We start from the raw sequence: 72,089 nt of genomic DNA, 5'->3' as shown, positions 1-72,089 counted from the left end.
AAATGAATGGCAAAGTAACTTGTCTAACCAATTTAATAAACGAGTCGAGTCCGGGTTCACTCGTTTATAAACGGGTCAGCTTGTATTAAACTCAAACACGACTTAAACAGACAAGTCATGGATCACCTGTTGGGTTTCAACCTGTTTTACCACCCTTAGTATCAACAATAGCACGATGATCTTCCTATTGATCTGTAAATCGACAAACATTAACCTTTTCACTAGCTAACTTTAGGATCTCTCATCTATCTCTCCAACACGTTGAGTAACCACAATGCACCCATCCTCAGGATTTCCCCCTTGTCCTCTTGCAATGCCCTCTCTACAATGGAAACTTGTAAGACATTGAGCAATGACTTGTGAGGGCAATTAGCAACTCTGTAAGGGCCTCCACATAAAAAACATGTTATCTTACCTTTACCATTGGGTGTGTTGAATGATCAAGATGATGAAACTTCCTTTGAAGTTGATGCCCTGATGTCGGCTCCCCCACTTTTTTGGATTTGTTCTTCTTGAAAGACTATTCGTTATTTCCATCCATGCCACCATTAATATCTAGTTGTTGGAAGATATTAAACAAAAAAATAGTTTAAAATTAACATCGAGGAAAAAAAAAACTACTGCCATTAATCCACAAAATAAAGAATAAAAAATTGTTAGAATTTGAAACATCTCCAATAGAAAGTTGGCATGCCCTACAACCAGCATCCTAGCTAAGTTGAGAAATAGCTCTTATGCGAAATCAAACCCAATACCTTTATCTTACTCGGAGAGTTGCAGTTTGTTTATGTCTAATTGAGCTAACCCTAACAAACTAAATTCATTGATTGTTTATTTTTAAATTTAGGTAAGAAACATGTTTTAGAAAGAATAAAAAATGCAAATTAATAAGCACGCATAATATGATGTTCGATATCCTTTGAACATTCAACTAAATCATTAGAATAACAAGCACATCCTTCAATTCTTTTTAAATTAAATATTATCTAACAAATTAGATGCTTACTTCATGAGAATATTTTTGTTTGATTTTCATTTTAAGATTTTCGGGACGAACAAGACTTCCATATCAATCGGTTGATCATGGGAATCCTAACAGACACTTCAAGAAGTTGATCATTATATCTTTGACATGTATACATTCTCTTTCTTCCACTCCAAACATTCCAGTCTTATGTGCCCAATTTTACCGCACTTTAAACATTTCATGTCCTTCTTCTTCTTTCTAGACTGCAACCGAGATTTTCTTTGCGACTTACGTCTCCCATATTCTTGATTACTTTTCACAACAAATCCTTCACCATGTGAAGCTTTATTGCTAATCATTTCTCCTTGATGAAAACCAAGCAATACAATTGCCACCATTTCCAAATTTAGGCTATCCTTACCCCATGTAAGAGTTGTAACCAAATTTTCATAAGTTTGAGACGTAGGAAGGGAATTTAATAGCATCAATGTTTCATCTTCCTCCTCAAACTTTACATTAACACGTGCCAAATCACTCACAATTTGATTGAAAGTGTTAATATGTTGGTTCAAATCCGAACCCTCAACCATCTTAAGCCAATATAACCTTTTCTTAAGAAAAAGTTTATTCACCAAAGATTTAGACATATATTGGCTTTCTAACTTTTGCCACATGGTCGCTGAAGAATCCTCCTCCATCACATGATAGAGAACTTTATCGGTCAAACACAAGCATATTGTAGAAACGACCTTTACTTCCAATTCTCTCCATGTTGCCTCATCCATTCCAACCGACTGAATGCCAAGTAGAGCCTTAGCCATCCCTTGTTGCACAAGCATATCCTTTACTCTCCTCTGTCATAAACCAAAGTTCCCGGTTCCATCAAATTTGATGAAGTCAAATCTTGCAGGAGATGATCCCGAAACCATATCAACAATCACTTTAATACCAATTTATTGAAATAATGGATTAGATAAGTAGGATGCACAACAAAATAAATACGCAACAAGTAAATCAAAACTCAACTAGAAAATATGAAATAACAAGCACTACAACAAGATGTACGTGGTTCAACAAAGCCTATATCCACAGAAGCAATCGGCACAAAAATTTCACTAAGAAATTTGAGAATACACAATATACTTCGCTAGGATCTCTCTCATATCTTACGATACCCTCAGATAGGGACAAATAGACATTCCTTTGGAGGTTTCCCTCCAATTACCCAACCACCACAACGTTCAAATTCAAAATTTAAGTTTCTTCTCACAGCCCAGGCGCACTCGTCGATGAGAACAGGGGATTCATCGACGAGTCAAAGAAGTCCAATCGTCGACGAATCTATCCTTTCGTCGACAAGCCTTTAACTCTAAGATTTTCAAGCTCTCAGTATCTACTCTTCAACGAGCACATGGTACTCGTCGACGAGTCTTCTGCTACCAGCACAAAAAGACTTCTTTCACATGTTTTTCTTCCTTTGTTTGTGATCCAACTAAGTATAAGAGCCACACACAAATATAACATGAATAATTCAGTAATTGGGTGCTGAAATATGGATACACTACTCTCCCTTTTGCATGTTGATGCATTTATTTCCCAAAAGAAAAATCAATAATTTAATAACCATGCAGTGTCCAAATGCACCCGTTTGAGCAAGTAACTTCTCTTGCCTAGTCTTTTTATCAAAGTGAAAATTTTGATGTAATGTGGGGTCGGGGATAGCAGCATAACTTTAATTGACATGATAAGCCAATGAACTCATATTTAACTAAGAAAACAAAGGAGTAAACCTGAATCCCTTTCCCCTCCCCCCAAAAAAATATTCAAAACCAAGGACTAAACCCTAAACCCCGCATCAAAAGCTTGCAATGTATCCTGGTAAGGAGAAGCTTACAAATTCGATTCCAACCATTTGAAGCAAACTGAAGTCTAAATCAAAGATTTAGCTATAGTAACATGTATAACATACGTTAGGAAAGAAGTCAAACTTCTATGAGAAATTTTTTATTTTAGAATCCTCGACATACATAGTCGTTATCAACCAAAAACACAATAGAAAATGGCTTAATTTTCTAAGGAACAAATTATCAATGATACATTTCTACAAAGATTGGGCAATTAAAGAGTCAAACTATAATCCTATCTGCTCTCCGAATAATAAAATCCAAACCTATTCTTATTTTTTCCCGTGAACATTGTAATGACCTGCCTATTTTACCATATATATTTTTTTTTAAAAAAAACATAACATCCTTCATAATTACCCTGTTTCCCCGTTATATTGATATAAACATGGTCCACCCAGACCTGTGGGTATCGGGGACATACCTATCAAACAACTTTGACACCTAAGCAGCAAAGAAACGTAATTTACATACAATCATCCAATCAATCACAATACCAAAGTTCTATTAAATCCGCTAATTATATATATACAATCATCCACCAAAATATTGAAATGTATCCTAGGGCCAATTTCCGAAGTAAATCTGAACCTAGTACAACAACTCACCCTTCTAACAGGGTAGCACAATCCAACTCTACCGTCATGGAGCTCTATCTGCTCCTCTACTCGGATTTCCTGAAATGATTTAGTGCTGAGATGAGACACCTCTCAGTAAGGGAAATAAACTAGTATCAGTGTGTAGCAACATGAGTATTTTTGTGTTGTACATATAAATAATACATAAAACATAATTGGAAAAGTCTGACCGTACTAAACTGAGTAAAACATGATTTTTCAATTCATAATATAACATACTGCACACTGTACATGGAAAACATCTTATATAACTGTACTATACTGAAATAACTCCCAAGATGGATAGTTAGCTGATGTCATGTCTTACTCCCACATGACTGGGTTGTGTGACCCGAAGGCGAGATCTAGCAATGACTGACTGGCCATGCTAGATCAAACATAAGTTTGTAAGTACAATGGGTCTGCCCCATCTGGTCCCGGACTACCAGGGGAATATCACCACTCTACACTGAAGCCACATCGACTGCCATCTCCCACACTACTAGTCGTGTGATAGCACTATCATAATTTTGAACATATAGCTACGGTACCGTGCTCCTAAAAATTGAACTATACCATACCATCCGGGTTCTGATAACATATAATATGTTTCATATACTGAACATAACTATTTCATGTTTTATAATAATATCTGACATAATAATACTTAATGAATTCTGTAATATCATACATGAATATGACATTTGTGCCAACATGAATCACGACATATGCGCCGGCATAGCATAGCATGTAAACTCGACATCTGCGCCGACAAATCGTAATATACTGAACATGAATATCTTGCACTGTTTACATAATATTCATGAAATCATAGTTTCTATATTGTATATAATTTTCCTGAAAACTGGAAATACATGTTTATTCTAAAATAACATAATATTCCATAAGCATAATTTTTATGGTGAATAATACTCATGCCACACAAGATGGATAACATTCTGGTGTAAAATTTATTCTAAAATCATATTTCCTAATAAAACATATTTAAATCATATCTTTGTTCACAAGAGTATTTCCCAAACATAATTTTATGATATACATATTTATCTGAAATTAAATGTTGTAAAATAATAAATATATTTTCATAAAAAGACTAACTTAGTTTATCCCCTTACCCAGCTTACTGAGATGCCCACACAGTTCAATCCTGAGCCCGTGACATTTTCAGCACAAAAACCTACAATTTTCATTTCCCTAGAACATTCAAAAAAATTCCAAAATAATTCCATAAAATATTTCCTAGGCTCCCAATAACCTAAATAAATTTTTAAACTCCAAACTAATCAAATTACCTTAGTTTTGTTGAACTATGCCCGCAGGGTCCCGAAATTACACCTGCGACGCTTACTCGAACCCTAAATTCAATTATCTTAATTCAACCTCAGAATCCCCAATATTTAAAATTTCAAAATCTATAATAATTAAATAATAATTAGCCCTTTAATAACCCCTTTAGCCTAATTTTGGGGTTATATCTATGACAACCCCACGAGAAATTCGCTCCACTAAACTTATAGAGAATCATTCTTAGATTCTCGTGATGGTGTCTGATTGCCAATTGAGCTTAAGATTTATAAGAAATTGAGGTAAAAGTAAAAATTGAGTTTATTTTAGGAGATATGCTTACGTCGTTCCTGCGAAAAATCCGCTCCGGTAGAAATGTCGATGGCGGAGAATGAAGTTCAACGGTATTTTTTGATTTTTTGATTGGGTGAATATTAGTCGAGAAATTGAGGAGAGAGGGTAGAAGAAATGGAGGAGAGAGAGAGAGAGAGAGAGAGAGAGAGAGAGAGAGAGAGAGAAGTAGAGAGATACTGAAGAGAGACGCAGATCCTCTCTGCCCAATTCCAATTTGGAAATGCAAAGCTTCTTCTATAAGCTTAATCAACTAATATATATATATATATTTCAATTAATTTTTTCTATACTATTTCTTTTATTTATTTAATAATTTTTAATTAATTGATAATTAATCTTAATTTAATTTTTTTCCCAAATTACTATAAACATCATATACACGCAACTGAAAGATAAAAGGCGAACATAATAACAAAGCCTCAGAACTTAACTAAGAAAATAACACTAAGACATTTGAGTCCTTTACTCGTGGAATCTTATCATAGAGAACCCAGCTTTGAAAGATGAAGCAGAGGATGGAGATAGACAAGCAAAGAGACAAAGTGTAGAGAGGGAGGGAAAGGGTCTTTGGTTTGCAACTCTGTTGGTAAGACAAGCGAAGAGGGGACAAGAGAAGAGCGGTGGCTAGGCCGACCCGTTTGTTTAAACTTTTTATTCAAAAGCCCAATCTTAAGGCTTGAAGTGGGTCCAATTCAATAATTTTTTTTCGGTTCATTTGTAACTAAAAGAACATTTTAAAAAAATGTTAAAGAATCTTTTTTTTTTTTTTTCATGTTTGGTTATAAGGAAGTGGGATAGAAGATTTGATTTTTTTATTTTTTTATTTTTTAATTATATTATAATAATTTAATATTTCTAATAATTTTTATATGGAGAGAAAAAAAAAAAGAAATATATATTTTCTTATTTTTAAAAAATAAAATTATTGATCCGAACAAAACCTTAGAGAACGTTTTAAAAGAATAAGATAATTGACTAATGGAGTTGTCCATGCTGAAGCAACTATTTCTCAGCAGATAGTTAAATCCACATATGAACTAAATTTAAAAATGGGTTTAACTAACTTTCGGCCAATCTAGCAAACCAACACATTGCAGGCAATCGCATTTGGAAAAAAAAAATATACATTAAAAGACATCAATTGTTTAATCAACATTTTTTCTTAGTTTATCGAAAGAATATTAGGCTTGAGTTGCATGATGACTCTAGAGGTAGCTCATACCCTTTCCTCTATCTCTTCCCAATATTTGAAACATGAGATTTTTTAACAAGTCATCGAAATATTCCTATGTGAAAATTACTTATATCCCCCTCCACTTGATTCGAAGAGAGAAAGAGACCATTGCATATTGCCTCAAGCAAAGCTGCCATGAAGCTTGGCAATCCACTGCTAACATCAAGACATTATCACCTTTTTACCACATGCACCAAGAGATTCCTTGTATCGTCTTCTAACAATAAAATTTAATTGCTACCAAATTATCATTACTAAAAATTTAATTTGTTTTTTATCATAATTTATTTAACTATGACATTATGCAGAAACCCGAAAAAAATAATAAAAAATAATTAAATAATTAAATAATAAAGAATATTGAGTAAATAATATAATATAATAAAATGATATATTAATTTAATATAAGGATATAAGATTATGATCTTATAATATATATATATATATATATATATATACAAATATCTTCTTATGAAATAAAGCTCTCTCTCTCTCTCCTCAATCATTTTCTCTCTCCTCAATTTATTTGGCGAATTTCGTGCCGATTGAAGAATGTAAAATACCCTTGGATTCCAAATTCAACTACCAACATTTTAACTAGAGTGGATTCGTCATTTAAGTGTTGTAGACACCACTCCTGGGATAAGGTAAGGAGAATAAATTATATCAGTTTTTTATTAAATTTGAACCGATTAAACGCAAGTATAAGATTGTAGGGTTAGAGTAAGATATTTTCTGAACGATTTGAATGGTTGAAATTATTAGTTTGACTTATTAAACATGTTTTGTAAAGAATTAAAGTGAGTAGGATTAATCTCCGTTCTCTTTTAAATATGAATTCTTAGGTTATTATAAACTGTGGAGATTATCATATCCTTATTTTTAAGAATAATGTATTCAAGCATATTATGGCATATTTTCTACGGGCAGTATATTACAGTATGGTTAACGCTTAAATCGTGTGGCATGAGATTAATTCTTCATAATGAACTGACTGTGATTACTGTGGTGGATAAACTTATATGTTTGGGTGATGTGTGGTTATTTGTGTATTTCACAATATAACGTTGACAGACCTAAAGAGTTCGTTATATTGTCTTTGATATAAATCGTAATATAATGTTGACAGGATATGAGGAGTTTGTTATACTGTCATTTATATAAATGAGGTAAATCATTGGTAGGCCTTAGGAGTTCGTTTTACTATTTTACTATGAATAGGTCATTGTGAGAGTGTAATAGTGGATGTTTGCTATGAAGTACGTGTTGAGAACGATGGGAAGGGATGCTCAGTACGTAGAGGGAACGATGGGGAGGGATGCCTTAAGAGCCACGGGAAGCATAGTATTTGTGCATTATCCTTTGTGGGTGTGAGTACATGTATGTGAATTAAATGTATTGTGATTGTGGATGTGTTATGGTATTACGTATAATACGTGTATACAGATTTCAGTAGTATGATTGATGATGTATGTGTGTGTACAATTTATGAGTGTCCTTACAGTTGTAGTTGATTAACAAACGGTTATGTTTTGTATATATTAAAACTCATGTTAACCACACACTGGTAATAATCTATTTCGTCTTACTAAGAAGTGTCTCACCCTATTATTACAACTTATTTTTTTAGGACCTTTTGGTGATCGAGTTTAGCCAGCTCCAGGGCAGGGTTGGATAGATTAGAATAGTGTGAGTGGTTGTAAGAACTTGAAGTATTTAAGTTTATGTTTCAAATTCCTAATTATGTAGTATGGTTGAATGGATATATCTTTTTGGATGCATAGTATAGTACTCTAGTATTTTATTTGAAGATGTTTAATTATTTTCTGATACTTGGATGATATTTATGGTATTAGAGATCTGTGAATGTAACGCATAACACCCCGAACCCCACTCTCGGATTCAGGACGTTATACATTATCCAAAATGACAAATATAAAAATTAGTTTTTTGTTGGTCGCGACTAACTAAATTTTCTTTATATGTTAGTTGATGATCCATAATGAGCATCATCAGATTTTTAACAAGAAAATTTTAATTTTTGCATCATAATTTTGCATACGTCAAATGTCTGATAAAATGTCTTAATTAGGAAAGCAATTGATTTTCCAAAAAATTATGTCCTATGAATACCCCAACCAGATATAAGATTGAGGTGAATTCCACGGGGTTTGCCCGATCAGCTAAGAAATTGGCGTGGGGTCTATCTCAAATTTGCATCTTGTCGAGATATTATGGAGATACGAACTTCCCAAAAGCCTAATAGTACACAATAAGACACAATTAATAATGAATATAAAGGCATGCAAAGCCAAAATGAAGGAAGCTTCGGGGTGGCATGGCAGAAAGCATGGCAATGAATTAGTAACAACAATAGGAAGGTAGCCAAGAATAGGCATTGGGGCCTTTTTCCTCTCATTTGCTCGTTCCTTCTGCCCCACCCCCAAACTCCAAAGTCTTGTGTGCCGAAGGAAACATGTGAGGCTTGCGCTGGCTCTACGCACCACGCCGCCGTGGCTTCCGCGGATTATGACATCCCCCACTGTTGGGTAAGATTGGGTGTCCTAGATTTCTCGGCACATCCTATTGACACTTCCATTGACCGAACACACACTGGCGCACACTGATGGCATCACAAGGAACTCAGCCTATTTCCACACCCACGCAAGAAGAGCCCCACTTCCTGCACAGGAGGTAAATCAGGATTTTGCTCGCTGGGGCAGGATTCAAACCTGGGACTTAAACCAACAGGTAGCCCATCCCAAGTCCATCCTTGCCACTTGAGCCACTACCTGGGGGCATCCCCCACTAATATATTTGTAATATATCAGTTGTCCCTAGGTTTCAAATTTTGAAGCTCGTTTCTAAAGTTCAAAAGTTATTCTTTTTTTTTTTTTTCTCTCTTTCTCTCCCTCTATTTTTTTTTTAAGCCATACACAACTTGCCAAGCCGTAGTCGATGCGTTGTCGACTCGCCTACAGATTATAACATCCCCCACCATATCCAAAGCCCACATAAGATCAATCTCCCCCCAGCATTACTCTTTCACTCTCTCTCTCTCTCTCTCTCTCAAACACACATACAGAGCAAAACATTGAGACCTAGCCTACAATTTATCAAAAGATAAGGAACCTTCTCAGAAATTTCAAATTTTTCATAAGTTTCTTTAATATTTTAATAATTTATTTTAAGAATCTTATTTGATTTTTAAAAATTTATTATTTTTTTACAATAAATAATTCCACATTATTTTTAGATAAATATTTTTTAATATATATATTTTTAAATATTTTTTTGTAAGTAGTTCCAAAACAATCTTTTAATTCTAATTTCAAAGAGTATATATATATATATATATATATATATAGCTCCATTGATCAGATAAAAAAGACCTTGTTTATTTTGACTGTAATATTAAAAGGCATCCTTTTATATATATAGTTGGAGGCACTAGTTAATAATAGTGTAAAAATTAATTTGGGTGTACCAAATAATTAAAGGTTTGTTTGATATCATTGTTATTTTTTATTTTTTATTTCTATTTCGCTATAGTGAAGTAACATATTATAAAAACGTGTTTGTTTAGAATCTATTTGGTATTGTTCCCGTTTTCTGTTTTCTATTTTTGTTTCTATATAGTAAAAAAATAGATTATAAAAATATATTTATTTTTATTGTCATATTTTTATTTTTATTGTCCATTTTCAGCTGGTTGTCAAAAAATTTAAAATTAAATTTTATGACTTTCATTTGTTTTGGCAACTTGTTGCTTTAATATCTAGAAATAGTATTTTTGGATTAAATTGTTCAGTTTATGCACTTTTAAATTAAAATAAAAATTAAATTATCACATGAATTTAAATATAATTAAATATATATATATTTAAAAATAATAATAATAAAACCAATTACAAATATTTTTACTATTTTTCAATTGTTATGTTTAATAAAATTTTATTATGAAGTAAATTTTTAAAAGTAGATAACTAAGTAAAAAAATTTATAATAAAATGTTTTTTATCATAGTAATTTTTTAAAATGTATTATTTGTAATTTTATCATTTTAATCATATTTTATAATACTTTGATTAAAGATGAAAATGAGTATTTTTTAATAAAAATTTTAATTTGTATTAGTTTTATCAATGTTAACCAAACAAGTTGCTCGTTTCTAGTTTTAGGTTCCGTTTCTAATTTTTGGTTTTCATTTTTTATTTTTCGTTTCTCTAATTTTTTATAGTGATACCAAACGACCACTTATGTTATCAGTTTTCTATTTCTGTTGTCAGTTTTCAGCTATTTGCCAAAAAAACTAAAAATTAAATTTTATAACTTTCAGTTGCTTTGGCAATCCATTGCCAAAAATTTTTGATATCCAGAAATAGTTTTTTGGATTCAAGTATTCATTTTATATACTTTTAAATAAAATCAAAATTAAATGATCATATGAATTTAAATATAATTAAAATATAAATATAAATAAATTTTAAATATAATAATAAAGTCAATTACAAAATACTTTTACTATTTTTTAATTGTTATATCCAATAAAATTTTTATCGTAAAGGAAATTTTAAAAGTATATTAATTAAGCAAAATAATTATAAGAAATTTTATTTTTATGATAGTAATTTTTAACTATATTTTATTTGTAATTTATTATTTTTAATCATATTTTTATAATATTATTTGATTTAAAGATGAAAGTGACTATTTTTTAATTAAGTTTTTAACATGTGTTAATTGTATAAATATTAATCAAACAGTTTATTGGATTTTAGTTTTAAATTTCAATTTCTGATTTTTAGTTTTTATTTCTAATTTTTATTCCTCTAATTGTGAGTGCGATACCAAACATGCCCTAATCATGCTTGCTGCCTGCCAAAATGAAGTTCATTCTCTCTCATTAACTGTTTCCTGAACCACATTAACATTCCTTCCAAAGCACCACCCCTCCTCCCCTTCTCTTTCTAGTTTAGTCTAATACCCAACTTGCTAATTAATCATTACATGCCTTTGCTATATTATTATACCGATTTTACCCTCGTTAGAATTTCTCATTTTTTTAGGGTTTTAGACTGTACCTTGTTTAATTTTGATGTACATTTAAATAAGATGAAATATAGCTTATATTTTAAGCATTAAGAGAATAATTATTCCTTATATGTCATTTTATTCAGTTTATAACAAGAAAAAAATAGACATTCTCAATTGAAAATTTAGAAATAGTTATTCTTTATCTATTCTTTTTTATGAACTCATAAGAGAAGAGGTTGTAAACGGTATCACTCCACCCGTTAAGTAAGTATTAGTAGAATTTTCTTATTTGTGAGTTTGAGGCGGGGAGGTACGTAGGATTGAGCGAACCTCGATATCATATTGTGTTGTGCTTTCTCTTCCTTTCACTATTTAATTTTCGCATTTAAACTTATGTACTTGAATTAATCTGCTATGTATGATTTATATATTTGCATATTTTAGTTATTGTGAATGATTGAGATTTATTGAGCTGCTATATTAATCTGCTATATTTTATTATTATTAATTTAATAATATAATATAAAATTATAATATATTAATATAATATAATATAATATAATAATATAATATTATAAAAATATATATTATATATACATATGGATGAATATGGAAATGAAATTACAGAGAGCATAGCTCTCTCTCTCTCTCCGTCTCTCACTCTCTCACTCCCCAATTCTTCCTTCATTCTCTCCTCAATTTCTCGAAAAATATATCAGAAATCAGAAAATATTGTTGGGTTTCTATCTCCATCGCCGACATTCCTACCAAAGCAGATTTGTCGTGGGAGCGACGTATGCACCACTCATGGGAAAAGGTATACTTCATTTCTTTCCTTAATTTCTCATTTAATCTTCAGTTAAATCAATGATTGGGTACCACCACGAGATCCTAGTCTCGATCGTCGTTATTTTGACCGGAACAAATTTTCAATTTGAAGATCTTAGGTACCACTCCAAAGCGAGAATGAGATTTAGGGAATTAAGGAAATTAGTTGTTTTAGGGGGTTTAATCGTTATTTGAAATTTATGAACTTAGGAAATGTTAAAATAATATTTTATTTAGGATTGATTTGATTAAATTAGGATTATTGAATCAGGGTTCGGGCGAGCGCCGCAGACATCGTTTTGAGGTCCCTGCTGACGTAGTTGCAGGATTCAGGTAAGGGGATTAAGTTAAGTCAGTAATTTTATGAAAATTGAATCAATTTAATTGTTATGTTTATATATATATATATATATATATATTGAAAACCAACCTGTAACAACCCCGACCCGTCACGTGGGCCAGGAGTGCTACTTTAGTGATGTCAGTGTACCTGATACCTTATTCATCAAATATAAAACATACATACGCAGCGGGAATAAAATATAAAATCCTCGAATTATATTACTAGAGTTCTAACTATCTTTATACACGAATATATCCATTTTCACATAATTACATCCCATAAAATTAAACAAAATAAAATCTCTATCTACACACTATCTACATAAAATTTACACCTTTAGCCCGGCTCCTCTAGCCTGCTAGACTCGATCTCTAGGATTCCTTGAAAAGACAGCTTATAAAGTAGGGGTGAGGCACAGCTCAATAAAGGAAAGACTAAGTTAATGTCAATGTGTGACCAGCATACATTTAGTGTACAGAAAATAACTAGTTCATTAAATAGATAAACACATTTATGAAAACATTCTTATTTTACACTCACACACACAATTAGCCGAGGATAGGGAAGATTACCCGCTCATACAAGTAGCTTCTCTCTGCTCTAGTACCATTACTGCTACCAAGGCACTCACCTTTCTCAGTAAGCCCTCAAAATTATCTTATTAATTAACTGTATTCGCATAAATTAACAGATATGCATATAAGACACTCCTTGTGACAAACACGTCATTTACATCCCCATGGCACAGGTTGTGCGGCACGAAGGCTGGACTAAGCTTGGGTGATCAACTCAAACAAAGTAAAAAACAACATCCTCTGCAAACACATCTACAGGCATCCACAGCAAAGCTACAGGTCTGATGCCCTTACTTCAACCTCGTGCAGGCAGTCGACTGGACCCTCTGCACTTCTATCTAAATAGTGTGGGTGCACATCGTCTAACTAGCAACGGTACCATGCTCACAATACACTGGTCCCCAGGGTTCCTAAAGCATATCATGCAATTTAGATAATAAAAATTACCATTTAAAACATTAATTCATATATATTTCCTGTTATTCCAAATACCTGGCCTCCAGCCACAAAATACACTCGGGCATATAGCCACCAATTAAAATTCGGTCCTTGACCGTCAAATAATAATCCTGGCCCTTGGCCAATCAAATAACACCCGGCCATTGGTTGTTAGTCCAAACTCCTGCATTTCATAAACAGTTCCAGTATTTTCACAAGCATTTCCAGTATTTCTCAAATAATTATGTATTTCACAGAAAATTTAGTATTTCAAAATCTCAAATCCAGATATACAATAATCCATACAAATTAAATCATCTACCACACGATTTTACACATTTTAACAAATCCATATAAACAAACAAGCTTTCTACCGTTCATTTTGTTCAAAAATACCATACCATATATCCTAAGTTTGTAAAATCCATTTTGAACGGTTGGTTTCCCAAAATAGCCTTTAAATTCCAAAATAAATAAATAAATAAATATATTTATATAAACATAACAATTTAATTGATTCAAATTTCATAAAATTACTGACTTAACTCAATCCCCTCACCTAATTCCTGAAAAAGTCCGCTAACACTTTGGCCTACGCCCCAGGTGTTCAAAAAGCCCTAAACCCTTAAATTCAAATTTCATCATATTATTCATCATAATTCTTAGAGTAACTTTCTCTAAAATTTCTCTAAGTTTTGAATACCCTAAATAGTCTAATAAAAGTTTAAATTATCAAACTTACCCCCGATTTAGGATTGGTACCCCGAAACTCCAATTCGAAAAAACGCTCCGGTTAGATTGTAAAGAATCCCCCCACGAGTCTCCTGACAATTTCTGTTTATTAATGGGGCTTATAGTTTAAGAGAAATTGAGGTAAGTTTGAGATTTGGCCTTACCCCAAGAGATATGCTTACGCCGCTCCCACGACAAATTCGCTTTAGTAGAAATGTCGGTGGCAGCGAACAGAGCCTAACGGTATTTTTAGATTTCCAATCGGCCGAATAACGGATACGAGATGGAGGAAAGTGGGAGAGAGGAGCTGAGGAGACCAAAGGCGCAGCAGCGTCCTCTAGAAATCCAATTTTTTTCTAGTTGCTTCCTGAAGATCATTTCAGGAAGCTTAACTTTATAACTATATATATCCTTATAATATTATATTATTATTATATTATATTATTTAATTAATAATAATTAATTAATTCAATCATTCATTCATTTTTTAAAAGAATTTTAATTTTAATTTTAATTAAATTTATTTTTTTAATAATAATTTTTTTAATTTTTTTTAATTATTTATTTATTTATTTATTTTTTAAGATTACTACACAACCGTTCAAAATGGATTTTACAAACTTAGGATATATGGTATAGTATTTTTGAATAAAATGAACGGTAAAAAGTTAGTTTGTTTATATGGTTATGTTAAAATGTGGAAATCATGTGACAAATGATTTAATTGGTATGTATTATTGTATATCTGGATTTGGGATTTTGAAATACTGAACTTTTTGTGAAATACTGAAATTGTTAGCAAAATACTGGAAATTCTTGTGAATAATGCAGGGATTTGATATGATGGACGAGGGTCGGAGTTTTATTTAAATGGCTGTGAGCTCGATTGTATTTGTAGTCGGGGGCCAGGTTTTTGGAATAATAGGAAATATATGTGAATTGATGTTTCAAATAGTGGTTTCTATTATCTAAATTGCATGATATGCTTTAGGAACCCTAGGGACTAGTATATTGTGAGTATGGTATCGTTGCTAGGGATTTGTTATGTGGCCATGTGCACCCACACCTGTGCTGAGAGGTGTAGGGTGGTCTTATCCAATTTGCCTACGTGAGGTGAATGTACCCTCTTGGGTGAAGGCAATCGAACCAGCAATTGGAACTGTATAGACCCGCAGAGTATGTTAGTGGAGAGCACAGATGATTATTACCTGGGTGGATCCCTCAGGACAATAGTCCAGCCTTCAGGTCACACAACCTGTGCCATGGGGGAAGTAAATGGTGTATTTGTCACAAGGAGTCCCTTATATGCATATATGTTAATTTATATGAATACGAATAATTAATAAAATAATTTTGAGGGCTTACTGAGAAAGGTGAGTGCCTTAGTTGCAGTATTAGTATTAAAGCAGAGGGAAGCTACTTGTATAGGTGGGTAATCTTCCCTATCCTTGACTAATTGTGTGTGTGAATGTAAAATAAGAATGATTTCATAAATGTGTTTATCTAGTTAGTGAACTGATTATTTTATGTATACTAAATGCATGTTGGGCACACACTAACATTAATTTAGTATTTCCCTTATTGAGTTGTGTCTCACCCTTACTTTACAAACTATCTTTTCAAGAAATCTTAGGGATCGGGTCTAGCAGGCTAAAGGAGTTGGGCTAGTGGTTTAAATTTATGTAGGTGGTATGTATGGACAGCGATTTTATTTTTGTATAGTTTTATGGGATGTAATTATGTGAAAATGGAAATATTTGCGTATAAAGATAGTTAAAACTCTGGTAATATAATTTGAGGATTTTGTATTTTATTTCCACTGTTTATATGTATGTCATAGATGAAGAATAAGGTATCAGGTACACAGACGTCACTAAATTAGCACCCCAGACCCCACGTGGCGGGTTGGGGCATTACATCTGCTCAGTTAATTATTGTTGGGTAATGGCTATTTGGTTAGACATACCCTTAGTGTTGAAATACTGATTGCTGATTTGAACCTAACCTAGGAAGAAATTTTTAAATACCCAATTCACCCCACTCTTGGGATTACACTAATGTAATCTACGAAGAACAATGTCTTCTACCTCGTTATCTGAAAGGTATTTTTCGAATGGATAGGTGAGGTCTCGTTTCCGTTCGTCGTTAGTTCAACTCTAGAGTTCATTTGGTGTATTTCGTTTTGATTTTAGTTGTTTTTATGTTTTTATCTCCTTTGTTAGTTATGTTTAATTTTGTTGTCCTAGTTTGGTTGGTTTGTTTTAACTTGTAACTAAGGTATTCTTCCGCCATAAGTGAGGGTATATTAATAAATAAATAGAGGTGCTGCCCTCTTTTAAAAAAAAAACAAAAAACAAAAAACAAAAAAAATCATATATTTACAAAAAATTTAACATTTTTAACATTTATACTTACATTCTTTAAAGCATAGAATTCTCATTTACAAGTTTTATGATAAAATCATTGAATTGGTGAAAGTAAAAGGATTTTAAGTGCCCTACACATGGACTAGAGATTTTAAGTGCCCTAACCCACTCAAGCTAAGGAAAATTAAAATCATAAAATCGAAAAAAAAATTGCTAATATTCTTGTCACGTTCAAATTTGAGATAAAATAAATACCATGGTTAATTAAGTCTGATACGATCGATTCTAATCTAATATTCTTGCAAAACAAGCACACACTGTTGGTTTTGTATGATAATTTAAAACAAATATTTAGCTTCTATTTTTTCACTTAAATTTTAAATATATTAACATAAAAAATTGATCTCTTGCTATAAAAAATGCAAGACGCTTTCAATGATGTAAATATGTCCTATATATAGAACTTGTAGAGGATATATTTGTTACACATTCAAAAGTATTTAAATGCTAAATCAAAGAGATCATGAACTATCAAATACAACAATTATTCAAGTAATACAACTAAAGAATCCCAGATTGCCGCATACAATCGAATAGTAGCAAATCTTCAATTGTTAGGATTTTCGGCAATTCAGCAACAAGCATAATCGTCGATGGTTTACTCACAGCAAACATTTTGTCTTAATCCGTCGAAGCAACCGTCGAGGGGTTTATTAAAAACCTCGACGGTTTGTTGAAAAATGACACAATTTTCTTAATACTTGCAAATGAAGTACACACATGAAGTTTGGTATTTGACACATAAACCTTGTTAGCCTTGTTGGTTACAATATCATATTTAATGTGTTTTAATGATATTAACCTATTTGTATATTCCTAGTGTTTTCCTATCTTTGCAGTTATGGTTAGTAGTGGTACAAGTGGAAAATGCTTGAAGTACCGAGTGAGATGCAAAGATTGGACCGAGTAGGCATTAAGAAGGAAAGATCAAATGGACACATACTCGAAAGGACCCAAGCACAACCGAATGTTTTATAATTGTTGAATTATTTGTTATAAGGGTTGTGTGAGTGGTAGGATCAGTTTGTAACTTTTGCGTTTTGTTTCTACATGATTTATGAACAAGAGTTAAGTAAAGCACATGCATACTAGGACACATGAGTTTATAGGATTGCACAAAGGATATAAACACAAACTCACCTTTCATGATTTTCAAAGTTAAACTTAAAGAGTTTGTTAAATGAATAAAATATGGTTTTCAAAGGGACAAGTTTTTAACATCTTGGTTTTACAAACATTTTCATACTTGGTCACAAAGAAGTCAAGTATTTTTCATAAAAAGGATATAATGGCATATAAGATATCAAACGAGCTTTCAAATGAGTTTTTATTAACAAGTTATCTTTTAATTAAGGGGAAACTTACTTGGACAAGTTTTGAACTTTATTAGACTTAATATCTTTCTCATATTTTGTCCAAGAAATGTTTTAAGTGTTAAAAGATATATTTTTTTTTTTGAACAAAGGAAAAATAATGTGTGACTTTCAGACCTAGAACACTCGTCGACGAATACAGGGGATTCGTCGACTAGTGTGTGAAGTTGACTCGTCAGCATACACAAGGTACTCATCGACGAAGAGATCCCGAGACCACCTAAAATCTTAGAGGTGACTCGTTGACGAATACACGGATTCGTCAACGAAGGTATATAGGTGGCTCGTTGACGTATATAGGGGACTCGTCGATGAAGAGATATCAAGACCCACCCGAGACTTGTAGAGGAGTCTCGTCGACAAGAACAGACACTCATTGACTAGTGTGTATGTGGGGCTCGTCAACGTGTATGTAGACTTGTCGACGAGCGGTCTCGAGCCCAGTGTCCTAATTGGTAGAAAACAGCTAGTTTTGTTTGGGGAGTGCTCCCAACGTCTATTAGAGGCTTTGGGCTATATATACAAGTTCCTAAACTTGTTTAGGAAGGTTTTTGATTATTGTTGATCATATTTGTGAGAAATATCTTTAAATCCAAAAACCTAACACATTGCACCTTGCATATAGTTCAAATTCACAAAGTGCTCAAACTCTCTTGTCCTCTAAATCTTGTTTGAATCATTTCTAGAGAGAGTTGTGTGAGGTTTGAGTTGTAAATCATATTTGCTGATTGTATAAGGAGCATTCTTTGTAATCTTTCATCTTCTTGTGAAAGGTTCTTTGTGAATTAAGTTGTAAGGTTCTTTGTGAACCAAATCAATAAAGACTCTTTATGAGCGGTAGAGATTTGTTCCCGAGTTTGTAAGGCTTGCTCCACAGGGAAATGAGCGATTATAGTGGATTGTGGATTCCTTAATTTGGTGCTAAGGTGTGGATGTAGGTTGAGTGTCGAACCACATTAAATCCCTGTGTTAAGCTTTTCTCTCCCTACTCTTTATTATTTATTTTGTGCATGATTTAAATTCCATATATTGTGATATAATTGCTTGAATCTTGTCAAGTATTTTGTTTTGTAGAGAAATTTTTTTGATACACGAAAAGAGCCATTCACCCCCCCCCCCCTCTGACTCTATTGTATATCCGCTACGAGGCATATCGTATATACTCCCGGACTAGGACGACTAACAAACCTTAGTTTTCCTTTTCTTTTTATTTATTTATTTAATCAACTGGAGTCTCTACTGTAGGTAGACTAGATAATGGGAGGTAGCTTGTCTATGTACTATCTTGAAACTCATTCTACTCCTTTCAGATCCAAGACCTCCAATATCAAAGTTTAAAGTCTTAATGACAGGAATGTCTCATAAGAGACCACGTTACTTTAATCACTACTCTACCATAGTTCTGCATTTGCTATGTGGATGCACTCCACAACCTCCCACTTACTATTTTTTTTTAAGGAAACAATGAGCAATTCTGGAGACAATGAAGAGTTAAAGTGATATTTTAGAAATATAAAGTTTTGGTTAAAATATTCGTATATCCTTAGTTTGTAAATATTGTAATTAGAAATAAGTTATAACATTAATAGTACTATGAATAATAGGGGGAAAATATTCATTGAAGGCTATATCCTTTTCTCTTAATTAGTTGCAGATAAAAAATAAATTACTTAAGCAATGATTTATAAATTTGTTTAGCTTTTTCCGTTCTTAATTTAGTTTTTTTATCCACTAAATTGAAAATTTTCTCACTCTTTTTTGTCTTTATTTTTTAAGAAATTGCATAAAGGATCCGCTCCCTTGCCCTCAATGACTTCACACCTAATGCTAAGGTGCTTGTAATGTCCCAATCCTTGATTTAATTCATGAAAAACCTATTTCAAGTAAATTGACATCTCATAATATAATCAAAAGTTAGATGCAATAAGTTGTATTCCTAACCTAATGATCAAATTATATGACGTATCAAACCCAAACTCTATCCTTTGACGGAACAATTTTTAAGAAATCCCAATCGCCATAACATAAGATTCCAAAATGAACCAAACTCAAGCATAAAAGACTCCAACCCTCTATTCTCAAAATTCCCAAAAATTCTTTCAACCAAACAATCAATGAGTAATTGACATTTTTTTAAAAATAATAAAATTTGTGCATTGGTACAATACGATGTAGTTTTATTTTATATTGTAGGAGTCGATCCATTTACATAACCATCCTTGGATTGTGCTGATTTTTTAAATTTTATTAATTTATTTTTAATTCAAAAAATTGGAAAAAATAGTAAAAGTTAGGAAAAAATAGAAAAAAATAAGAAAAATAAATAAAAATTCATTGAGTTGCTTTTGACTCAGGAAACCAAAAAAAATTTTAAAAATAAAGAAAATGGAGAAAATTATATAAAATCCTAGAAAATTGCAAAATATTTTAGAAAATTTTGAAAAATTATTGAAAATATTCTGAATATCTTGTAATGTTTTAAAGATAATTTTTGCTTGAATTGGATGCATTTCTATGATCATTTTACCTGTTTAATACATGTATGTGTGTGTATGTATGTGCGTGTGTGTATATATATATATATATATATATATATATCATATTTTGTGTGTGTGTGCATGTATGTGTCTCAATGATAAAACATAAGGTAAATAAATGTTTCAAACCTTACATATATCAGTTCTGAGGGAGGTTTATTTAATAAAATCCCTTCATTTTGAGGTTTTATTAGATATTACTTAATCGTACTTAATTTTACATTTTACTTTTGAAATTTTCATATTTATTCATAGTTAATTAGATGTCATTCATAAAACTGGTGTGTAGGGGGTGCTTATACCTTCCCCTCACATAACTATACTCCCAATCCTAATTTTGAAAAAAATGCATAGAGAATTGGCCCCCTTTCCCTCTCTTAATGATCTCACACCTAATGTCGAGGTGCTCGTTATGTCCCAATCCTTATGCTTGATTTAATTTGTGAAAAAATTATTTCAAGTAAATTGACATCTCACAATATAATTAGAAGTTAGATGCAATAAGTTGTATTCAACTATGTATGTAAATGGAACAAATTTCTATATAATCTCACTATTAGCATAGATGACATTTCAAATCAAATGCTATTTATTAATAAAAAAAGAATTAATTTTTAAAGAAATATTTATCTAAAAATAGTGCAAAATTATGTGTTTAAATATTTTTTAAAATAATTATGTTTTAGAAAATATTTTAAAAAAATATATAAATTTAAAAAAAAAAGTAATATAAAGATTTTTTTTAAATAAGTGCTTATTTAAGTATAAATTAAATATTATTTATTAGTATAAATATTTAAAATAAATATTTTTTTTTTTGAAAAATATTCATAAAACATTCCAAAGTGACTTAAATCAATCATGAATTGAATTGAATTATAAAAAATTATACAAGGGAGATCTTTCTTGACATGTCCGTGTGTTTGTTTCTTTACGAGAGTTAATCGAAACTTAGTTTTTTAATTATAGAAGAAGGTAAATAGATGATTTAGAAATATATTAGATTGACTTGTTGGCCGTAGATTTTGCTACCTTCCTTGAGGTATCATGTGGGATGGTTGGTCGAATTGACGAGCCACGCTAGGACACCCCCACCACCCCAACTGCCCTTCAAGTGCGGTGCGACCTCCGCCGCCCCACTCCTGATTTTGTTTGGACTTTTTGGTGATGATGATGTTAACGCCATGAGATTTAGGATTAGATTTGTCCTCAATTCACTTGGGGACATTGCCAACGTCGCTTCCAAACAGTCACTAATGTCCTCGCGGGCTGGCCCATCCCGCGGGGCCCGCCTCCATTCTCATCATTCGTCTTAAATTGATAATTAATAAATAAGGAATCGTTGGTGTTCAACTACTCAGGCTTTTCAATTTAGCAACTTAAATTGTGAATGCTCTCATTCATTCTTTTTCCATTACTTTTTTATTCCTAGGAATAATGGAATTTTACTAATGTCGTCGTGACAATATTGAGACTGATCTTTAATATATTCTTAAATTTTTTAAAGTGAAAAAATATTATTTAATTAAATTTTTACATTATTTTCTGCCTCATCGTTAAATCAAATCACTAATACATGGTATCAAACATATATATATATATATATATATATATATATATATATATATTTGATTATATAAGAACTCCAGCCACCAACAAATCTTTTGGACCCCCTGGTGCGACACCAAATTTACGGATCAGCGTCCCCCCTAGGTCTTACTGATCAGGTAAAGTTCGGAATGTAGATACGACTTCTGTGTATCAGTTGGACGATCGGTCAATTTGACCCCCGAGACAATTCTCCATTACCATCCATGGTCTCCGCTAGCTTACAGAAAACTCTCATCATCCACGGTCCTCGTTGGCTCACAGAGTAAAAATTAATTAATATTTTCAAAATTATATAGAAATAAATTAATTAGTATTTTTTAATTTCATCATAAATTATTTTATCAAAGAGGGAAGTGATAAGCTAGTTCTTATGCTTTTAGTTAAAATATATTTTAATCCGTATACTTTCAATTTGAACAATTAGGCCCCATTTGGAATTTAGAAAATACGAGAGGAAGAAAAGAAAAATATGAAGGAAATCAATTTCTCATGTTTGGTTATTAAGGAAATTGAAAAAAAAAAATATCGAATCAATGAACAAAACATTAGTTTTATACCTCATTCACATTTAATTTTCCTCAATTTTTAATCATATCACAACAAACTTATATTTTTAGTAATACTTGATATAAAGAGGAAAATTCAATGAAAAGTGAGTTTCCTTCTCATTTTTCTTTCCTTTTCTTACAGAAAATCTTCATCCAAATTGAACCCTTAAGGCCTTGTACTTATTATTTTATGCAATTAAAGTTGTCATCAAATCTAATTTAATGGCTAATGAATTGGATAATTAAAGTTAGGAAAAGGTCCTTCTGAATTTCGCCCTTAGATTAGTTGGCTCATTTGAGGTTCGTGTATTATTATTATGAAAAAAATATTATTTTACATTATTTTTACACTTAAAATCATAATTACTTCATGACAAACAAAACTTCTTGAGATTTTTTTTTAAATAAGAAACTTTAAGAATAATAGTAACACAACGTGTAATATCAATTCTATACTTTATATACGTAAATAATTTTATAAGTTTATTGATAATTTTAGATTTAATTAAGATGATAAAAAGAATTGTATGAAATTAGTAAGTACAAGTCCTTAATTGCACTAATTAAAAGTATGGGAATTAAAATATATTTTACTTAATAGTAGAAGGACTAAAACAACTACTAATAATTGAATCACTTATAAAATAAAGAGTAACATAATAATTGATTTAAAGTTGTCCCTTAAATAACCCAATAGATCAACTATACATAAATGCAATAGTTTAGAAATAGGTCATGCATATAAATCAACATGAAATAAAAAAGGAATACACCAATTGTTTTAATTATGAAAATTATTTTTTTTTCAAGGGATTACAAAATATGTTACTTATTTTTTAGGTCTACAAAAATTGTCTAAAAATTAAAAATAATAAAATTGTAACAATATTTTATAGTAAAAAAATATTTTATTTTTCATCTACAATTTTTATATGTTTTAAAAAATATCACATTATTTAATAATTTTCTAAATTTGTTTGAAAAGTTGGGAAACATTTTTTTTGGTTGTTTTTAGTTTCTGTTTTTTATATAGTTCTTTGAAAAATAAATAAATAATTTAAAATATTTTTTCGTAAATTTAGAAAAAAAATTAATATTTTTTCACAAGTGAATAAATTATTTATTTTCTGCAAATCTTATAAAATTTTAAAATAAATTTATAATTTTTTTTAATAAAATCAAAACAAAAACATTTAATTTTTTTATAACTAACAAATCATGCCATGATAAAATTAATTCTTTATTTATTGTCTATTAAATATTAATTAAAAATTTTATTCTATTAGTTACTTGTACAAAAAGAACACATTTTCTCTTAACTATTCGATTCTAAATGCCCAATGCCCTTTTAAGCTCTCCACAATTGCTCTCCAAATCATAAATTTTGGGATTTGCATTTCTAAGTAGATGAATACAGTATGAATTTGAATTTATGTAGATTTCAAAAAAGTTCAATACCATTTTATATTATATTTCATCCAAATCCAATCAAATTCAAATCTATGATTCGAATCTTTGTTCCCGAATGCTATCATTTTAATCTATATTTTATGCAACTCCAATACAAATTCAAATTTAAAGTTCGAATTTCATGCACAAAAGTCGGTTAAAAAAATTTCCTAAATTAAGTCTAATTTTTTGATGCCCCCAAACAGTCCTATTCTCCTAATCAAACTAAAATATCTTCTTTTACTTTTTATCCTATTGTTAAGGATAAACATTCTGTAGGCCAAACGTAGCCTTAATAATTTACAATTAATTAACACAGAAATAATTAATTATGTTTTAATAAATAATACTTCTCTTAATACATACAAACAAAAGAGCCTTCTCGTCCGTCACAGGGTTCGTGATCGTGCCGTGCCAGTCGGGGAGAAAACGAAAAGCGAGAAACTGGTGAGGGATTCACGAATTACGAGAAGATAAAGAGAAAGAGAAAACGGTAAAAATAAGAATGGGACAAAGCAGGAAATTTCCGTTGGTACGGAATAGCTGCCGTTGCTTAAATTAATTGACAAGCTTTCTCCCCTCGCAACTTTCGCTGTACGCACCTTGTATGATCTGATATACTTATTCTGCTCTTATATTTATTTATATATATAGCATGGCTCCATGATCTGCGTTGGCAAACTCGCGCTCCGAAAGTGGAAACCAACGGTGACGGAAGACTGAGAGACATACAGACTGTCCGGTGAGAACCGCAGCTAGCGCTCCTTCATTCTTCGCCATCTCCCTGGTAGGTGCGCTTTCTCTCTCTCTCTCTCTCTCTCTCTCTCTAGGGTTTGTCTCTTCCGCAAGCCTCCTCTCCGAATTTCCTGAGATTTACGTTTCATCTCTATCTCTCTCTTTTGGTTGGAGATGAGCTGTGTGGAATTGTAGATGAACGGTATGTCTATGCGTTTTAGTGGAATTTAATATTTTCATTTTTTTGAATTTTTTTTTCATGAAATGGTTTATCTTCAGGCTTCATCTATCTATATTCGCGCTGATTTTATTATTATTTTTGAATATCGGCGATGTATATCCAGTTTTTTTTTTAAATGATGTGATCTCTGATATATATTTTAATTTCACGAGATTTGTTCCGCATTTCGTATGATGCATGGAACTACATACATTGGATAGTTAGAAGTTTCAAATGCTCTTCAAGATGGATTTGGCTCTGCCGCCGATGCTTCCGCAGTATGTTTTATTTATTTATCGTTTATTATTATTTTTTGTTTATTTTTATTTTTTGTTTAAGTCTGGCAGGGGTAAGAAACGGAAAGACTTGACCGGGGGATTAACAAGGGGAGTGATTCCGGCAGGGAAGAAAGAATTCTTGATTTCAGTGTTTTGGTTGAAAATTTGTGGCGAAGATTTGTCTCCCCAGCAAGTTTTTGAAGTAGCCTTGTTGTACAACAGAGCTGCCTTTTACGACTCAAGCAACCCCACGGGAATCATCATAAATAAATAAGAATATAAACTCAGTTTCCTGTGATTTTGGGCTCGGTGGTTGAATGAGTGAAGTCTCCATTCATCCGACTTTCAAGAGGTTTCTATCACTGGAGCTTCCAATCAGGGAACTGCTTTTTGCTTCTTTATTTTTTAGGTGACCCTGTTTTCACTGGGGTTAAAAAAAAAAGGGGAAAAGCGTTTTCCTCTGAAGGCAAGAAGGGAGAATGATGGAAAACATGAATAGGTTTTTGTTGTCAGTTGCAATGGAAAATCAAGGCGGAGGAGAGTCGTTGTTTGCGACTATCAAAATTGCAGTTCTACCGGTAGCCAAAGTGTTTACTGTGTGTTTTATGGGATTTCTTATGGCATCCAAATATGTAAACATTTTGCCAGCCAACGGAAGGAAACTCTTAAATGGGGTAAGCCACTAGTTTCTCTGATCCCCTGTTGAAACTCAAGCTCTATGCTGAATTTATTTTGATGGCTTATTCTGTTTTCTATTATGATTAGTGAAAATTTTATGGGTATTCTGCATCACAAGTCAATTAAGAAATGCAACAATTTTTTATGAGTTTATTGATATAGTGATTTATGGAGGTTCTACTAGATGTTCTACCAGAGGTTTTCATCCTTGGGATGAGACTCAAGGTTTTTGTATGACTGGGCAATTTTTATTGCGTAAATTTATGATCAAATTGTAAACTTGCGGTAGGGTAACTCTGGAGGAGACAGAGAACTAGTCAGAGGGATTACACACTCAGGCGACAGATTTTTACATGAGAACTAGTCAGAGGGATTACAAGCTCAGCCAACAGACTTTTAGAAGCCTAAAAAACGCATTCTCATGAAAAAATAAAAACAAATTAATAAGTTTAATTTGATAAAATGAAGATCACTACCTTTTTTAAGAATTCTTTTTATTCTTTTTCCCGTAAGTACAATTTTTATTTTTTGGAGGGCGCCATAACTGAAAATAGGGTAAATGGTTGATATTTCACCATAAAAGGGAAATGATAAAGCACCAAATTGAGATTGGTGGTAGATCTTTAGAGTTAATAAAACATCTTTCAGAGTGTTTTTAAACTTTTTTTTTTTTCCCTGCTGGTCAATTCTTATCTAATAAGCTCGTTTTTTTTTATCATGTGACGCAGTTAGTCTTTTCACTCTTGCTTCCATGTTTAATCTTTTCTCAACTTGGACAAGCTATCACTGTACAGAAGATGCTTCAATGGTAAGTCACTTTTGTTCCTTAAATATAAAATAGACTGGTGCCTTTCATAACAGATTTGGTGTTTTAATTACATACTTACATTTTGCAGGTGGTTCATTCCTTTCAATGTTGTTTTGTCGTCCACAGTAGGCTCTCTAATAGGTTTTGTCATTGCATCTATTGTCCGTCCACCGTACCCATTTTTCAAGTTTACGATTGTACAGATTGGCATTGGTAAGCCACTTCATTTTGGAAATATATCACAATAATGCATTCCACAATATTTATTTTGAAGAAAGTATGTATATTTTGTCGAGTTCTTAATTAGATTTTTGTTTGGTTGTTTTTCATCAACTGTTTGAAGCCTGAGCTTGATATATCTCAGTTCTCAAGTTATATTTAGTATCGGATGTGTGTTCATGTGTTCAGGGTGAGAGGATGAGTTTATGAGGTTGAGTTACTAGTTTCTTGCAAAGGTCACTTGGGGGTTTACTTTCAAATCTTTATTGATGCATTTTAAACTTGATGGTGAATTCATGCAACTAGTAAGTTGCAACAGAAACAATGTTTATAAAAATAACAATTGACAGTTTAGTAGATATATTATTCAATGCAAAATTAGGGGAAATGGAGAAAATGATATATTTCAGCAAATAGAATAGTTAAACCATGTTTTTAAAAAAATTAAATGGACCTAAAAATTAATTTGAAATATCTTCTGAAAATGGAAATGAGGAGAAAGTGAAAGAGGTGCAAAATTAATGTTACTGAGAACAAATTAATTCAAGTAGAATTGCACTTGTATGATTCAAGAACAATTCAAGTACAATTGCACCTTTCTTTGTGCATTTTATATGACAATATTGTATTTTTTTTTAGATTATTTTTTCCCCTAGCTGCAGCTGCTGCACCCGAGAATTTAATCCAAAAGAGGGTCTCATTCTAATCAATCTGCTGTGTTCCTTCTATTGGGAGAAGAAAACAAGATTAGACTGAACTTGCAATAAGATATATAAACATATTTCTCATAGTGTCCTTGGAGAAGTGGGAGGTTGCTAAAACAAAAGGATATAAAAAAGCAGACAAACTAATTCATAACAAACTTCAGATGTGAAAGAGGAAAATCTTTTGCTATAAGGGGGGAAAGTTTGTACTAGGTATAGACATTGTTACCTGGAATAGAGTATGTCTGTGCCTTGCTGTGGGTGCAGGACATGATACACCACTTAACCTGGCCCGTGGTATGTGAGGGGTAGAGTTGATTTGCATTTTAGTTCATGGTGAGCATTGAAGCACTGTTAGCCACTTAGTAAATGTTGAAGGTCGCTTTTCGTAAGATTGCGTGTCACTTTTGATTTATTTTCTTTCTTTCTTCATAGATGACTTCCATTATTTAATTTCCCTTGCATCTTCAATTGCTTCTATTTCTTTTTTTCTCTTTTTCTTATTCCTTGAATACATTTAAGAAGTGAATGGCTAGCAGTTCTTGTGATCAGTATCATCTACCATCATGATCTAGGATGCAAAAGGCACCATATATCATAGGCTTGACACATTCTAGGATGGGTATGGTGTTCCCAATAACTGTGAATCAGGTTTCAGGGTTTTGGCAATTCCAATAAGCTGTGGAACCTAATGAGTTAAATGTTTGGTGCTTAAGTAATGGGTTGGGGGTTGGGTTTTTTTTTGGGGGGGGGGGGGTTTGGGAGAGCAAGGTGGGGGTTTAATCAATGTTTTAAAAGTCTGAAGATGAGGCATCCCTAAAATGCCTTGAGGCTTAATCGAAAATACTAAATACCAAAAAAGCTAACAAATTTCATGCTGAGGCTTATGCATTTGTACAAAGGCATGCCTTTTGCGCCTTTTTAGCCGAGGCTTATACTTTTTGGTTGTATGATTCTCAAGCTAGATTTGGCTAAAAAATTTTAACTACTTGTTTATATAAAAGGAATGTTGTAATATGAGCTGATGTCTAAAACTCTTGAACCTCGACATTTCCAAAATATTGGGAGTTGCATCTTAGATCTTGAAGATAATTTGAATTTTGTAATGTTATAGTTATCTTTTGTGATGATATATGTAATGGATTGAAGTTAGCAATTTTGAATGGCCACCAAGTAGTTTGCAAATTATACTTTTTTTTTTCATTTTGTTTGTGATTTTATTTTTTTCCTTTATTTTTAAAAATATATCTAATTCATTTTAACCAATGTTTTAAAAGGTTGAAGACGAGGTATACCTAAAACGCCTTGAAGCTTAATTCAAAAAACTAAATCCCAAAAGGCTAACACATTACCTGTTGAGGCTTATGCAGTTGTACGAAGGCATGCCTTTTGCGCCTTTTTAGTTGAGGCTTATGCTTTTTGGATGTATGATTCTCAAGTTAGATTTGGCTAGAAAATTTTAACTACTTGCTTATATAAAAGGAATGTTGTTATATGAGCTGATCTCTAAAACTCTTGAACCTCGACATTTCCAAAAAATTTGGGAGTTGCATCTTAGATCTTGAAGTTTGAACTTTGTAATGTTATAGCTATATTTTGTGATGATATACGTAATGGATTGAAGTTAGCAATTTTTGATTGGCCGACAAGTAGTTTACAAATCATTTATATATTTATATATATATATATATATATTTTTTTTTTTTCATTTTCTGTGTGATTTTATTTTTTCCTTTATTTTTTAAAATATATCTAATTCATTTAGACATTTTTATCTAAAAATAAATTTCTCAAAAGGCTTACACCTCAACGCCTTAAGGCTTATGCCTTGCCTCATAAGGGTTAAAACACCACACCTTACGCCTTCATCGTTTAAAACTCTGGGTTCAATAGTGGGGGATTAAGTATTTTTAAGAATCCAACTTCAACCTTGTTTGGAGAACGTGTTCTTGTCACACCATTATGTGCCATGTGAATAATGGTTGGCTTATGAGATACATTTGTTATTTACAAATTGTTCAGGATACATTTGTTATATACAATTGTTCAAGTGTGTTCTATAGTGATTTCATTTGTGCATTTTGAATTCTTTTATCATTGTCTAGAAGCATTTTATGACATTAGTGTTGAGAATGCCACTTGTGAGTTTGTCCCACATTGGGAAAATAAAGCGAAGGATGGGTGCTTATACACATGGTTAAGCCCAAGACACAATAGGTTTAAGCTTTTGGGTTAAGTTGGTGTTCATCCATGTGTATCAAGCCCCCATGAAGACTCCCCCTGTGCTAACAAGTGGTATCAGAGCCGATGGATCGTGACTCTGGGCGAGCGACATTATAAAATTGAGGTGTAGAGTTAATTTTCTTAACATGCTAACAGTTGGAGAACCAAGTGTGTGACCGAGACCATAAGGATTATCTAGGCCTGGTAGATGGATTCGAATAGGGTCAGTATGTAGGAGGTAGAATTGATTTGAAGGCACGTGGAATGCAATCCAAGATACGTAGGCGTGGGGCTAAGACCCACTTAAGCAACTGTTGGAAAGTTGGGCTTGCTCCCATGAGGGAGCTAGTTTCCGTTCAAGGGGCAGCGGTTGGAACTCACAAGTGAAGCGAAGATTGTTGAGAATGCACTTGTGAGTTTGTCCCACATTGGAAAAATAAAGTGAAGGATGGGTGCTTCTTATACACATGGTTGAGCCCAAGACCCAAAAAGTTAAGCTTTTGGGTCAAGTTGGTGTTCATCTATATATCAAGCCCTCATGAAGACTCCCCCTGCGCTAACATTTAGTTATCCTGCTGGTGGTATTTTGTGGAACGAATATTTCTGCATATATAAGGTCTTATGAAATACATTTGTACGTGTTAATGTTCCCAAAGAAAAATGGTTCATATTAAAGGTGAGAAAAAGTTGTTTTTGGCTTACTCTTTCATATTGAGGGAGAATGAATCATATAATTTGAATCAATCAAATTTCATAGTAGTTTAGGCTTGATATACATTGTTGGCTCCCAATCCAATAGCTTAAACTTTTAGATCTAATGGTTACTTAACAAGCCATCAAAGCCATTGTTAACAGGGTGTCCTGGGTTATGGTCTTATTGCCTGCTTTTGTCTTCAATTTGTCAAATTATCCAAGTTGGATGTATTATTTCCATGTTGGGTGTTGATCTGTTCAAATGCAACTGGGCCAGGTGCAAAGGTCAGCAGGACTACTATATTCTGATAAGAATTTGGCCCTGATACTATGCATGTAGAAAATTTCTATTATGGTGTTTGAAATGAGTGCCTGATTCTCATATGGTGAATTGCAGCATCAAGAACAACCAATATTTAAATCCCACTGAGTGGGGTGATTCTCATATGGTGAAATAGTTAGAGTTTTTCTTATGAAGATTTGGCCCTGCATTTTACTGCAGTCTCATCTTACATTGTTTTTCATTTTTATTTTTATTTTTTTATAATAAGATACATATGATTTTTGAAAAATGATAATGTACCCCCCCTATCCCCTACAGAAAAAGAAAAGGTAAACGGAAAAAAAAAAAGCGAAGAAGGAAAAACAGCGGGGAGGGGGGTCCAACCGAAAACTGTGCCAGTAAAAGTCTTGCCCACGGTGTGCCTAACGTCTCCAAATGTTGTGCGACTTTTCCTCTTAAAAATATGCATGTAATATAATATAAGATTTCATAACATTTTTCTTCAAACATGATAATCTCCAACCTTCCAAGAAATCAATTGCCATCTACAGCATAGTCCATTCTAATCCAAATAGAGAGAACAAAATGAAGGTATATGTCAGAAGTCTCAATACAGAGAAAAAACAAGTGATTTACTGATTCTCCTTCCTTTTTGTGCATTATGCACTGTTTAGGAATCATCCAGTTAGGACATAAATTTTTTCTCTGGTTCAACCTGAATGAAATGTTAAAAGATGATGGCATTTTGCATTCCAATGCATACACTTGTTTTCATGTTTCTTTTTCAACGCTAGTCATAGATTGTTTGGATTGATATGTTTTGTACACATGACACGGAAAATTGATGTCATTTCTTTTATTAACCTCAAGAAACCATCATTTCATAGTAGAAGGTTTTGCTGTCATGGTTAGGAAAATGTGCTGCCAGCTGCTCATAAATTAGTGTTGTCTTTGTCCACATATTGCATTTAAACAGTTGTTTGAATGCCATATTGTTGATTAAGCTTGTAATCAGATTTGATATTTTGATTCTGTTTCTCTTGGATTTCGTCTTTTTTCCTCATTGGAGTGTGGCCTGGTTGCATCCGCTTAGCTGTCAAGTTCTTGCTCAGCCCCATCAAAAGGGTGGGTTTGGGTCAGTTATTGTGAAAATAGCTTGTTTTGAAGGTATTCTGCCACAAAAGATAAGGGAAACCTTGTTGAAGTGAAATGACACGGTTACCCAGTATCATTGCATATATAAATCAGAAAACAGCTCAATTTGAATAGGTATATTATTCCACAAAAATGACAGGAACTTGGAGAAAATAAAATTACAGCAAATTTGTGCAAAAAAACTGATAGAAGCTTTGTAAAAATGTAACAATAATGACGTAATGTGTTGGGAATTTTTTTTTTTTTAGTAATAAATTTGTGCTTCCTAATGGAATGCAGCTTTTAGTCATAATTCTTTAAAGTAAGCAAACCTTGCTTTCCCTAGTCATATGAGTTGGATCTTTTGAATGGATTGACTTAGATTGACAATGTTACATTTAATCTTCTGCATTTTTTATTAAATGTTTTGTCATCTGATTTTTTTTCCCTTGCAAAAAAGGACAATCTATTTACCCAAAAAATATGACAATCTGTATCCTTATAACATCCTGAAGTGTTCCTATGTGACGAAAACATTTAGTAGAATTGATTGTCATCTTTGAAATTTTGAAGCATTGATTTATTGATTTATAAAAAAAAGTACGTTGTCTTCTTTGGCTTTTCTTTGATCATGGATGTTTTGGGTTAAACATTGATTGCAGGCAACATTGGGAATGTGCCACTTGTCTTGATTGCGGCTTTATGCAGAGACAAATCCAATCCTTTTGGTGACTCAGAAAAATGTGCTCAAGATGGAAGTGCGTACATCTCATTTGGCCAGTGGGTAAGCTAGTGTCATCAGTTGCTATAGCCAGTAGCTTATAAGCCCCATATATTGTCATACATGGTATATCATGCCGTATTTGTTACTCTATTTACGATGCAAACTCCATTTTTTATAAACTGTCAATGTAGTATATCTAGGCTAATTTGTTTCACAATATTCAATTTTAATGGTTCAGACAGAAAAGAAACTATATTATCATTATTATTTATAAAAAAAAAAAATTCTGGCATCCCATCTATCAAATGCAGTCTGGCAGATGGTCCTACTACTTTGATCTCAGCAGATCACTTTCATGGTTGCCTCTTTAAGTGTTATTGCCCAAGCTCAAATTGAGTTTTCCTGTTATGCATATACACATCATTTCACTGCAGTGCAGTGTCTGGAAAAGCAAAAACATAATTGAAGGATCACAAAAAAAAAAAAACTGGTCACTTTAGTGCTTTTGATATCATACCTGACATTAGCATGTATTGAGCTCTTTTCTTCCATCAGAAGAGCCTTCAAACAAGAATACTTTAACCAGGGAACTGAAAGAAATTATAAAGGAGGAAGGACTTGAAGTTATTGTTAGGCTAAGGAAAAGATACATAAGCAAAGAAAGGGAAAAAAAGGCATATGACACAAAGCACAGCTTCCTGCCCATAAGCAATAGTGAAGGATGGTAGAATTATCTTTTGTATATCTTCAAAATGTGATCTTTTGTTAAGAATTTTGCCTCCGAACAAAATGGTGGACCCATCTCTTCTAATATAATTCTTTGCTTATTTTAAAATCTGATGGACAAGCCTGTGGCCTAGAGCTGAATGGGAAGGTGTGAATGTCTTTTCATAAACTGGCCACTTCTCCAATTTCCTTGCCTATGTGAATTTGACCAAGGAATGGCAAGAAGAATCTCTTTCTACCATTTCATCCATAACTGAACCAAACAACACTAATTTCAGTAGCACCACATTCAAAACACAACCCGTATAGTTGTAAACAATGTCACCTGGCTGTTTCTGAAAACCCTTCGGGTACTGCTTTGCATTGGATTCCCCGAAGAACACCCTTTTTTTTCCTGGTGTGATCCAAAGGGAACTCTTCAACATACTGAGCAGATTTCACATCTGGGACATGGAAAATTGGGGTGGTGTAGATGATTATGCTGCTGCAAAATTCCAAGCCCTAAAAAGGGGGAGATGAAGTGTGATCATGGCAACTGAAGCCCAAAAAAAAGGCCTGATCTGAATCCTCATCCAAATGAAATAAAAATTAGCTCTTCTATCCCAACATAAGAAATATTATAGATTGAATTGATGATTCTTAACCAAACTAGTTATGTTTTTTTCTGCTTAGAGTAACTTTTTATCTTCAAAAAATTAATCTCTAACTGGCCTTCGTGTTTACTCTAAAATATACGAATAAATAACCAAAGCAATGTTAGTAATATTATTTTAATAATTGCTTCTGCATTCATCAAATTTTAAATTTCCCCCTCTTTGTAGTACTGGACATTGTGTGCTTAAATTCTGATGTATGCATATCAGGTTGGTGCAATCATCCTATACACCTATGTATTTCATATGCTTGCACCTCCCCCTGAGGGTACCTTTGATGTTGAGGATGGAAATCTTCCCATCAAGGGTCCTCCAAAGGATGGCACCACCCTTGAGCAAATGCCATTGCTTAAGCAGGAGGTTGAACCAACAAATTCAGATGCTCCAAAAAATGGAAAGGTGAGAACCAACTTTTATTTATTCATTTGTATCCCTATTTATTACACATTCAGTAAATAAATTATAGCACAATCTTTGGCTCAGCACCAGTAAAACTATGTTTGCCAATCAAATTGTGCACATGTTGCATGTCTCTTTATACATTTGTTATTATGTATACAGTCAAATCCTTGAAGCAGAACATTAGCCTTCTCATTGCCTCTACTGATGGGAAATTATTTAAGCTAATCTTTACTCAAATGAAATAAGCTGATAGGTGGACATGAATTTACAGCATTTTGAATTGCCTTCATAACTATATAATGTAAAGTTTAAATTTTTGACCATAATAGTAGACCACCTATACGCCATACCATGTGCCATATTATAAAACCTGTGGCATATGATAGTTAAACAACTTAAATTATTAGACCACTGTCAACAGTATGCTATTGCATGCAATGCCACTATTGGATTTTTTAGTTTCGTGGTTGCTTGTTATTATATTATTGATAAAATATCCTTAAGATTATTATTGCACTGTGATCCTTGCAATACTAGTTTTTCCTAAATGCGATACTTTGATATCACATTTAAGTTGTAACAATGCTGAATATTCATGCTTTTCTTCAGATCAGACACTCTGTCACTTCTTATGGTGCCTTATAAAATAGATTTCGTATTCTTGAAATTTTGTTCTTCCTTGATACAGATAAGAGGTTTTCTGGTTTTTGTATATGAGAAGTTGAAGCTCAAGCAGATCCTTCAACCCCCCATCATTGCTTCTGTAAGTTTTCTTTCACAAACTTGAGGATTAAATTGGTTCTTCCTTTTCCTTTCTTCAAGAGGAGAGTTGTCTTGTTTTATGGAAATTTTGATGTTCTAATTGGAATTTAAAAGTTCAAGTTTGCAAATCTTCCCATTCCTGCAAAAATATAAGTTGGTCTTGGGTTGCAAGGAAATTTCACTCCGAGGTGGACTTACAGCATAAAATTGTGCCTGTTTGCAACCAGTTCTAACTGGCATCCTGGACAGTAAATTGCAGCAGTGGTTAGGAATGCCTGAAAAGGGTCTATCTGGAACGTGGTTTTCCAAGGCTTAACATGGGTCTGTGTTTTGCAAGCCCATGCTAAGTAATTTATCTACTTTCTGTTGGCATGGTTGAGGTACTTGGAGCTGCAAAAGCTAAAGTGGACAGAGTCAATCTTAGAAAATTCAACTAATTTTTCATTGATTAGAAATTCTAGTGGGCTAACACATCCAAATCATGATCTAACGTATTTACTTTGTGTGATGAAAAATATTTCTCCTACAAACTCCTAACTCTCAAATATTTCTTAGATGATAAAGCCTTTTTTTTTTTTTTTTTTGTATGACGAGGTAGACTTTTCATGGGGACTTTGTAGTTTGTGCATCCTCATTTAAGTGTGATTTCTTAAATAAAATCTGGTTTTCTCCTCTTGTATGCTACAGATCCTGGCGATGACAATTGGTGCTATACCATTTTTGAAGAAATTGATATTTACAGCTGATGCTCCACTTTTCTTCTTCACTGACAGCTGTATTATTCTTGGGTAAGCTCAATTTCATTCTATAAAAAGAAGCAGCTTATTTTGACTTGTAGTTGGTTGTGCCAAGAATTAGTTGGTTTTTTGCTTTTAATATGCCTGGATATTGGTATGGGCCGAGCTTAAGATGACAACTGCATGGGAGAACCTGGAAACTGCCATATGATAGGATTGAAAGCTGTTGGTCCAATTGTAATGCAGCCCACCCGGGGGGTGGTGGGATTGGGTGTTTAAAAATTTAATCAAATTTGAACTATTAAATTAATATGCAAAAGAATGAGTAGAACACATAATCATAATAGAGAGAGGCAGAACTAGTTTATAGTGGTTTGGTCAACCTTGACCAACATCCACTCTCCAAGCAATCTGCTTGAGATTTTACTATCAATCAATTAATCAATTACAATGTGCTAACGAGCACTTTGGATTACCTATCCTCACTCAGTACACACCCCACTCAACTAGAAAGCCAACAACTTTGCGCCAAAAAAAAGGGGGCACCTTAGGGCGACCTGCCCTCTCCTGGGTAAACTACCCACATGAGGATATGAGAAATAGTAGAAACAATAAGAGAATAACAAGATATAGTGAACTAAGAAAAGTTTAAAAGTTTTAGTCTATGTGATAGAAATATACGGTTACAGCACAATAGAACATAATGTAGTAAGCATGAGCTTTTGAATAAGCAATCTTCAAAATCTGAGAGCTCTGGGTAGCTTTTAAAATTTGAAGGGGATAACACACTATAGTGCTTCAGGTTCTAGAATCTAGCTTACAGAAACTCTTTTAACTCAATATTCTCTTGTGCTTTCTCACAATCAATATTCTTCCCTATATCTTCTTCTTTGCATGGTGCTTGAGTTATATAGACAAGCTATTAAGATATAGTTGTTTGGACAACCAGCTGCTTGCCTTAAATTTCCTTACAAACAAATTTAAATTAGCATGAAGGATCAACAGTCATAACCAGGAGCATGGATATTTTGGCTAATTTTAGTCTCAACAAAGAATATTTCATTCTCAATATAGTTTCAAGTTTAAAGACAACAAAAATCAGAGATTACAAGTGAGCTGTCTACATATGTGTGAGCGATAAGCCATTTAAAAATAATTACACAGCTTTTTGATTAATAAACAAGACATTTTAATCAATTTTAACAAAATTCTAAGCTTTGAGTTTAATTAAAATTCATTTATAAATTTTCATTTATTTTAAATGAGATATGCATCAAAAGATATGACAGAAGTATATAGCATGTATAGAATGCATCTAATGCATGATACTATGTGTCTAATGAAAAATCAAGCAAAAAATGTGCTTACGACTTCTAATGATGCATCTATTTGATTAGATGCGCAAATTGCATCTAATGGAGGCATGAGATGTCTAATGCTGCATCTAATGGACTGTATCTAATGATGCGTCTAAAGAGAGATTGCTTCTAATGACGCATCTAATATAGAGCTTTACAAGTAGACTTATATCTTGCGTCAGATGAAATACTGAACTTCTACCAGAGAGTATTATTCATTTAAAGACCATTCTTTGACACAAAATTTCTTCAAACTAGATAATTTTCATTCTTTGGTGTTTCAGAATTCATCAAAACTTAATTCACTTTGCAAGCACGCACACACAAGTTCTAACAAAAGCTATACTCTTTTATAAATTGAACCATAGCAAGCTTATTCGCAAAAAAAAAAAAAAAGTATTGAATTGGGACCAAGACAAAAAAAAAAAAAGGTTAGATTCTATAATACATCATCAAGTAAAGTTTAGTTCATAAATATGCTAAAAAATGCCTTTTAAATCATTTATAAAATTTAGGGTCTATTTTCTATCATTTTTTTCTCCGTTTTTTGTTTTCCTTTTTGTATAGTGAAGAAACAAATTACGAAAATGTTTCCGTTTACATTGCCAATTTTATGTTTTTTTATTTTATTTTGTTTTTTATGGTTTTCACTTGTTTGTGGAAAAATTGAAAATCAAAATTTATGATTTTTGGTTGTTTTGGCAACTTGCTGCTGTAATATTTTAATATTCAGAATTAACTTTTTTAGATTAACTCATTCATTTCTTACATACTTTTTCAATTAAAATAAAAATAAAATGATCATTATGAATTTAAAATATAATTAAATAAAAATGTCCACAAAATTTCAAAAAATTTTAAAAAATAATAATAACCATTTACAAATATTTTACTATTTTTCAATGGCCATGTAAATTAAGATTGTTTAGTTGTTATAATGTTTATTTTTATTGCAGTATTCTTAATTTATATTATTTTGTACTTTTATTGAATCAAACAGGTTTCTAGTTTTCAGGTTTTAGTTTCTATGTTGGTTTTTAAATTTTTTTTTTGGTTTTTATTTTCATAACTTTTGATAGTGATATCAAATGGCCCTTAGAATCCAGTTTATGAACTTCACATTAATATCTTCAGTGTCCAAAATATGTCCTTGATGGAAGCTTGGATTCTTGGAAACCTATGTGCGTTTGCATATTCCAATTTACTCAATCCCACAATGATCCCTATTTTTATGTCTCAGTTGTGAATTATTAAGTTGAGCATGGCTGAGTTGCCCAATTGATACTTCAGGACTTTTATGGTCTTGGACAAAACATGTTCACATATTAAATACAACAAAATATTTGATATTATCAATATGTAAATTTACTAGTATATTGTAAAAGTATCAAGAAATTTTTATGATGTATATATGTGTGAATTCTCATTTCTTTGGCTCATGTACAATTGGTGCTGCATAGTTCTTGCGGGTTAGCAAGGACATGATTAGGTTCTTGATTTGGTAGATGGGCCATGTCATTCTACAAATATACTCTTATAACTACAACTTTATGATATAATGGGCCAGATTGATCTTGGCATCGTTTTGCATTTGTAAGATTTTTGCCAAGCCTTTGATGTGTGCTCATGTAGTCATTTAGCTTTTGTAGGAAGGCCTAATTATTAAGCATGGCTCTAATTGTTTCTGGCATTCAGATTGAAGCTGAGAAAAGTAGGTACAAAATTTTTGAAAATATTAATATACAAGAAATTTTAAAATCTCATAATGCCCAATAACACAAAGACTAAAAATTAAATCAAGGTCTTCAATTCTCATTGTTATCTAAAATGTTGTTATCACCACCACCATGCCTTAAGTCTAACTAGGCGGGTTCGGTGCATGAATCCTTTTGTCATTCCACACAATCGAGGACAATATCCTATGACAAATGGAAGGCTGTCAAATCCTTGCCAATTATCTCATCTAGGTCCACCCTTTGCCCTCTTTTTGCCACTAACATTAGCTAGTTCACTTCTTCTTACCAGTGCATTATTTACCTACCTTACAAGTGCCCAAACTATCTCAACTGCCCTTGCCTTGTATTATCTTCAACAAGCGCAATGCCTAACTTACTTGAATGTGTTCATTCCTTAGTTTATCTTTTAGAGTCATCCACCATAGTACTCTCATGTTGACAGCTTATACTTTTTGGATATTTTGTTTCTTAGTTGCCAACTGATCCATATTGTTATGTCTTACAACTGTCGTGCAGAACTATTATTATTAGTTTATGCTAAATAAATAAAAAAAGAAGGTTGATTGATTACAACTTCCATGCCTGCCATGATTTTGTACAATTGAGTTGCATATTTTGTTGGCCCAAGTGGCAACCCCCAGGGTGGGGGGAGCTGTGAATTGGGTTTAATGAAAATTAAAGTTTTTGATTACCAAATTTAAAATAAATTAATCAACCAACAAACAAACGATTAAAGAGTTATCTAAATAAAGGAGAGTAGGGATAGAGAAATGCAAACTCTTTCTATAGTAGTTTAGAAACCGGTTACATCCACTCTCTCCAGGCCAACCACTTTGAGGTACCACTATTTCCCCTGTTTTAATAGAGAATGTTAGATTACCACTTTACCTAAAAGCTTAAGCTGTTTTGTTGTGAACCAACAATGTATATAAAGCTTTAACACTCCCGCGCACGTGCAACCCGACAGCACGTGGAGAGATAAACATGCAATAAATAGCACCCATGACAAGGACCACAATAATTCTTTTTTTTTTTTAAAATACCACAGGGTAAACGCGGGCAACAAGCTAGAACCCAGGACCTCCTGGGTAACCAGCACTGATACCATGTTAGATTACCACCTTACCTAAAAGTTTAAACTGTTAGGTTGCGGGCTAACAATGTATATGGAGCTTTAACAGAGACCAAGGAATCCTTGTTTTTTGGAGACAAGACAACCAATTTACAAGAACGCTTACAACAGAAAATTTCCACACAAGGAAGGATACACAATTTGAAGCTCAAAATTAACTCTCAAATAATATCCAAAAGATGGCACAAAAGTTCTCTATGTAACTTCTCTCAAGAGTGAGCAAATTGAAATAAAAGAGAGATTAAGAGAGAATTGGGAGTTTGGAGACTTGATAAATCAGTATGAATGTGTTCTCTAACGTTCCTTAGGCTTTAGAGAGCATATATATATAGAGATTAGAGTAAAACTAGCCGTTCTCTATCCGTTGGGATCTAATACAGATCAGGCTGGTTGACCACTTACAGAGGCTGGTCAACCTAGCACTAGCCGTTTGAGAAAATCAGATCATTGTAGGCAAATCTGGGTGGATCAGTTGACTGCCTCCTGGGGATCGGTGAACTGCCCCTAGCTACTGCCTAAACTGGTTGACAGTCCCTCCCCCTTTCTGGTAAGGCTGCCTGGAACAGTTTCTTCATTTTGTGTGTTTTTCCATGTTTAAGTATCCTAGTGTCATGACCTTCATATTCTTAGAGATATACAAGATTGAAAACATTACAAGAAATGTGTACAAATAAAACAAATAAAGCCTTCAAATCGTCTTTCAAATATTCAACTTCAATGGCTTAATCCTATCACAAAAAACTAAAGCACAAAGTCATTAGTATCAAATAGTTTATTATCATCAAATTAGGTTAATGAAACCTTGAGACTAACATATTCTTCTTCACAATCTTGTTGCTAGAGTAAAACATAATTAGGTGTTTTGTACCATGGTGCACCATTTTTTATTTTCATAATTTATTCTCAATAATCTTGATTCACTTTTCCTCATCACATGTCACTTTGTACTTGGTAGATCCCAATGATATAGCATGGGTAAGAATTTTTCTTTTTTTAATATTTGACTTGCATAGTTCAGAATGTTTTTACCAAATCCGTCTCCCCATTTGTTGGTGGATGGGGTGTGAACGGTTGTTTTTTCATTTTAGAGATAATACTTCTATATATTTATTGCATGCTAGTAGTGTTTTTTAATGTCTGGTTGGTTTTTTCACATGATTTTTTTAGATTTTTATGAATATCTAACAATGTTGGTTACCATCAGGGAGGCCATGATTCCATGCATTTTGTTGGCATTAGGAGGCAACCTTGTGGATGGTGAGTTTATTTCTCGATAATTGTCTCACTTTTTTTCTTTTCCCTTTCGTAGGTCACTTCCACTTGTGCTTTATCTGTCGGTTTCGGCCTACTAGTAGTAGCCCCACAAACTTTTTTAGCAGGGAACTTGAAAAACATGTATCATTACATTTGAATTGCATTTACACATACAAGCACAGGGGTGGGGGAGGGGGGATACCATCAATTGTTGTTGCACTTTTGGATTGCATTTAACTGAAGGATGCTTTTCTATGCTTTGGTTGCTTGTAGGACCAGGAAGTTCGAAACTTGATCTACGGACAACAGCTGCTATTATTTTTGGCCGGCTGGTTTTGGTTCCTCCTGCTGGACTTGGCATTGTCATGTTAGCCGATAAACTTGGATTCCTTCCCCCTGGCGATAAGATGTTCCGGTTTGTCTTACTTCTTCAGCATTCAATGCCCACATCTGTGCTTGCTGGTAAGCCTGATTTTACTTATATGATTCAGATTGAAAATACATGTTATAATATGCCTGCGCATGCAGGAATTGTATGTATTAAAAAAAAAAAATCAGGTGTATTCAGTTCTAGGTCTCTCGTCCTAACTACACATTTGGTATATAGGAATGAAATGGAATTGAATTTATTGCTTGATTTTATCATGCTTACCATTCATATTTTCATTCCTTTCCATTCCTAACCCATTCCATTCTGCAAATCAAATATGACGAAGAGACTTTGGGCCTTGCTGTTACGCTCAATTTTGTTCTCTCTTTTGATGCTATGACAAGATGTTTGAATTATCATGTTGCACATTCAGTCAAGTGTTGGCCTAGAAAAGGATTACATGTGCCATTTATTCCATTACAATTTTTTATAAGACTTTGAGCAACTAAATGATCAGTTCCAGCTTCATCAAAAACATTTTATATATCAAAGTTCTAAATCAATGTTCCAAGTTTAATACCATGTGTATTACTGCACTGTTAACTTGTTGCTTCTTTGTAGGTGCGGTTGCCAGTTTAAGAGGTTGTGGTAGGGAGGCTGCTGCTATCCTGTTCTGGGTTCATATTTTTGCAGTCATCTCCATGGCTGGATGGGTCGTTCTCTATCTCCATGTACTCTTCTAGAAGAATGGCAACGTGTTCTAGCCGAGCCAGATGACTGACCATTTACTTTCCCTCAGCTCTCACTTCTTATTGAAATGTTCAATCGATCCTGTTGATAGGTAAAATGTATTAGTTTTGGTTAATGAGAGAGCATGGAAATATTTATGGCCTGCCTGCCTGCCCTGTGAGCATCTGAGTCATGGCATTGTTAATGAAGAGCTGTAAAGAGGCACCCCAGTTCCCTTACCTCGAGTAAATTTTCTTTTCTTTTCAAAGCTTTCAGCTTGTCATCATCATCAAAAACTATATTAGCCTTCCATAAGGCTTTGAATTATTTATCTCTAATGAAATAATGAAGGTTTCCACTTTGAGGATCCACTTTCAACCATGTTTTTTTTTAGGGGGCGGGGGGTTAGGGTTGTGTGTTTGGGTTTGGTCTGGTCTGGTCTAGTTTGGAAAAGCTTAAACCTGAGTCAACCTATGGAACTTTTCACAATCATTTAGAAAACAACCATCCAAAACATGAAGGAGAAAATATATCTATCATAAGCCCGAAAGAAAGACTCCTTTCTGACATCAAATAGAATTTTCTCATAGAATTAATAGCGGAAGGCATATGCTCGAAGAGGAGAGTTCGATGCTTTTCAAATGTGATTTAAGTAATGCGGCCTAAGCTAACTTGCGAACTGTAGCAGCAAAGTTTGAGCCCATAGAAGAAACCTTGTTCCAGTCCTCGTTCCAATGAGATTCCAAGGATCTTGAAATCTTGCTGTGAATCCTTGAGGGCTGCAACCAACAAAAAAAATGTGATCCTTGCTTCAACTAAGTCATTGCAAACTAGGCAAGAAGAATAATTAAGTCTCACTGATTAGCAGAAGCATATCCATTGTCATCAATATTGGCATGTCCAATACAGCCGACCAACAAATAAAAGACGGCCTAGGAATGAGGTGCTTGAACCATAGAACAAAGCATCATCCGACCACTGATTTCTTTCTTTTATTTAGGAATGAAAAGAGTCTTAAAGACGTTTTCTACCTGTTAACCTTACAACTCCATGCATTCTAGTCATTACGCTTTCAAAGCAAGCCTTAAAAAATTTACTCTTTAACTTTAATCACAACTTGATGAATGAACAAGGTCGAATACTAGGACTCCAATATCCATATATACTTGGGAGAGTGATTTTATGAGTTGAAGACGACCAACATAAGAGGGAAGAATGAGATGAATCATGCATCTTTGAAGAGATTCTTTCAACTAAAACGGCACAATCATACTTGTTAACTTTCTTGGTAGTCAAAGGAAGGCCAAGATACTGAAAAAGTAAATGACCTTTAGAAATCCCTGGTCAATTTCATGCTTGACTTGATCAAGACTTTGCAAGAATAGACATTCCCATTCTAAATGATAATAATCTTGTACAATTTTGCTTCCAATTTATCCCTTTCCATTCTATTACTAGGAATAGACATTCCGCAAACCAAACACAACCTTAGATGATCCCAATAGTATTGTAATTATGCAGAAGATCTCAAGTTAAAGAAACGTTATCTTGGATGCACAATCCTTTGCTTTCAAATTAAAGAAGTTAGGCACCTTAGGAGTCTATTAGCTAAAATATTTGTGATACACTTGTATATGACATAGCAACAAACAATAGGTCTAAAATCTGAAGGAGAGAATTTTTTTTTTTCCCATCTTAGGAGCCAACTTTGTGGCTTACTTGCTTCAAGAGCTTAAAGTCTTCAAAGAAAGATGCATAGTATCAGAGTTAATTACCAAGAGGGTTTGGGCTCTAGTCTTGTTGCCTACATTTATTGTGTGGTGTTTAAAAAATTATTGTGTTCCCTATCATTGATGTTATTTATTGCGTGTTTTTCTCTCCATGTGCTATCAAGTTGCATGTGTGGGGGAGTATTAAATCTTAATATACATTGTTTGCCTACAAACTAACAATTTAAACTTTTAGGTAAAGTAGTATTCTAATATAACAATAGCAACATCTTATTCAATGATAAATCAACATAACTTGTAGAAATTGGCATTAAAGCCATCAGGGCCAGAAACCTTGTCATTGGAAAATGAAAAGATGGCTTTTTCTTATTTCTTATCATAAACTAGATTAGCAAGGAGACTTTTGTCTAACTTGAATTAAGAAAATTTGAAAAAAGACTAAAAGTCAAGATTTCAAGAAATAATATCCTTATTAGAAGGTTTTGCAAGCCAAGAGTAAAATCCTAGAAGCTTATCTTTGATTTCACATGTGTGTGTGTGTGTGTGTGTGTGTGTGTGTGTGTGTGAGAGAGAGAGAGAGAGAGAGAGAGAGAGAGAGAGAGAGAGAGAGAGAGAGAGAGAGAGATTTTTAGCTCTTTGTCCACATTGCTCAATTTTTAGAAAATGCAAGCAGCCTTCTAATTTCTAAGAAGCTTTGAAAATAGTGTTTGGTTATCTTAAATTGGTTGTGAAAGGGATTGATGGTCAGTTATTAAATGTGAGGGAGTCTCACCCCTTGAGCTAACTTTTAGGGTTGAGAAAATCCTAAACCACTTAACACTGGTATCAAAGCCTTGGTTCACCAACATTCACCCTTGTATGCCGTGTCGGGGGAGATCCCGATGGTTGCCTTGCCGAGAGAGATCCTGATGTGTGAGGGGGAGATTGTTGGGTTATCCCATGTCGGTTGTAAAAGGGGCTGGAAGTCAGTTATTAAATGTGAGGGAAAGCCTCACCCCTTGAGCTAACTTTTGAGATTGAGAAGGCCCTAAACCACCTAACAAATAGGACCGACATATTGTTGCGTATTAAGCATATAAAGTTGAACTTGTTCAAATCATTTTTAATAGTTTGAATATTCCACTCAAATTAGAGAAGTAATATTTATGAAAAATTTGTAGTTCTTATTTGAAAATTTTCATATTTTAACATAAACTGTACATAGGATTACATGAATATGATGTGCCTTAAGCAAGCTTAACGATGCCAAGGAGCTTGGGGTGATAAATCCATCAATTCAAGAATTAGAAAGGGAATGTAGAACCTTTGTAAGAAACATTGAAGCTAAGATTGACTAAAGCAAGTAGTGATAAGAAACTCCAAGAAGAAGGAAGTCAACAAGATAGGAAAAGGATTGGTTGTGGATATGGAAAGTAACCTTGTTTGATTTCCTTAGAATAAAACCATCTTTCCTCATATTTGGCCAAGTAAAATGAGGGCTTGGGTATGGGAAGACATCCAAGCTAGACTTCACACACACACACACACACGAAAGAATATCCAACACCCAAAATACTAGTAGCTAAAATGAGGCAAGTGCTTTCAGATTGATTTTTTGTTGTACTAAAATCCCTAAGAACCATCCAACAAACATCATTTACATTGTTGGAGAAGCCAAGCAATCCTCTCCTGAAAAGGAATTTGACATCAAGGAAAGTGATATTGCAGGTAGGGGAATCCTCAATAATAACTTTCAAAATGAGATATAATTTTAATCTTTGCCTCGACAACATCAACCATGATAAAAGAAGAGTTACTAATTAAGTCTTCTAATCACTCTTTCTTTAGCAAGGTCACCAATGAGTCTAGTCTCCTCTCTTGTAGCATAAGCCCTCATCATTTGAAATTTATAAAACTAGTATATTTTTCCAAGCTTGGCTGGACTCTTTTGGGATCTACCATATTCTCTATTCATTTTTTCACCTCCAAGCTTAAAATTTTCTTCACAAAAGTATCTACTGTTAGCTTTATCGTAATCCCAAGAGGGGGGTGAATTGGTATTTTAAAATTGATGTCTTAGGTCAATATCCTAACAACAATCTAGTGCAAGTAAAATAAATCAATTGCAATATGTAGCAGAAATTAAATAGCACAATCTAATCAACTAAGCATGCACCAGAAAGTAGTAAAATGTAAGTGACATCCATAAGTGTTATCGAGGTTCGGAAAATTACCTACGTCCCCGCCTTGACTAACAAGTACTAGGATTACCACTATAATGCTCACTTAAACAGGTGGAGTGGCATCTAAACAAATCAAGTCAATTAGCACAAAGCTGACCTCAACCTTTACACATAATCTTTACCGGACTAGATTACCGCCCCCTCAAGCCATGCTTGGAATACAATAATATTTTTCTCAATAATACTGGTACACTGATTATGCTTTCATGTAAAGCAAATATGTACCCAATATGTGCAATCACATACACATCAACAATATGGATATAGTGTAAGCTCAGTGATGCAAATGGTTGTGCAAACAACACTCAATAGGGTATAATCAATGAAATGCTTAAGAGTGTTCAATACAAGTAATATCTTGGAATTTAAGAAAAACACATTTCAATAACAAATCAAGATTCGAAAGATACTAATAAGATATTCAAACTATCTCAAAAATATTTTCTTCAATGAAATAAGCATACTATTAGTTTGAAAATTATTTTTGCTTGTTGAAAAAAAATTTTGCATAACAAAAATCAAAGTTATGGAAGTCTTACAACAACTATGCAAAGACCCCAAAGCTTGCTAGTCTATCCAAACAAAAATTTATAATATGAAATTAGTGGGATAAAACTAAGCCAAACTCCCCAAAAAGAATATCAATAATCACACAAGCAAATGGGTTTTTTAGCACAATCTAGCAATCAAAAGCACACTATATATGCTCTCACAATCTCAAAATATATCAAGGGAATGGAAATTTGAGAGTATTTGGACAAAAAAAATATTTGCAAAAGAGAAGATTCTTGGCTAATGAATTTGCTAATTAATTGCAAATCCTCACAAATGAGCCTATATTTATAAGTAAGGTAAAAATTATAACCGTTTGAGACTTGTTGGGTATTCTTAGAAAAGTTTCAAAATGTTTAAACACAATTAACCCATATTAACCCGTATTTACCTCAGTTAAAATATTTTTAACCCGGCGAGGTTTGGGTGGCTGAACCGTGGTTCAGTCACCTGAATAGACACAATTATAAAAATCCTTTAAATCAGTTCAGCAGCTCGAGTCCCAATTCAATGGCCTGAACAAAAGTCAGTAACATTTCTGCGGAATTTCGGGTGCCCAGTCCTAGGTTCGGTAGCCCGAACGCACATATTCGGTCGCTCGGGGCTTAATTTGAACTAAATTTCTCGGTAGCTCGAGTTGGTGAAGAGTCTCTTTCAAAAGGTTCGGGCGCCCGTGGAAGGTATGCATAAAATAGTTCGGTCGCCCGAGAGCTTAGGTCAACTGTTGACTTTTCAACAGTTCGACTAACGAGGAGTTTTGAACTCCTGGGGTTTGGTCACCCGAGCTCTCTCAAACTCCCTAATAATATTCAATTTAATGTATTTTTAACACTCCTGAATTTTATATGATATATGTACATGAGTGTTGGGACCTAGAGTTATACTAAGGTCTTACTGAGCATATCATATATCCTATATGCATGATATGCAAGTAATTATTACAGACCATATCCCTAGTTACTATTACAGACCCATATTACATTAATTGAATTTACAATATGAATTAAAATCTTCAGGATTTTCATGTCTTACTTCAAGTGTCATTCCTTGAGATGCTCATCTAAGCCTGCACATATACTTGAAAACCATCAAATACTTAAGTATTTATCATTATCAAAACCGGGTGTGACCTATAAGGTCAACATTTACTACAAGAACAATCTTTAAATCATAATTAATTCATCAACCAACATTTCGTATTAGATTCCCTTATTATTGAAGAAAGAGCTTTTTTCTAATTAGGAAAATTCAAAGAATTACTCTTCAATATTAGAAATCCTTATTTAACTCTACTCATAAGAGCATACTCAAGAAATGGACATTTCAACTAGGACTCTCCATTTTCAATAGGCTTCTTACTTTACTTTTATGACCAATGATTCCCTCTTAAGTAGGGGGTGCAAACTTACTGTACAGAACCATCTCGGTACACATATTCATATGACACTTGTCTATCATGAGTGATTGAACCGTCAATGAAAAATCACATCATTATTATTATATTAATATATATACTTATCACTAATCATTCAATCACTTATGGTATGTTCATGTCATACAAATACATACATAAAGGATGGTCCTCCGCAACTCTTGCGAGGAAGAAAATTTTTAGTCTACTTTTTACTAGTAGACGCTTCATTAGGATCACATTTTCCATTACATTTTTACCTATAGTTGCAACATTAGAAAAACATTCCTCATTCATTTTGAGAGCAAAATCCTTAAAAACATTTTTAGGATTTAGTAAGAAATCTTTCTCATTATTAACCCTTTGATCAAATCTACTATCCACATCATTAAGAACATCAAAAGAGTTAGACATGGGCAAGGAAGTCTCCACATGATGCTTCTTTTCTACCTATTTTTGCTTTGATCTACAATACTCCTAAAGATGACCAAATTGAGAAAAAAAAAAAAAAGAACATTTAAGGGGTTTCGAAGCGTACTCAACCTCTATAGTATCTATATGCCCATCCGAATCCATTACATAAAAAAAATTCTAGCAGATCATCATTGTAAGTCAATTTCAACAAAATCTTTTGCACAAGTCAATTTCTTCACCTATCTTGTGCAAGAGTTCAAGTGCAAAGGAGTACCTATAATGCTAGCAATGTAGTTAAAACCACCAATAGCATAGACAAGTGGTATACCATAAAGCTTTGCCCAAATTGATTCTCTCCATTTGCATATTCTTTGTTTTAGCAAGAGGATTCCAATTTGATAAAAAAATAAAGGATATTTCCCAATAAACCAAGACCCATCATCTAGAATCCATTCCTTATCATCCTGATTATGAAATCTGAAAATATAAGAACCATTTGAGAGGGAATACATCGTCATATTTGCAGCCCTTCTGCAGAGTTCATCAATAACATTTCCAACATACTAGTAAATGGGAGTTTTTTTTTTTAGTCAAGGAATTGTCTGATTAGGTCATTCTTCCATTATCAATGACCTCATAATTTCCGTAGGAGGATTCAACAAGATTCTTCCATCTTTTCTAATAGGATCAAAGAATTGCAATTGGTTGTCATTCAAATTAGAGCAAGCTGCTCTAAGTCCTATTCTTGCCATTTGATTGAGTTTCCATTGGCTTAGATGCTGTCTATGAAATGCTTACTTGTCCAATTTAGAATTTAAGGAAAAAGAAAAAAAAAAATCACCTTGATGTCAAACTGCTCCGGTTCATATTCTCACCCTTGATTGAATTTCCATTACCTTAGCTGCTTCTCTTGAAATTCTCATCAGTCCATTATGATGTTAACATTGGGCAAAAGGATCAAAGATTGATTATGCTACTCATGCAGAAGGACCAACACACGAAATCTAAGATCAAAATTGTGGAATCAAGATTAGGCACATGTTAAGCTCAAGATTGCTAACACTAACCATGCATTTAGAAATCTGAAATTCGAACCTTAGATTTGAATTTACGTAAATTTAAACAAAATATAATATAAAATTATACTAAGTTCTATCCAAATCCATACAAACCCAGATTCAAGGTCATTTGTTTCCATGGTTGCTAACACAAGAAAACAAACTTCCCTCCCAAAAAGTTTTATGATGTAATTTTTTCTCCTTATTACCAAAATATAGTTTTTTCTTCAAATTTAAAATTAAAATTAAATTATTAATTAAGGGATGGCTATAAACTGATTCTTTTTCTAAAAATAGAGGATAAATTATTAAATTGTTATTTTTTAAAAATTATTTACAACTAGTTGTCATTATTTTAAAATAATTGCATATAACTATAGAAAATTGTTGAGCACTCCATTGGGTGTCCCACAACTAGTGTTAAATAAGCAAAAAAAAAAAATCATTCATCATTCATCTTATTACAAGTTAAGACCAGAACCAAACCAGTTCCAAGCATACATTAACTGGTTCAGGAACAGGTTCTTATCATATACATGTATGCACGCTCAGATGCTTACTCATTCAACAAAAACAGAAAGTGACATGCTGAGTTTGAAAAATGCCAAATGCCATGAAGTAAGCACGCAGACTCGCTCATTGGAGACATCAAAGATACACCATAATATAGATACAAAACAAAGCAATCAAACATAATCACTAGAGGTTACTAGTTTTCAATTTGAATCCAACAACAAAATCAGTTAGAATAGATACCACCACCTCCTGCTCGGGTTCTCCCTTCGGTGTGGGGAACTTTGATTTTGACGCTGGCCCTGCTCAGCAAAGCCAGGACGGCCTCTAGACCCTCTTCCTTCTGCCAGAGGATTGCCCAACCACAACACAAGAACCATACCCACAAGTGAGACAATTGGAGCTGCAGCAGCGAGAAAAAACCATCTCCCTCTTCTACCATCCCTGCCAGAGGAGTCACTTTCGGCGGGATCTACATCCATGGGCTCTCCCAGCAGCAGTCTACCTTGACTATATTCACCGGCTTCATCGACTTCACCTCCATCAGTCACATCAGAGTAACCATCCTCATTCACACCCTGTGACTGGATTTCCCGGCTTTCCATTTGAAGACTAGCCCTCTGCTTACCCTCTTCATAGTCTTTGTCATCAGTAGGAAGCTCGTACCGACAAAGGGGGCATGAGTTTCGTGCGCTCAACCACGGCAAGATGCAGGAAGGGTGATAGATATGAAAACAGGGAAGCTGGTTCACTTCGGTCCCAACAGAAAGATGATCCTTGCAGATTGCACAGGCCAAACCATCATGCTTCAAATGTTCCTCCTTAACAATCATGCGCGGCATATTATTAACAAAAGATGCAGACGCAGGAGGTGAACCTCGTCTCAAGCTGTCTGCCCCTGCAAGATTCTCTAGCAGTTCCTCAAAGCCTCTACCATCAAGGTAATCCCCAGAATTCCCAACATAACGAGATAACCTTGATCCCTCTGAACCAGCAAAGATGCTAGCAGTCTGTGCGCCTTCCCTAATTCCCCAGCGTACACGTTCAAATTCAGGAACACCAAAAAGACTGCGCCAAATTTCATGGCCAATGCTTTCACCAAGGCCTGAAGTGAGAAAATTTGGGAGCCGGACTCCAGTTGTTGCTGATTCAACTGCGTTTTCCTCAGTATCAGCTTCTTCCCATTCACCATCATCGTCGTCATCCTCGCCATCCTCTTCTTCATCTAAGTTCCATTCACTGGGACCAGCATGCATTGGGTCAATATCAGTATCACTATCAAGATCACTTCCCTCATCTGGATGGGTAAATATTTCGGTATCCAGAAAACTATGTCCATCCACAGAAGCATCAGAATCTCCTCCATAAGCACTAAAAGAAATAACATCACTCTCACCATGAAATACCCTGTACCCACTAAAGCTTATACTTGATTCACTCTCTCCATAAATAGAGTCCAAATTATCAAAGCCCTCACTTTCAGTATCAGACAACACCCGTGACCATCTCCTAGACCCACTAGGGGTAGTATGGGAACTTGTGCGCTGGAATAGCCTTGCAGCAGCGGCATCACCATTTACAGGTAGATTCTCATGTCCAAAGACCGTGGATTCGTTTTGTCTCGCCAGATTAATCATTTGCGAGAACTGCTGTGAGAAATGATCCTCAATTGACTCGGAACTACTGTACCTTCTGCTTCTTCTTCTTCTTCCAGACAGCATTTGGTTAGGGTCCTGAACAGGGGTTCCATGATCTTCAAGTAACAAGAATTTACAGTCCCCACATATAGCTTCAAGATCACCAGCTGCCTCATTATTAGGTGAAAAATTTCTTCTACAAAGAGCACATGCTGCCAATAAGTCAGAACAGTCAACTCCTAAATCACCATTCCTATTGCTATTCACAGTGAACTGAGCCAAGTTCTGGGAGGTACTCTGCGTCTCTTCATCCATCTGGAACTGGACCCAGGGCAAGCAGAAAGTCAACACAATGACAAACAAAGCACCAAAGAAACAAGAATCATAACATCAGACTTGCATATAAATAAGGGGCATAAAACTGATAATGATTACCAAAACACCAGCACAGCAAGACTGAACTAAGTGGCAACTAGAGAATCAATCAGTGCATGGGACAGCACTAACCAGTGGAAGGATAGTAAGCAGTAACAATCACAGAAATCCTGCCACATACAGTTTTGATAGTCCCTCTATGATGCTGCTGAAGGCACATGCCACTGCTGATGAAGTAGGCAACTAAAATCTGCAAAATGACCAACAGTAACAAATTTGACTGACAAGATAAAAGGGTACAATATGGTAAAAAAGAATCAACATCAGCAACTTCACCGTGATGAATACCTAAAAGGTGCCAGCATAAAATCACAGATATGTTATTTACTAGCATAATTTAAAAAACTTGCCTAAATGGTCCAGGAAAATTAATGCCTGAATAAGGCAACCAATTCAATGAATGTTGACCTCACTCTTCACCTAAAGAAAAGGTGAAAATTCAACCCTTCGATACTTGAAAATATAGACAGAAAAGTTCACCAAAATTTGAGCAAAAAATTTGCTAAAGAATTTATGTAAATAGTGTAGTTAAGAAAGACATTCCATGGCTGATTCCAGCAAACAATCTGGCAAATATTGATAAGGCGACAAGAAAATAGTTTCAATCCAGATTAAAGTTCCATATTGGCACACATGCCCCATGGAGTTGGGCATGCAGTGGAAAAGGTGGGGCAGGTTTGCTTCAGAAGGATAGATGTGTAAATCTACCAATGAACATTGGTTCCAGAACAGATTGGCATAACTTGGCCGTGTATCAGAGATAGGACTAACTTTTGGGTAAAATATACACTAATTTCAGATAATGTAATAATCCATTAAATCATAATATATAAGGGGCCATTTAGTGTCACTGTAAAAAATTACAAAAACCAAAAATGACAACCAAAAACCAGAAACAGAAATTAACCAGAAACCAACCTTCTGTGTGGGTAATATTTATAAAAACAATACAAATTAAAATTTTAATTAAAAAACTCTCAATTTCATCTTTAAATCAAATAATATTATAAAAATATGATAAAATAATAATATTACAAATATTACATATTAAAAAATATATTATGATAATTTTACTCAATTGCTATATTTTCAAAATTTACTTTACAATAAAAATTTTATTGGACATGACTATTGGGAAATAGCAAAAGTATTTGTAATTGGCTTTATTATAATTTTTTGAAATTTACGTATATTTTTATTTTAATTATATTTAATTCATAATTTCATATGATCATTTTCATCTTTAAATCAAATAATATTGTAAAAATATGATAAAATAATAAAATTACAAATAATATACATTAAAAATTACTATAATTAATATAGAAATTATTATAATTATTTTGCTTAATTGTTATACTATCAAAATTTACTTCAGATAAAAATTTTATTGGACATGATAATTTAAAAATATTTTGTAATTGGCTTTATTATTATTTTTTGAAATTTATGTATATTTTAATTTAATTCTAGTTAATTCATATAATCATTTTATTTTAATTTTAATTTAAAAGTGTATAAAATGAATGATTTAATCCAAAAAATTATTTCTACATACTAAAATTTCTGGTGACAGGATGCCAAAACAACTGAAAACTATAAAATCTAGTTTTCAGTTTTTCACAAACAATTGAAAACTAGTAACAAAAACAAAAAACTGACTAACAAATGCATTTTTATAATCTGTTTCTTCACTATGCAAAAACAAAAACAAAAAAAATAAAAAATAACAACAATACCAAACAGGCCCTAAACAAATGCAATTTTATATTCTGTTTCTTTTTTATGCAAAAATAACAAACAGAAAATAGAAAACAGAAAACAACAATAATACCAAACAAACCCTAAAAAAATGTGTTTTTTTAATCTATTTCTTCATTGAACAAAAACAGAAAACAGCATCGATACCAAACAGACCCTAATAAAATTACAAATAAAATGTAAAAAAAATCACATATAATATGTGAACTACTTGTAGGCCAGTCAAAAAAATATTAACGTGAATTCATTAAGTGAATCACACAAAGAGATAGGTATAACATCACAAAGTTCAAATTGTTTTCAAGATTTAAGATGCAAACTCTCAATTATTTTGGAAAGGTTGAGGTTCAAAAGTTTTAGAGATTAACTCATATTATGACATTCTTCCTTAGACATAAACATATAGTTAAAATTTTTTAGACAATTCAAACTTGAGATTCACACACCTAAAATGCATGTCTCAACTTAAAATGCCCACAAAGTGGCCGTTTGTACAAATGTGTAATTATCTATGTATAATCACTATAATGCATTGACCTTTTGGGATTTGGTATTTAGAATGAGCCTCAAGGAGTTTTAGGCATGCTTTGCCTTGAGGCTAATTTGACTGTTGATTGAGCCTTCTAAACAAAAATTTATAAAAGATTAATATTTTCGACAATTACCCATCCATCTAATGGTCATTTGAGGAAATTAAATGATTTATAACATAAAGGACGCAAAAATGAAGCATTCCAATGTCATACAAATACGTATTGTGTATGGACTTCTCAATCACAGCAATTTGTGACATAATGACACGCCAAACAAACAAGTGTATTATTAGTGTATTGCTCACAAACTTGCCAATTCCTTAATGCAAATGCCAAATAGAGACAGCAGATGAAGAGGAAGAAGAAGAAGAAGAAGATGATGATGGAAAGGAAAAAGAAGATGCATACAAGTTTTAAGCTAGAGACATGTAACAAAATATGTGGAATGGTTTGAAGAGTATTAGCATAATAAGTCCAGGTTGTATTTTGGGGGTTGGTAGGAGGGGGGGGGGGGGTAGCGGAGTAGGAAATCGTAGGATGAGTTATTATATTGAGTTTGTATGCATGGATTAACTAGTTATAGGTACTTAAACATGAGCCCTTTCAAAGAATATTGTCTTTGTGGAACTAAGGAAAAATTCTGGCGTCCCATTATAAAAATTCAGAACTATATCATCAGTCTCTAAAGACAAAACTTACTAACTGGTGGCATCTCAATTATTTGGAAGGATGATGAGCATAATGGTAACAGCAATGGTGTTGATGGTACCATAATGAAGGTGCCTATGACGACAAAGTTGGTGGCAGTGTCTGTAAATGACAGTAAGGGTGTTAAATATTATGGTAAGGGTGGGATTTACTACAATAGTAATAGAACAACAATGGTGGTTAGTGGTGTATTTGGTTGTGGGAACGATCGTGTTGCTGACAATGGCAGCAGCGCTGCTTTTTGGCAGCACCAATGACAAAAGAGTAGTAGATTGACTAAAATGACCGTGACAAAGGCACTGGTAGCAACAATGTTAATAGTATCGGGGATGGCAGCAGAGGTGGTAGCAGTATCGAGTCTATTGACCATAATATAGAATGCAAAATTGAAACACTTCCACAGTAAAACAATTGGGATTTTATCCGATCCTATAAATTTTCATTTTTCATCTTTTTAAATGCTAACTTCATTAGCTCTAATTTTACGAATAAATCTCATATTTTTAGCTTTTTCCTCATTTGTCAATTCTAACTTTAAGTCTTATACTTGGTTTTCATTAAATAGCTTACTAAAGTAACCTTGCCACCTTTCTTTTTTGTGTTCTTCCTTAATCAAGACAATATCATCATCACTTTTTAATTTTTATACATTTTACATTACCTAAGTCCTTGCTCTTTCTTTCTCTAGCTCTAACAAGTTTAAATACGTCTCTTCCCCCTTCTTTTGAATCTAATCTAGCACCTTTCATGTAGCACATGTAGTTAAAATTTTTTAGCCAATTCTAACTTGAGATTCACAGCAAAAATGTATGTCTCAACTAAAAATGTGCACAAGGTGACCTTTTGTGGATTGTAAACCTCGGTGTATAATGCATTGACCTTTTTGGGATTTGGTATTTTAGAATGAGCCTCGAGGCACCTTAGGCATGCTTCATCTTGAGGCAAACCTCAATGTGAGCCTTGATTGAGCCTTCAAAAAAATTAATCTATAGAAGATTAATATTTTTAACATTTCCTCATCCATCTAATTTCTTATGAGGAAACTAAATGATTTACAACATAAATAATGCAAAGATGAAGCATTCTGATGTCATATAAATATATATTGTGTATGGAATTCTCAATTACAACAATTTGTGAGTCTATGACATAGTGACACACCAAACTAAGGACAAGTGAATTAGAATATTGGTGAATTATCCACAAACTTAGTAGCTCCTTGATCCAAATGCCAAATAGACACAATAGATAAAGAAGAAGACGATGATGAAAAAGAAAAAGAAGAAGCCTACAAGTTTTAAGCCACAAACAAGAAAAATATTTCTAGAATGGTTTGAAGAATATTAGCATAGTAAGTTACCAGTTGTATTTGACAGGAAGGGTGGAGCGAGAATGCGAAAACCAGAAAAGAGTAGGAAATCATAGAATGAGTTTTTATAATTCAGTTTTTCACGGATTAACTAGTTAATGATATTTAAAAATGAGCCTTTCAAAGAAACTATCTTTTCTGGAACTAAGGAAAAATTATGGCATCCCATTGTAAAATCCAAAATCACATCATCAGTCTCTAAAAAAATACTTACTAAACTGGTGTCATCTAAATTATTTGGAAGGATGATCCGATGATGGGCATGAAGGTAACAACAATGGCATTGATGGTACCATAATGAAGGTATCCATGATGACAAAGTTTGTGGCAGTGTCTGTAAATAAAGACACTACTCATGTTAGAAATTATGGTAGGGGTGGGAACAAATGGAGGATATGGATATGGAGACAAAAATGAGCCTGAAGAGATGATCTTAGACTTCACTATGTCATATGATTTTATTGCAATGAATACTTGTTTTAAGAAGAGAGAAGAACACTTAATAACCTTCAAAAGTGGACAAAATAAAAGTTAAATATATTTTTTCTTAACCAAGAGGGTAGATCGTTTATCATGTAAGGATTGTAATGTTATCCTAGATGAAAGCTTAACCACACAACATTGAATTTTAGTGTTAGATATATGTATTAAAAAATGGAAGAGAAAGGATAAAATAAATCAGTATAAGAGAACTAGATGGTAGAACCTAAAGGGAGAAAATATGATAAAATTTAAAGATAAAATGATCAAAGATTGTGATTGGACTATAGAGGATGGTGTAGACACAAACAATCTTTGGAGTATGATAGCTAGCTCTATAAAAAAAAATGGCAAAAGATATTTTAGATGAGTCAAGAAGAAGATTCTCAAATAGCAAAAAAAGTTGGTGGTGGGATCAAGATGTTCAAAAAGTTGTAAAGAAAAAAAAAGAATTTGGTATAAAACATGGAAAATATGCAGAAACATGGATAACTTTGAAAAGTATAAAAAGGCGAGAAAAGAGGCAAAAAAAGTCGTTAGTGAAGTTAAACACATATCATTTAATAATTTGTATGATAGATTTGATACACAAGATAGGGAAAGAGATATATTTAAACTTGCTACAGCTAGAGAAAGAAAAAGTAAGGACTTCGGTAATGTAATATGTATAAAAAGTGAAGATGATATTGTCTTGGTTAAGGAAAAAGACATAAAAGAAAGATGGCGAAGTTACTTTAGTAAGCTATTTAATGAAAACCAAATAAAAGGCTTAAACTTAGAATTGACAAATGAGGAAACAACTAAAAATATGAAATTTATTCGCAAGATTAGAGTTAGCAAAGTTAAATTTGCAATAAAAAAGATGAAAAATGGAAAAGTTATAGGACCAAATAACATCTCAATTGAAGTTTGGAAATGCTCAAGTGATAATGGAATTATATGGTTAACTAATTTATTAAACACAATTATAAAAACTATGAAAATGTCAGATGAATGGAGGAAAAACACTTTAATAACTATATACAAAAATAAAGGAGATAATCAAAATTGTAATAACTATCGTGGAATTAAACTTATGAGTCATATGATGAAACTGTGGGAAAGGGTAGTTAAACAAAGGTTGAGACTAGAAAAGAAGGTCTCACAAAACCAATTTGGTTTTATGCCTTGGAGATCAACTATAGAAGTTATATATCTTTAAAGAAGATTAATGGAAAAGTTTAAGGAAAAAAGAGAGACTTGCATATGATATTTATTGATTTGGAGAACATGTTTGATAGGGTACCTAAGGAAGTTCTATGGTAGATTTTAGTAAAAAAGAGTGTATGTAGTAGGTATACTAATGTCATTAAGGATATGTACGATGAAGTAATGACTAGTGTAAAGACTATAGGTGGAGAGACTAAAGAATTTCCAATCACAATAGGTGTATATCAAGGATTTGCTTTGAGTACTTATCTTTTTGCTTTAGTGATGGATCAACTGACTGGGAGTATTCAAAATGAAGTTCCATGGTATATATGTTTACAAATGATATTGTATTGATTGATGAAACTAGATTGGAGTAGAGGCTAAGTTAGAATTATAGAGAGAACCTTTAGAATCTAGAGGTTTTAGGATAAGTAGAAATAAGACAGAATATATGAAATGTAATTTCAATAATAGTAGGAGGAATATTGGAGATAAAGTTAAACTGATGATGTAGAAATAAATAGCACTTGTAGATTTCAATGCCTTGGATCTTATGCAAGCTGAAAGAGAAATTGAAGAGGATGTAATGCATAAAATTAATGTAGGTCGGGTAAAATGAAGAAATACTTCAAGTGTGCTTTGTGATCATAGAATATCATTAAAAGTAAAAAGACAATTTTATAGGATGACTATAAGACCAGCTATGCTATATGGATCAAAATGTTAGGCAACTAAGAAATAACATATCCAAAAAGTGAAAGTTGTCGAAATAAGAATGTTTGGATAAATAGTATAACATTTAAAGATAAATTAAAAAATGAATATATTCACAGTAAGTTAGGCATAACGCCTGTAGAAGATAAGATAAGAGAGGGACGACTCAGATGGTTTGGGCACTTGTGACGTAGGTCACATAGTGCGCCAGTGAGGAAGAGTGAGTGAGTTATTGTGAGGGGTAGTAGAAGGGGTAGGGGTAGACTTAAAATAACTAGTAATGAGACACTAAGTAAGGATATAATAGCCCTAAATTTGTCGAAATAAATTGTCCATGATCACATAAATTGCCAAAAAATGATTCATGTAGTCGATTCCACCTAGTAGGATTTTAGACTTGGTTTTGTTGTTGTTGTTGGGAACAAAAAGGGTGGTTGGCAATGGATTTGATTGTGGGAACAATCATATTATTGAAAATGGCAGCAGCAGCTATTTTTGGAAGCACCAATGACAGGAGGTGGTAGATTGACTACACTGATGTAATGGTCTTGGGTCCAGCTCCAGTGAGGTATTGTCTGCTTCAGTCCACTAGTTTGACGGTTTTTTCCTACAAAAAGCGTCTCACATAGTTGGAGCCCAAACCATCTTTCTAAACCCAAGATCTCCCTAGTACACATCTGATGTGGGACCGTGATGTGCTTTTTTGTCCAATTTCTGACGCTCTTGTTAAAGTGGCGTGGCTTACACCTCTGTGTAGGATCCACCCACTTGAAAGTACCCCCAAGGTGGCTCTGATACCAAATGTAATGATCTTGGGTCTAACTCCAGTGAGGTATAGTCCGCTTTGGACCATTGGCTTTACAATTTTGTCCTATAAAAGACACCTCACATAGTTCGAGCCCAAACCATCCTTATAAATTCATGATCTCCCTAGTAGGCATCTAATGTGGGACCATGACAATTTTAATCTGAACGAACTTTTCAAACTACCAAGTTACATCAAATCGAAGAAGAATGCGACTACTCCCACAATACCCTCCTAATAAATCAAAAACTAATTTTTGTGCATAATTAAATCCGACATCTCCTATTAGCATTTATCTGCTTGAAAAAATTCAAAAAATAATTATAAAAAGGAAAAAAAAAATAAGATATGAGGAAATTAAAAAGTACCAGACATACATCCAACATGCCCCAACAAAAGAAAAAAGAAGGATAAAAGAAAAACAAAAGAAAATTTCGAACCAACTCAGGTTTTGAAATCCAAAACCTGATAGTGCCAATATGCCATGTGCTTCTTTGGTGGCCTCACATGGAGAGCACCTTTTCTATTTTTTAGATTTTGTGGGACCATGACAAAGGCATCATAGCAACAATGATAATAGTGGTGGGGATGGCAGCAATGGAGGTAGCAGTAGACTAATTGTCAGGAAAACAATGCATTAAAAAGGTAATGGCATTAAGGCAGCCTAAGACTAGTAAATATAGCATTGTTTCAACAAAAGATTGAGGGATCACATACGAAAAAAAGGGGGTGGGGAGCAAAAGAATAGATTATATTTTTGAAAAGAAACTCAAAAGAACAAAAATAGAGCATAAAAATGGATGAAATGTTCAATGATATTTCCTCCCTTAAAATAGTTGGGAAAAAAAATTATGCAAACTAAGATGCTTTTTTGAGTCTCCACAAAATAATTTCATGTACCCAAAAAAAACCAAAGAGAGAGAGAGGAGAAGACCTCATACTTACTAAGTTACATCCCAACTTCACACCTTCAATAACACCACCACTCACCTCCCCATCAAATAGCAAGCCCAAAGCATCCATAACCAACAATAAAACATTAACGAGATAAAGAATTGTTCATCTCAAACCCTTATAAACACCCCAATGCACACCACTCAACCATAATGAATATGCACTTATCCAAGAATATTTGGAAAAGAAAATTCCAAGGTCAACCTTCCAAATAACCTTGAAAGTTCCATCTCGTAGAACAAAGAAAGCAACAACTTGTATACACGCTACGGAAGTGTTTTCGCGAGAAAATGCCACCCTACCAAGTCTTTGTGAAATTTATTATACAACATTAGCAATGATCTTATCATCTTATTGAAACTAGTCACGGATTACACACAAACATATCAACTGATATTTTCAAGGTCGCCTATCCCCCATGGGCCCCTTCCCTTCACCTCCTCTTCCAAAATTCAATTTGATGATGCCACTTTTATAGTTATCCACTTATCTAAAAAAAAACCATACCATCTGACCCGTCCAAAGCACCAAGTCATCCTTAACCATCTAGCAACATTTTTAACAAAATATTAATGACGAAAAGACCCTGTGCACACAGGTTTTAGCTAGTAACAGGGAAACAGCAAGGCCCTAGAAGCAACACAAAAATAAAGAAATCAGATAGGCGCGCAAATGGAGTCAAACCGAGCCAACCAGCGATTCAGTTATGGATGCAAGAACCCACATAATTCCAATACCATAGAATCTGGTGGTCCTACACCGTGCACATTGTAATGAACCCACTTGAAATGGAATGAACTCAACACAATTTGTAATGAACTCAAGCGAGTGATAATGCCTTGATTGAATGAATTACTTGCAAGAGAATGAAATTACAGAGATGAACTGAATTTAATACTGCAATGCATACAAAAATAAATGGAAATAAGAAAGAACAGGTTGGCTGGTTCAAGAGAGCCACTCTCCAGAAACAAAAAACAAATTGATTCCCAATTTTCTACTCCCCTGTATTCCCGCTGACCCCAAGCTTTATATATAACAAACTCTAACTAACTATTCTGGAATACCCCATGCGCTCTACTACAGTTGCCCCTTAACACTTAAGAAAATAATGAGCCGTTAAAAGAGTTCGGCCCAGCACCCAGCCCAGCTGCCACGTGATCCACACCTCGGCCCACGACGACTCGGGCTGCGAAGAGCTGACTTGCGAATGGCCAACCCGCCCAAACCCCCCACTCGGTTCGGCCTCTTCTAACAACCTCAGCTCAGAATCCTCAGTCCGAGCTCCCCTGCGACCAGCCATTTCGTTCGAGCCCCTCAAGTCCTCTTCTCAAGCTCCCCTGCAACGAACCGCCTCGTCCGAGCCCTTCAACCTGCTCGGCATTGTCAATCTGACGATCAACTCGGAACCCTTCTGTTCGAGCTCTCCTGTAACGAGTTACCTTGTCTGAGCCCCTTGATCTACTTGGATTCCCCTCTGGTTTGGTATCTCTGACCTTATTCATGTTTGGCCCATAGCAATACCCTCCGCTTGAGAGCACCTTGCCCACAAGGTGAGAAAACTGCTCCTTCAACATGTGATACCACTCCCACGTCGCATCTTCCTTCTCCTGCTGCAGGATTTCCTCGCGGTGCTTCTCTAAACAACGCCATCTGTCTTCTCTCTCCCCTCTCACACGCACAAACCAACAGTAGCTTTGGATAAGAGAATTAAGTTTCACGAAAAGATGTTTCTCTAGGGTCTTTCCCCTACTTCGCATGGTCGATATAAGGTTTTCCACTACCAAGCCTTTGCTAACACCCTGTGGCTTCACTCCCACTAGGTGTTGACCTGTTTTAACAACTACAGGCTCATTAGTAAGATCACCTTCAAGCGCGCCTTCCTTCTGTTCTACAGAAGAGTCATCAGTTGTTTCAGTGTAAAGCTCCATCACAGGTTCTGCCATCTTTTTCCAATCAAATTCCATCATTAATGGGCAAAACTCCCATGGAAAATCCTTAGTCCACCTGTTAAAGGAGCCATGCTCTCCTGAAATTCCCAATTTTTCATATGTAGAAAACCATTTGTTGAGAGAATCCTTCCCTCTACCACTGCTAACAAAAACAACGTTCTTGGGATCACTGCACAAAGCATTCGACACAGTAATAGCTTCATTGCTGGGAGTTTTGTCCACTGAAGATTCTCACATCATAGTCCCATCATAGTCCAAAAGTATCAACCGGCTATTTGTATTCACATAGGCACTAATAATGTGATCAACGGAAAGCTTCTTGAAGTTAGTGGCAACAACCCCATCAACAGGAACTTTTGCTCCTGGAAAAATCTTAATTATATCATTCCTTTGTATCAATTGAGTGTTGATTTCCATCTCTGAGACAACATTTCCATCAGTGTCCAATATAAGCAGACAAGCTGTCTCAGGGGCAAGGTCTGTCAGTTTTGCCAATGCATCAGATGTCCTCCCCATAGCCACCACCTCCAAATATTTTCCTAGGAGAATAAAGGATATTAACATGGCACTAGTCTCAAAGAAATCTTGACCCTAAAATTCCTCTGAAGTCAATGCTTTAATAACTATATGCAGAGAATAGACATAAGCAGAATTGGTTCCCAATGCAACTAGAACATCCATATTAGCATATCTCCGTCTCAGAGCATGGTACGATCCCCCATAAAACCTTCGGCCAACAATGAACTACACTGGTGTACAAAGGATCCATCTTAGAAGCATGCCAACAGTGAGCGTGTTGTACACCATATAATCTAAGCAGTTGCCATAAGGATGAAGCATTGGAAGTACCATAGAAAGAACAAAAACAGGAACTGAAAATAGGTAGCTCCAGAAGAACTGGTTTCTATATATCTGTATTTCATGCTCCTGCTCTCTTTCTCTTCGTCTAGGAGGATGGAACAAGGTTGCATTATACCTTTTGGCGTCACGCCCAGCTTCCTGAATGCAATGCAAAAGAGATCTTGGGTCAGTGAGGTTCGGGTCATAACTAACAGTTACTGCACTTCCCTCCATGTCCATTTCAACTTGATTCACACCTTCAACAAACTCAAGAGAGGATTGAACAAAATTCATTTCTTCCAGAGAACTCACTCCTTCAAGTTTTAGGTGCACTTTGTTAACATCATTGCCAGAGCTTATAAGATCGGCTTCAAGGCCAGTATCTTCTATTGCTTCAATGATGTGGTTAGTATTAGTGACATTTGGATCAAAATAGACCTTTGCTTCTTCAAGGGCAAGACCAACCATAGCTTTTTTCACTCCATCAACCATTAAAAGGGCACGTTCAACAGACTCAGCACAGCCGGTGCATGTCATTCCTTTAATTTTTAGCCGGCATGCTGCTATACTTGACTCTGAAAACTCATCAACTTGAAAACCAGAACCTTCTACCCTTGCTTTTATCATTATTGCTTGGTGAATTTTTTTCCGCAGATAAGATGACATAGCCATGAGGTGATAATCATGTATCAAGACGAAGTCCTCATAAGGGTTGTTTAGCACCTCCAAGACCTTATTGGCAAAAATCTGGTTTGCTCTTACATAGGCATGCCACTGAGACAGGTTGAACTGGGCATCATTGATTGGTGAAACAGGCAATATATAATGAAACAGAGGCCAAAGGTAATACTTACAGAATCCATGGTAGAACTTGTCCTGAATTTCATTGGACAAAAAAGTAGGCACGCACCCAAACTTCTTCAACAAGAATTGGGCAACCTCTTTCCGCTCCGCCGGTTCGATCTCCGCCTTCAAACTCCCCACATACAAGACCTCAACCTCCGGTGGAAACCTATCCTTTAGCTGCAACACCAAGTCATCTATGTCCCCATCAAAGCACCACTTCTTGCTCTCGGGATCGAGAAAAGCCCGCACCAAAAGCTAGTTCACGACCACGATCTGCCATTCTGGCGCCATTGACAAATCCCCATGTACACAGAACTGCTTAGAAACCTCCACATATTTCTCATCATCTTCATCCTCATAACACATTGTTCCCCTTTTATCCATTTCCTCGGCTACCGAGACCCCGCTAGCAGGAAGCGACTTTGACCCTTGCAAAAACTCCATTGTAGGAGGACCCTTGAACAAAGACATTTCGAAAGCCCCCATAGAACTCGCTTTCGAGACACCCGCCGATGACTTCATCAAGGAAATCAAACCAAACACAAGATAGTGAGGTTTTATATGATTGCAACCCTGGAACGGGCGCAAGAACCTTGTCTTCTTGGTCTCAACGTAGCTCAGTGATTTGGTGAGCGCTTCTGGGGTTGTGAGCTAATTTTCATGAGCTTGCATGTGCTTTCTCAGATTGACATCTCGCTTAATCCCCTTTCCGCAGATCCCGCAGAAGTGGATGTGCTCGGCAAGCGACTCCATAGCGTCGAGCTCCACGATCTTGCACTGATCGTCACCGTCCATCTCATCAACCGCCTCCTCGTCGACCACCTCGCCTTTCATCAAAATCTTTGCATCAGGAACGCTGATTCCAGCAACCAGCTGTTGATTAGCAAGTGCCTTGACCAGATCCGATGGGCTTGATACTCCCAGATTCTGGGTGCAAGCAAGTAAAGCTGCGTTGTTGATGATGATTTGATGAATTGCAGAGACGAGCTCCGAGGACACCATTTGTCTCTGATCGCTGCCAAGCAAGGTCTCCGCTCTGTCTATAATGTGTTGCTCCCCATTGAAGCTCTCACGGTGTTGGTATCCGAAGTTGTGGCTCGATGTCTCTCCTGGCCCTTCCTGGTCGAGTTTCTGCTTGCTGAGAAGCTTCACAGCATCGGAGAGAGCTCCCAACTATTGAGTCATGGTGATGAGTAGCTTCTGCTATTCGGCTTGAGTGATTTGTTGCTCTTCTTGTGATCTCTTCAGGGCAACGATGGACTCTAACATCTGGTTCATGCGAGTTCCCTCTCCCATGGTGATAGGAGTTTGGCTCTGATACCAATTGTAATGAACCCACTTGAAATGGAATTAACTCAACACAATTTGTAATGGACTCAAGCGAGTGATAATGCCTTGATTGAATGAATTACTTGCAAGAGAATGAAATTACAGAGATGAACTGAATTTAATACTGCAATGCATACAAAAGAAATGGAAATAAGAAAGAACAGGTTGGCTGGTTCGAGAGAGCCACTCTCCAGAAATAGAAAACAAATTGATTCCCAATTTTCTACTCCGTTGTATTCCCGCTGACCCCTAGCTTTATACATAACAAACTCTAACTAACTATTCTAGAATACCCCATGCGCTCTACTACAGTTGCCCCTTAACACTTAAGAAAATAATGAGTCGTTAAGGGAGTTCGACCTAGCTGCCACGTGATCCACACCTTGGCCCACAACGACTCGGGCTGCGAAGAGGTAACCTGCGAAATGGCCGACCCGCCCAAACCCCCCACTCAGTTCGGCCTCTTCTGACGACCTCAGCTCAGAACCCTCGGTCCGAGCTCCCCTGCGACCAGCCATTTCGTTCGAGCCGCTCAAGTCCTCTGCTCGAGCTCCCCTGCAACGAACCGCCTCGTCCGAGCCCTTCAACCTGCTCATCATCTTCAATCTGACGATCAGCTCGGAACCCTTTGTTCGAGCTCCCCTGTAACAAGTTACCTTGTCCGAGCCCCTCGATCTACTCGGATTCCCCTCTGGTTTGGTATCTCTAATCTTATTCATGTTTGGCCCATAGCACACATCAAGAACAAACTCTAGACTCAAGAATCCACCTTGCTAGCCCACCACATTCCAATATAAAATCCACATCACAACATAAAGAGTCTAGCATCGGTCAATTTCACAATATCCCTAAAGTAAATAATAATAATAGCAGTAGCTGTAGGCAAGATCCAGACTACATACAAGGCTACATTGAGCATCTGAATCACAAACTAATACAGAATGCAAAATCGAAACACCTCCACTGCCAAAATCAGCCTAAAATAGAGAACGCATGACCTAAATCTTGAAGGGTTCGAGGAAATTACCAAAGTCGTAGGAGTCAACTTGACGTAGTCGAGTCAGCCGTGCTCAAGATCAAACGCAAAGGTTCAATACGCAAGATTAAACTTTCCGCTTCACTATTCCAACCTTAAAATAAAAAATGCAGCTCGCGTTTCGGCATAAAAGCGAGCAGGACAATGAATCGAGATAACGCAAAGATGATCATTAATCAACGAATAGGATTAGTAAAGAATCATGAATGGGAACCTGAAAGTGTTCAACAAGAACCAAATTAGGGTTTGGGAGAAGGATCCACCTGCTGGAAGTAGAAATTTGTGGAATGGAGCATAAAATGTGCGCCGACGTATTTTAAAGATAACGGTATGTTTGCGAAGACATAATATAATCAAAGTCTAGCACTAATCTGTTTGCGCCCAACCCCCCTGCCCGCGCCATTGGCTCCCTTCCCCCCGGCGCAGTTCAGGTGCTTAACACGTGTTAAAATGTGTTTTCTATATGTATGTATGTATGGTCAGGTATGAATGTTGATACATACATACATACATATATATATATATATATATATATATATATATCCAAAGGGGTTACTAGTTTTTTTTGTTAAAAAAATAGAGCATTGACACTTCGGTAAATTCATTTAAGAGACAGAGAGTTGGAAGAGAAATTGAAAAAATTAATAAATTATTAAAAATTTAAAATATATTCTGTTAAATTACATATATACTGTGGTTAGTAAATATTTTAGTTTGTAAAACGAAGAACATTTTAGGAAGCAGACAAAAAAAATTATACGTAAGTTAAAAATTGCCCCTACTTCTCATGGTATAGACGAGTAGGTAAAAGTTATATACGTATTAATAGTTTTGCGAGGTTAGGAAGGTGAGTTTACAAGTTATAAGACTTTTTTTAATTAATATTGAAATTAAAATTATTATGTTAAATTACTTAAATACCCTTAATGTATTTTAAGTAAGAGATAAGTAGCAATTAAAATAAGGATCTTTTAGAAAAAGGTATTTTAGAAAGAATAAGGAAAAAAATATGTAAGTTAAAAAATTGTTTACTCTTTTCTTAATTAATAATATGTATATGTAATGTGTGTGTGTGTGTGTGTGTATAGATGTGATTTTCTATAGGATTTAATAATTTTTCTATAGTATTTATTTATTTTTTTTAAATTAGCTGTAGTCACTCTAGGACGTGGCATCGCCCAATTCCTTTTTAAAAAAAAAAAAAAATCTACAATAGAGTGATGACAACATGACATCATCCTATCATGTGGCATCTTTCGAGTGGCTTAAATCATTTGAAAGGGATCGCTGACGTGACAGCAATCCAATTGTCAAAGAAAACACAAATTGGACGACTGAGATTAGGCCATGTCACTCCTAAAATACTTGAACTAGAACGTGTTGACCTTACAATACTTAAAATCTTATTTTAATAATAACAAATCAGAGGAACTTAACATATTTAGTTAAGTGATGATATTTCAGGACTCAAGTATGAGAATACAAGGTCAAGTACTCACGAGGATTATTGAAAGCTTATACTCCAAAGAAAGATAATCAACTGAAGCTTAAAAGGCATAGATTCAAAATGGTCTAATAAAGTTTGAAGATCATGAGAGCATGAATATTAAAGAGAACTTGCTAAAAGTTTAAAATATATTGAAACTCGAAGACAAGATGGAGCCAAAGAAAGACAATCATGAATACTTAAGTGCTTAAAATGTTAAAGTCTTAAGAAGTCTTTATGTAAATACTTCATTCGATTTTAATATGGATACATGAAACTTTTAGGGTAATTATTTGAACCTAGATACCTTTGAAAATACTTGAAAAATATTTTTATAAGGTCAAAAATTATTTCAAAAAGATTAAAATTATTTTTGGAATGAAAAGCACCAAAATAGGATTTTCCAAATTCTGTTATTTTTTTTATATTTGTATTGATGAGTATTTTTCTCTATCAAACACTTCTTATATTAAAAAGTGTTCAACATGAAAGTTATGAGATTTTCTCTTAGTTTTCTGTTGATACTAAGAACGTCTAATTTTGAATTATATAGAAAAAGTTATAATAAAAATACCAAAGGGTGGTCAAAGTTGACAAGACCTCAACTAGCTAATTGGTCAGCCAATTGACCAAGATGAACTGTGTTTTGTCAGCCAACTGACTAGTCAGCTGACTGACCAATTTGAACTATGTTCAGTTAGCCGACTGACAATTATTTTTTGAAAATCCTGGACAGACAAAATGGACTCAGCCGCCTGTCTAGCCGGTTGACCTTGTATAAACACTTACCAGTCACTTGTCCAGCCAACTGACTCTACAAGAATTTAAATTTTGAACTTTAATGGAAAATTTCTAAAAATTTGTTTTTCAAATTTAAATGTTATAAAAACTTGGGGGACACTCCAAGCAACTTGGGAAATAAGGAAACTCACTCTTAAAACTCTATAAATACATGGTTTTTCAAATTAAATTATACCAAGCAATTGAAAATCAATTCTCAAAGCTAAAACTCTCATACTCTTAAAGCTTTCATGCTCTCATCTTTGCACATCTGAATTGCTGAAGATTTTCTGGAAGCAGCTGATCAATCCTTCTCTGTGTTTCTGAATTGTTGATTCTCATCTAGAAGGAAAACTTAGTGAAATCTCTTTTAAGCTTCAATTGTATTTCATATTGATATTTTGATTGAAGTATATAGTATATGAAATTGTACTAATCCACCCTATCTGAGGGTAATTTTTTGTACACGGATTATTAATCCTGTTCTTGTAGATTTGACGATTCAAGGATTGTTTGGATCGTTGCCCAAGCGTGGGGTATCACTTGAAGAGGTGATTACTCTAACTTAGTGAAAGAGTGTTTGAGTGTAGGGTATCGCTTGTAAGGTTTTATTCCACCCAAAAAGGAACTGGTATAGTGGAGTCCTTAGGTGGTTTGCCTAAGGCGAGGACGTAGGTTGGGGATAAGCCGAACCTCATAAAAATCCGGTGTCACTCTTTTTTCCTTACTCTCTTTATTTTCAACATAGATTAATTGTGTGGATGACTTATATTTCTTAATCATAAAAATTACATGAATTGAATTTTAAATAAGCTAAAGTATAATTTTTTTTTTGGGATTGCAGGAATCGGAAGGGAGTACGTTGGTTGATCAATAATTTGCATAAACCTTAAGGAAGTACGTTGATTGGTTAACAACCCAAAACCTATTAACGGAAGGTTTATTTGAAATATGAATTTTGGAAAGAGTGTGGATGTTATATTGATTATCATATTGAAAAATCAATTACATTAACCAGAGGGTTTGAATCAATTAATCATATATACATGGCTATATATAACTCAATATCTTGAATTCTTGAAAAGCTGTAGATTGCCAAAAGAAGTTGCATAGTATATCTTGATTTGAATATTGATTGGTTGATTAAGTTTTGTTGTGTGATTGTGGATTGAATAAATGAACTAAGTTTTTGTATGATTGTTAAATCAACAAAAAGGTCAAGAATTCATTGAAAGAATTAAAATAGGTTAAGAATCTTAAAAGAATTAAAAGAAAATTTTAAATAACCCAATTCACCCCTCCTCTTAGGACTACACCTTAGTTTTCAATTAGTATCGGAGCGGGGTTGTAGCAAATCCTAACTAGAAGCTACATAAAGATCTATATGACACACTTAGGCGTAGCTCCCTTTGGAGAGGGTCAATCCTCAACCAGGCCTCCTATCTTTCGTGGAATAAACTATACATTTTGGAAACAAAAAATGAAGATCTACCTTCAAACCATGGATTGGAAAGCATGGAGTGTTGTCACACATGGTGACCTTATCCCTACCAAACTTGTAGATGGTAAAGAAATACCTAAAGAAGAAAAAGAATGGACCGACAATGATCATAAGATGTTTCAAGTAAATTCAAGTTCTATGAATGTCTTATATTGTATTCTTGATATAAATGAATTCAATAGGGTCATGACTTGCAAATCAGCCAAAGAAATATGAGATAAATTAGAAATAACCTATGAATGTACTATTGATGTAAGGGATAATAGGATTGATATGTTAACTAGTGAATACGAAGCCTTTAGGATAAACCCGAAAGAATCAATCACTAGCATGTACACTAGGTTCACCCATATTATAAACTCCCTTAATGCACTAGGAAAAACTTACAGCACCTATGAAATGATTCGAAAATTTCTTAGAGGGCTGCCACCAATTTGGGAACCTAAGGCCACTGCAATAACTGAAGGATGAAATCTTAAAAATACTTCCCTAGATGGACTCATAGGTTCTCTCCTCAGCTATGAAATGGCTATGAACGAAAGAAGTGGAAAATCTAAAGCCCAAGAATCTGTTGCATTTAAAGCCTCAAATAAAAACTCTAGTGATGAAGATGAAAATGAGATGGATATAAATGAAATAGCTTACATATCCAAGAAGCTTGCAAAAATCCTTAGAAATAAGAATAAATTCATAAGAAAAATCTAGAACTCAAAATCCGAATCAGATGAAGAAGAAACCAATAAAAAGAAATTAAGGAATAAAATCCCTACATGTTATAATTGCAAAAAAGATGGACACATAAAACCAGATTGTCCACAACTCAAGAAGGATTCCAAAAAGAAAAAGGCACTGAAAACCACTACTTGGGATAACATGAGTACAAGTAGTTCAGAAAGTAAATCAAGTGACCAAAAGGTTGCTTGCTATATGACATAGGACAATAATGAAGAACAAAGTTCCTCATCCAAATCGGTTAATGAGTATAGTAGTGATTCA

At 34.1% G+C, this 72,089-nt stretch overlaps 3 protein-coding genes across 20 annotated transcripts; 1 reads left to right on the top strand and 2 right to left on the bottom strand.

Moving 5' to 3' along the window:
* Positions 1-24,752: 24,752 nt before the first annotated feature.
* On the top strand, positions 24,753-43,217 carry LOC131160041 (protein PIN-LIKES 6). Of its 10 annotated transcripts, none has more exons than XM_058115331.1 (12): positions 24,753-24,771; positions 24,933-25,069; positions 25,581-26,185; positions 26,918-26,997; positions 27,086-27,210; positions 32,916-33,037; positions 34,567-34,755; positions 35,447-35,521; positions 36,208-36,308; positions 41,688-41,740; positions 42,011-42,199; positions 42,729-43,217. In XM_058115331.1, the coding sequence occupies exons 3-12, from the start codon at positions 25,991-25,993 to the stop codon at positions 42,848-42,850; spliced, it is 1,251 nt and encodes a 416-aa protein (XP_057971314.1). In that variant the 5' UTR covers positions 24,753-24,771; positions 24,933-25,069; positions 25,581-25,990; the 3' UTR covers positions 42,851-43,217. The 10 variants fall into 10 exon arrangements, with proteins under 10 accessions (XP_057971314.1, XP_057971312.1, XP_057971316.1 ...); XM_058115329.1 differs by lacking the exon at positions 24,753-24,771 and adding an exon at positions 24,792-24,810; XM_058115333.1 differs by lacking the exon at positions 24,753-24,771 and having other exon boundaries at positions 24,882-25,065.
* Positions 43,218-50,643: 7,426 nt separating this feature from the next.
* Positions 50,644-67,803, bottom strand: LOC131160081 (uncharacterized). 9 transcript variants are annotated; one of them, XM_058115406.1, is made up of 4 exons: positions 67,590-67,803; positions 67,318-67,420; positions 52,809-52,998; positions 50,644-52,694 (listed from the first exon to the last, which is right to left on the bottom strand). In XM_058115406.1, exon 4 carries the CDS (start codon positions 52,686-52,688, stop codon positions 50,967-50,969), a length of 1,722 nt encoding a protein of 573 aa, XP_057971389.1. In that variant the 5' UTR covers positions 52,689-52,694; positions 52,809-52,998; positions 67,318-67,420; positions 67,590-67,803; the 3' UTR covers positions 50,644-50,966. The 9 variants fall into 9 exon arrangements, with proteins under 9 accessions (XP_057971389.1, XP_057971390.1, XP_057971387.1 ...); XM_058115407.1 differs by having other exon boundaries at positions 67,541-67,763; XM_058115404.1 differs by having other exon boundaries at positions 52,881-52,998; positions 67,541-67,740.
* LOC131160934 (copper-transporting ATPase HMA4-like) lies at positions 62,137-65,432 on the bottom strand. Its single transcript, XM_058116806.1, has 2 exons — positions 65,232-65,432; positions 62,137-65,138 (listed from the first exon to the last, which is right to left on the bottom strand). The coding sequence occupies exons 1-2, from the start codon at positions 65,430-65,432 to the stop codon at positions 64,020-64,022; spliced, it is 1,320 nt and encodes a 439-aa protein (XP_057972789.1). The 3' UTR covers positions 62,137-64,019.
* Positions 67,804-72,089: the final 4,286 nt, after the last annotated feature.

This window comes from Malania oleifera, chromosome 7, assembly GCF_029873635.1.
Source record: "Malania oleifera isolate guangnan ecotype guangnan chromosome 7, ASM2987363v1, whole genome shotgun sequence".
NCBI lineage: Eukaryota > Viridiplantae > Streptophyta > Magnoliopsida > Santalales > Ximeniaceae > Malania > Malania oleifera.
The sequence above is the reverse complement of the archived record's forward strand: the minus strand, read 5'-3'. Positions and strand labels throughout refer to the sequence as shown.

What these genes read in the sequence shown, in the direction of transcription:
- LOC131160041 (XM_058115331.1), top strand. Translation starts at nt 25,991, where the DNA reads ATGATGGAAAACATGAATAGGTTTTTGTTGTCAGTTGCAATGGAAAAT. An exon ending in ACATCTCATTTGGCCAGTGG is followed by an intron (nt 33,038 to 34,566) that starts GTAAGCTAGTGT and finishes TATGCATATCAG; the next exon opens with GTTGGTGCAATCATCCTATA. An exon ending in GCCCACATCTGTGCTTGCTG is followed by an intron (nt 42,200 to 42,728) that starts GTAAGCCTGATT and finishes GCTTCTTTGTAG; the next exon opens with GTGCGGTTGCCAGTTTAAGA.
- LOC131160081 (XM_058115402.1), bottom strand. Translation starts at nt 52,688, where the DNA reads ATGGATGAAGAGACGCAGAGTACCTCCCAGAACTTGGCTCAGTTCACT.
- LOC131160934 (XM_058116806.1), bottom strand. Translation starts at nt 65,432, where the DNA reads ATGTCTTTGTTCAAGGGTCCTCCTACAATGGAGTTTTTGCAAGGGTCA. An exon ending in TGGCGCCAGAATGGCAGATC is followed by an intron (nt 65,139 to 65,231) that starts GTGGTCGTGAAC and finishes TTGGTGTTGCAG; the next exon opens with CTAAAGGATAGGTTTCCACC.